Raw genomic sequence first — 70,090 nt, 5'->3', positions numbered from 1 at the left:
TGGCCCTTGTCCAGCAGGGGTGGGCAGGGGAGGGCAGAGGCGGGCCGGGGTGGGTCCTACAGGGAGAAGATGGGCAGCCAGCCCTTGGCAGTTCCCCAGCACAGCCCCAACTGGCAATTGATAAAGAGTGTCTGCCGGCACAGGCCAGTGGGTCCCCCAGTCCCAGACTATCTCCTCTTTTTCTCTGCTATTGACTCCCCTTCCCCCATCACACCTTCTTACTGCCCTCTCTTGGTCAACCCCTGGCAGTCCAGGAAAATCTGGAGTACAAATATGAATGGGAGCATCTCCTCCTGGCCAGGTTCCAGGCAAGGAAGTCGCTGGATCCGAGAATCTGAGCCCATGTAGCCTTGGTGAACATCTCATCCCTCCCTCATTTTTGCAGGAGGAAACTGAGTCCAGAGGGCTTTCCCAGGTCACACAGGAAACGGGGGATAGGGCTGGTACTCAGGATCTTGGGGCTCGGAGATCACCTTGCCCAACTGCTCTGCAGAGTAAACTCTCTGGGGTCGCCTGGTGGCTCAGTCGGTTACGTGCCTGATTCTTGATTTCGGCTCAGGTCATGATCTCATGGTCATGGGACTGAGCCCTGCGTTGGCCTCTGTGCTGAACGTGGGGCCTGCTTGGGATTCTCTCTCTCTCTATCCCTCTCTCTCTCTTCCCCTCCTCTGTCCCTCTCCCCTGCTTGCTCTTTCTCTCTCTCTTAAAAAAAATAAAAGAGTAAACTCTCCAAAACTTCTGGGGCTGTCTACTGTCTGTGGGCATACCTCCAGGGACAGAGAGTTCACTACTTCCTGAGCTAGTAGGGGCAACTTTGTCTCCCTCCGTCTCGGGTTGGGGTGGTAGATAACCCTGGGCTTTGGCATCTCAGGGTTGGGATCTTCTTGCCAGATGGAGAGAGCATGGGTGGGGGTAGGTAATGGCCAACAGCCAGGAGGCTGCCCACCTGGTCCTGGTGCAGCCCCTGACAGGCTGGGTTCCCCTGCACAAATCACTTCTTGAACACAAGCCTCCATTTCCCCACCAGCAAGATGGGAAAAGTATCTGAGGGCCCTGCCAGCTCTCACCTACCAGGATCCAGTGAGCTAAAAAGGACTTTGCGTATATAAATAGGAAACGCTACTGTTGACTGAGAAGTTGCCACATGCCCGGCGTCATTCTAAGTGCTTTACCAAAATCAACTCCTTCAATTCCCACGAACACTCTATAAGACACGGACTTTTAGTATTCCATTTGATAGATGGAGAAACTGGGACCCAGGGAGCACAGTTCCCCCAAGATTACTAATTTGAGTGTAACAGATTCAAACCCAGTGGTTGTCCAGCCCTGGAACAGTGCTATCTCACAGAACTTTTTGTGATGAGGGCAACATTTTGCATCTGTGTGTCCAGTATGGTAGCCGGTAGCCACATGTGGCTATGGAGCACTTGAAATGTGGCTTAGGAGACTGAGAAACTGAATTTTATTTATTTATTATTATTTTTTTTAACGTTTATTTATTTTTGAGACACAGAGAGACAGAGCATGAACGGGGGAGGGTCAGAGAGAGGGAGACACAGAATCCGAAACAGGCTCCAGGCTCTGAGCTGTCAGCGCAGAGCCCGACGCGGGGCTCGAACTCACGGACCGTGAGATCATGACCTGAGCTGAAGTCGGCCGCTTAACCAACGGAGCCACCCAGGCGCCCCGAGAAACTGAATTTTAAATTTTATGTCATGTTAATGAATTTACATGTAAATAGCCAATGTGGGGTTAGTCCTACCATGATGGAAAGTGTAGCTCATACCTGACCTTATCTCCTGCAGGATTCACCGCCTTTCAGAAGGGAAGAGCCTGGAACAGGCGTCCTGCAGAAGACTTAAGACGGCATGCGTGGCAGTATCTGCTCCTCTTGTTTGAGTCTGGGGTTGGGCGGGGAGAGAAGCCATGGGCCTTCTTTAGATTTTCCATAAAGGCTCAGGAGAATTGGCCTGTCATCACTTACCCCTTAGGGAGGATGAGTGCCACCCACTGATGATGTTGGCTTCCCAACCTTGGCTGAGCACTGGTGTTCTGAGGGGTGGGTGTTCAATGAGCAATTTGGGGAGCTCAGGCAGAGCCAATTTAGGAGGGCTTTGTGGGTGGCAGAAAGCCAGGAATGCTTGGCCTCACGTGATTTGGCTCAGGATGGGATCAGGGTGTGTGAATGTCTCATGACAATGCCTGCTGTGTTTGTTGACTTGCCAGCAACCTCACTGCTCAGTCAGGAGCACAGGAGGCAGAGAGCCTGGCCTGCCACTCCTCAAGGCTCTTGGGGCAGCCCCAGGGCAGCTTGAAGCCATGGCAGGGCGTCCATAGTTACTGGGTCAGGCATGGACCTCCTAGAGAGCTGCCTTCCACCCAGAGAAGCAGCTTTTCGTGCTTGGAATCAATATTTTCCACTTTACATATGAAGGAACTGAGGCTGAGAGGCAAAGTAAATCATCCTAGTGCATACAGGAAGGAAGTGGCAAATAAGGGGTTTGAACTGGGTCTGCCTGTTCCACAGCTTGGGCTCAAAATTTCTACCACACTGAGTTGCTGCTTCCTGTGAGCATGTGTGTGTGCCTGTATGAGCATGTGGGTCTGTGGGTATACATGAACGTGTGCATGCAGGTCCAAACACATGCACGGGCCACAAGTCATTACCATTTGTCCTAGCTCACGGATGCCACACCCTGGAACCTGGCTTCATACAGTCCTCAAGCCCCAAAAGGCACTAACTCCCAGAAGGGATGTACTTCTCCCCAAGGTGGCTGCTATGCTCCCTCCTTTTCACTCTGCCCCTTCTTGGACTTTATCCTGGCCCTTTGCAGGGCCATGTGACCTGGACAGTCCCTCTGGCTCTGGGTATGTGGGAGGGAGGGGGACAGGGCTTTGGACAGTGGTGGGCCAGCTCTCTTCTCTTCTCCCTACTGCACTTTCCCTCCCTTGAGGCTGTGACCAGGGGCCCAGGGTAGAGGGAGCTCCCGGCTAACTGCCATGTTCTCTGCTTTCCAATTTAAAATCTAATATGGTCTCGCCACTGCAGAGCTGGGGGCTGGAGAGGTGATTAATGAGGCCTCTGCTACAGCGTCACCTGCTGCGTGCTCCACCTTCCCCTGCAGCCCTGCACTCCCTTCTCCTGTCTGCCTGCTGGTCCTGGGGACCTGGGGGCCCGAGGTCTTCCTGCCCACAGTTCCTGGGGTTGGGCAAGAGGCACAGGAACTGGGGGTGGCCTTGGAACAGGGGCAGTAGAATTGACTCCCACCCCTGGGGCAGACTGGAGGCTTGGGAGGAGCAGCAGGGGTCCCGTTGGCATCAACTCCCTCATCAGACTGGTAACTAATCAATCTGCCATACTCCACCCCGATTATGCCAACTCAAAGGAATGTGTGGCCAGGGCGTGGGGAGGGACTTAGTCCTGAGCTGGGTGCTCAGGTCAGCCCTGCCCCAGCACTAATGCTCCAGTCGCCACCTTGTCAGCGGCAGGGGTGTATTTCTCTGAAAGAAAAACCTTGGGAATGTTAGCTGGGACAAGGAAGGCCGTAAAGGCAGGAAGTACATTCTCCCTGGAGCCTGTACCAGGGCCAGCTTAGCCCAGCCCAGTGGTGAAGTTGGGGAACAGGAGTTGATCTAGGAAGGAGTAGCGATCCCCTCCATCCTCTGCGCCATCCAGCACGTACCATGGACAGTTCCTCCAAGGCTAGAAGCCAAGCAAGGCCGGGTCATAGCCTCCCAGTGCCCCAGAGCAGGTACCTTCCTGAGTCTCAGACCAGCATTTCTGGGCTGCAGCCCCCTTCCAGCCCCCACCCTGAAGTTTAAAAGCCAACACCACTGAGGTTGCTCCCAGTGCCTGCGTCTGTCTGCCTCCGAGCTGAATTAACTTCACGGTAGCCCTAAGGTTCTTGGGTCTTTAAGTCAGATGAAGGGGCTTGTTCTGTGCACCACAGTGAAAGTTCCCTCCCTGACCTTGTGACTTTTGTCCTGTGGCTGCTGTTGTCAGCTGCATCTGAGAGGAGATGGATTGGGAGAGTTGGCTAAGGATGGGGGGGTGGCGCTGAACCCAGACCTCCGGGCTGCCCTGGTCCTTAATGCTGATGTGGGCTCTGGGCACTCTGTGCCCAGGAAGTCACAGGAGTATCTGTTCTTAGCTGTGAAGGCTAAGAGGAGCCTGGTGAGGCCTTGTCAGAACCCTGACTCCAGCATTAACGTAGCTCTCCACTGATGGGCTGTGTGACCTTGAACTTGTCTTTTTGAAAAAAAAATTTTTTAACGTTTATTTATTTTTGAGACAGAGAGAGACAGAGCATGAACGGGGGAGGGGCAGAGAGAGAGGGAGACACAGAATCTGAAACGGGCTCCAGGCTCTGAGCGGTCAGCACAGAGACCGACGCGGGGCTTGAACTCACGGACCGCGAGATCATGACCTGAACCAAAGTCAGATGCTTAACCGACCAAGCCACCCAGGTGCCCCAAACTTGTCTTTTTTGAGTCTTTGGGTGGGTCGGATGGAGAGGCACAGCCCTGCCTTTATAGGTGGTGCCCAAGCTCAGGAGTTGATGGGAGTCTCTTGGACAGTGATAAACGTGGGGGCGGGGGGGGGGCTGGCCGCGGGGGGCACTGTGCTCTTTTGATTCACCACTTTCCTTCTGTGTGGCACTGGACCCCAGTCTCCTCACCTCCATCTGTCGGTCGGTATTTGCTGAGCACGTGGAGGGCTAGGCTGTGTCTGCGTGTGTGCATGTGTGCAAGTATGTACGTGCATGGGGGTGAGTATGAAAATGTGCATGTATGTGCACGTGGGGGTTAGGGGGTGGAGGTGTGAGAAAAGTACCCAGGGAGGGAAGTGGTATATTTGAGCGCCCCTGGTGTGCCAGGCTCTGCTGACCTATTCACCTATACTGTCTAATTCTTCCCATCCCACCATGAAAGAACTAGGATCAGACAGCTGCAGGAAGTGGTCTGGCTGGGCCCTGGAAGTTCACCGGGGGCTACCCTTGTCCTGCTAAGCTCAAGAGACAGACAGAAGGACAGATATAGGCGCGAAGGGCCTCAGAAAGCAAGGGCATCCGGAGCCCAGAGGGCAGGTGCCCACTCTGAGGAAACCAGGGGTGCCTTCCTGCTTGGTCCTCCAGTTCATGCTCTTCGGGCTGCTGTACAGTAGCCCCTTCTAGTGGGTGCTAGTTTCCAGAGCAGCTGGGACAGTGGTGGGGAGCCCCAAGAATCCAGAGGGCAATGAGCTCTGGTGGCCTTTGGTAGAGTTGAGATGCAGCAGGGGCCTGAAACATCTTTGGGAAGTGCCAGTGCGGTACCAGAGGTACCTGGGGGGTCACGTCACCCAGGTGTGCTCCTTACACTGAGCTTCCCTACATTTTGAGCTCCTCTCTGACTCTCCAGCTCCTGTGGGGAAGACCTAGGAGCTCTAGCCTTGCTTCCAAACGGCTTGCGGAAGAGTCACTGGAGGCCTGGGCTCTGCTCTTAGGAACTTGGGGAGGAGGTGGGGAGAGGACAGCCTGGGACCTTCTCCAGGCCCCAGGCAGGTGGGATGGAGCCTAATATGCCCCAGGGCATGGGCCCTGCACCTATGGACCAGCCCAGGCACCCCTCGCCTCCACAGCCTCGTAGGACTGATGGGAGAGGGCCTTGCCCACCCAGCATTCCAGACGGTGGGGTTCCCCAGGCTCCGCCTGTCCTCCCCACTTCCCCTGCAAATCTGAGTGGGGGAGGGGTGGGGTGCAGAGCTGCTAAAAATAGCAGCAGCAGCTCCAGCTACAAGTCTCCTTGAGGGGTCAGTGGAGCCCAAGATTGGGGAGGAAGGGAGTGGCAGGGCCTGCAGGGACGGGGAGACACCAGCCTCAGCTGGGCTCTGCTGTGCCTACACCCAGGGCCACAGTCCCAGGATGCAGGGATAGAAATGCACAGATACGCAGGGACGTTCGGACACCCAGGGAAAGATGGACAAGCCAGGTAGAGATGCACACAGGCAGGGCTTTCTGCACATCTGGGGCTTTTTCTTCCCAAGACCCTCAAAGACCCTCCCAGGACTTCCCAAATACCAGATAGACTCAGCTGGCAGTCCCCAACCCTTCAGGATTCTCCCTTGTCCCAAGCTTGCTTTGACCTCCAAGGACCCTGCCAGGTTGGGTGTACGGAAGCTTTGAGTTGAGAGGGCTAAGTCCTCCTCCCCAGTCCTGTCTAGTCTCATCTGCTTGAGGCCCAGGGAAGGGCCAGTAGCCAGCATCAGGGATACAGGTGCAACAGAGACCAGACTCAGGGCACCACCCAGGTGGTTGGAGCCTTAGGAGCACCCCCTCACCCTGAGCAGTAGGCCTCTTCCTAGCCTGGCTGGCAGGCCAAGAGGGGGCTGGGACGGAGGTGCTGGACCCAGGAGGGCAGGGCTAGGGCTTTAGCAGGAAGTGAATGGGAAATGAGGGAGGGGGGACAAGGCGAGGCTGGATAAATAAATGCACTAATGACCTGTCTCAAACAAGCCTTGTTTTGTCCCCGCTTCACCCCTTTGCCTGGAGATGCCAGAGGCTCTTCTGTCCTCAAAAGAAGGTGACTCTCTTTCCCCCATTTCCTCTAACTAGCCAGAAATTAGGGCCTCATGACAGGAAGGGGCTTGCCAGCTGCTGGACCAGATGTTTCAAATCACTAACACATCCCCTTGCTAGATGTAAATGATGTCTCAGGCAGTGTCCGTCAGAGCAGCAAGCAAGGGTGAGGCTCTTAGGAGCACCCTGACTCCAACCTTCATCCCTCTGCACCTGCTAGTCTCACCTTCCCGGTCAGACCTGGAGCACCAGCTGGTGCTCGCTCCCCATCCCTGCCTCAACAGTCCAGCACTGGGCTCCTCCACTGACAATCTGAAAATCAGCCCCTCCCGGTGCTGGACACCTCTGGCTATTGGAGGAAGGACCACCAGCTCACCCCTAACTCAGGCGGGGCTTTTGGTCTCTTCCATCACCACCCTCTCTCTGATTCCTTTTGATCTCGATGCTGTTCAGTGAGAGGGGTGGGCCAGCCACCATGAATCCCGGAGGAAACTGAGGCAGAAGAAAGAGACACAACTTGTACAAGCCAGCAAGAGCCAGTACCGGATTTAAATCCTGGGGGTCCTGGCTCCCTGACGAGCACTCTTCTGATCATGTTCTTCCTCAGGGGATGCCCCCTCCTCCCTCAGGCACAAGTTGGCTCTCCACACTGCCAGATAGCCCCCCTCCCAGGCTCTGGGACTCCCTAGGCACCTGCTGGCTGATGGGACCCAGGCCAGACACTCAGCAGGTGGCTGCTTGGGGGACAAAGGAGCTGGTGCTCAGCTGCTGTGCTGGGAGTGAAGGAGGGAGAAGCTATGGGGGGTGGGGTGGAGGGATCTGGTCTAGGAGTGGAGAGAGGCAGGGTCTGCTTCTATGCCTTTAATAAGGAGCAAGCATGCAAAGGGGGGTGATGGTGTAAAACAGCATGCAAATGAGCATCTGTGTGGAGGGGGTGCTCAGTGGTTCAGGCACTTTTCACAGGGGCTTTCCAGTTCTGTCCTTCCAGCCCAATGACCAGCTGGAAGGAGGATCCTGAGGGTGGAGAGAGGAGCCTGTGGGGAGGGGAGGAGTGGGGGACCAAGGGAGAGGCTGAGGTTGATGCCAGGGTGTCAGGATTCTGGCTGGGACCCGGGGAATGCACTGGGGGAGGGGAGAGACCCACCGCTTGCATTCTGCAGCACATATACGACTTGTTGCCAGGGGGGAGCCTGCAGCTGCCATGCTTGGGGGCTAGAGGAAACCCAGACCCAGCAAAGATGGGAAGAGTTGTGCTGGAGAGCACCCTGATGGCCTGGCCCGAGGGTCCCAGATGCTTACTGGGCCCTCAAAGACCAAAAGGTGCAAGCCTTCTTGTCTCAGAAGAGAAACTGACCCAGAGCAGTCCCTGGCTAGGAATCTCCTGCGCTTTCAAAGGCAGGTAGTTGGATCACATAGGTGCTGCTTGGCATCTTATTTGTATCTCATTTAATTAAAATCAGACGGTCCAGGTCTAACTGGGGAGGCAGCCATAGCTGGGCTTATTAAGAAGGCAACTCCCCCTCCAAACTGGGTTCCTACCTATCAAAGCACCTGATAGGGGCTGAATAGAGGGTTGTTGAATGGAGAGTGGATGGCTGGATGTCAAGCTAAGTTCCTAATGGGAGGTATTTCGTGTTAGAGGACAGAGAGCACTCTGGGCTGGATGATCGGGAAAAGAGGGGGTGGGAGAACTGAAACAAGCAGAGGGACACAGGATGGCACTCGGGGAATGGAAAAATGGCTGAGCAAAAATGGAGAGGTTGGCCCAAACAAGTTACGCACGGGGTCTAGGATCACCTAGCATTTTCACCCAGTCTCTCCATTGCTCCATTTCCCATGACCACTCAGTTTCTTCTCATCTCCTGGCAGAGTCCCTTGTCCCTGCTGGGCTCAGCCAGGACCTCCCACCCCCTCCCCTTCCCGCCAGTCTGCCTGCCAGCAAGGCTGCAGACTCTGCAGCTGGAAACCCGGATTGTTGTTGGAGAAGCGGCAGGTTTGTTTGCTCCAGAGCCCGCCGAGAAATCTCAACAATCAATGGCCAACAACACTGCTGGCGGCTGCAGCATCGATCTCCCCTCCCAGGGCTGGCAGCTGGGTGGCAGGTGGGCAGGTGGAGGGAAGCTGGCACCCAGCTCCGTCTAGGAGCTGAGCTTCAAGCAAGTTTGGGCTTTTCTGTCCTGGGGCCGGGTGGGTGGGTGGGGGCTGGACCTGGGAGGGGGTTGTGCTGGGCCTTGGCAGGGGCCGATGGGGTAGGGAGGGGCAGCCCAGAGGCCAAGACAGGAACCACACATCTTCTCATCCACGAAGGCCCCCAAAGGGTGGAAGAATGAGTCACTCAATGTCACTGACCTCTGGGCCAAGACTTCAAGACTCACTCGACTCCCAGCCTCAGGCTCTATCCTGGTCTCCAAGTGTCAGAATCTTTTATTCCTTGCCACTAAGAACCGAGCAAGATAAAATGTCCCTAATCTACAGCAGCAAGGACTGAGGGTAGACATCAAGAAGATAAGCTACCGTCATTATCAGAAATGTGCAAGGAGAAAGTTAGGGGCCATTTGTGGGTCTGACAACATGGACTTGAACTTGGCCTATAAAATGCAGATAGTAGCTTCTATCTCGAGATGGTATGAGGACTAAATGAGCTAAGGTATATAAAGCACTTAGTACAGTGCCTGGCCTGTACTAAGAAATGTGCCTAAGAAATGTTTGCTGTTATTGTTGTTGCTATTATTATTGTTGTTGTTGTCATGATGATGGTGGTGACAGCGATAGTCTCCTGGTTCCCATGGGCCTGTACTAAAGCTTGGCCTCAGGCTGGGGGAGTGGACACAATGCTGGCTACATCCAGGTTTTGCAAAATAGGTAGGCACTTTGGAGTAGCCCTGCTATTTATTGGCTGTGAAGTCCAGGGTCACTGACTTAACCTCTCTGAAACTCAGTTTTCCCATCTGTAAAGTGGGAATAACTAGTCTCTCGTATTAAATAGAAAAAGTATGTGAAAGGCTGGGCCTGAAGTTTCGGGGCCAGGCCTCCCACCTCAATACATAATTATGAAATGAACGAATGAATTGTGGGTGGATGTACTCCAGGGATCGTTCTTTCAGGAGATGTGAAAGCTTCGTGGATATGAATTATTGTGGTCTTGGGTGACTCCAAGGCCCCCACTTTTCCATTCAAGGACACGCTGGGCTCGGAGCTGCTCCCAAGGTTTCCTGTTGGCCCCTCTGAGCTTCGTGAGGATGTCTGAAGCTGAGATGGCTGAGACGCTACGGTGAGAAGCCAGATGACATGTGGTGACCCCTCCCTTACTTCAGTCCTTAATTTCATACGGGGCACCCTTGTCAGCCAGCAGAGGAGGTAGGTAGGTGCTGAGGGAGGGAGTCAAGAAGACTGGGCTCTGGGCTTCACTCTCTCCCTGTCTACTGTGCAACTCTCATGAATTTATTCAACATGTATTTCATGTCTGTCATGTGCTAGGCACTGTGCCACCGGGGACACAAGCAGCAGTGGCATGAAGGGGTGGCTGGAGAGAGGCTTTAGCCCACTCAGGATGGCCATCAGCATCCCACCCCCAAGCCACCTCAGGCTGACGACGTGACAGCATAATTTGTGGAAGGAAAAAACTCAGTAAAGGCTATAATTTACAGTTGGGGTAATTGGCCAACTGTTAGGAAAAGGAAAAAATCCTAACATACAATCTATGTAAAAATAGTGTGCTTGCTACGCAAAGCAGTCTCAGCTGCCAAGCACCCACCTCTCCTTTCTGACCCTAAGTTTCTTCCAAATAGGAATTCTGGAATTGCCCCAAGATAGTGGGGCTGAGCAAAACAGACTCGGTTGCTTCCTTTCTGAGTTCGGTCTTGCTCCTGGAGAGAGACATCAAGCAGCCAGGTACTCGTGACCCAACAAGATGGGTACCTTGGTGAGGGAAACCAGGGGATGGTGGGAGGCCAAAAGAGTCCCCAGGCCCAGGCTGGAGTTCAGGTGAGGCTTCCCCTGAGAAACCATATCATCGTAGATGCTCTGTAAATACTAAGTCCCGAAGAATTGTATGAGGTGCTAACTAAGGCAAGACCCAAAGCATGAGATGGAGTGAGTCAGAGTGGCCCAGGACGAGAAAAGAATTTCAGGCAGAAGGAATGGGAAGAGCCCAGCAGCTGTTGAGAACATGGATAGTTTGGGGAATTGATTGGTCTGGCTGGGTGAGTGGACTTCCTGGACCTGGTGCTTCCTGCTGGAATGAGTCTGGAAGGGGCCTTGAAGACCTCCTAGCTCCTTTCCCCTACCTCCCTGAGAGCCGACCATGGCTAGCAGCATTGTCTCTCCCTACTCCCCAGGCTCTTAGTTATAGATCTTGGCTCTTTCTCCCTGAGAGCAGGCCAGTAGGCTGGGGACCCAGAAATCTCCATGACTTGGCAAGCCCTTGGAGGCCCGGATATGCTCCCAGGCTTTGCAACCATCAGTTTGGTGCAACTTTACATTGAATGCTCCAGAGAGTGGAGACTCAGAGGCATGCCTGAGGCCACACAGGGGGCCTGGGCTCTTAACCATCCGGGCTGAGAGGTTCCTTCACTAAAGTAACCCCTACCTACAGGCCCTTTTTCACATCTTCTTTCTTGTTTGGGGGGGCGGGTACCCGGCTCTGACACTTCTGCCCAGGCGGGGGCGCAACATCCCCGAGCTGAGACCAGCCAGTAAACGGGGCCAGAATGGGCTAGGAGGGATGGGGACAAGGAGGGTGGGGGCAGGCTGGAGGGCTTGGACACTGTGTCTGGGTAGAGGGAGGGACTAATGAAGCAGACTTTCTGAATTCCTCCCACCATTCAGGCAGCCAGGGTGGGAGGGGTGCAAAAGCTCTAATTAAGCCCAGTTTCTAATTAAGCCCTGCCCCTGTGTCGCCTCACTCCCCATTATTGTCCCCAAGGCATTTTAAGCTGCCACCCTGCTGAGGAGGCTGGGACCGCCGCCAAGCCTGCCAAGTCTGATGAGCTTAGACCCATGAGGGGCAAGAAGCCAACCCAGACTTCCCCTCCAGTCCATGGCAATCTCCGGGTCCTTTAGTCTCCTCGGAAGCCTAGGGGAGCCTCTTGTCTACCAATTCTACCTCTGGGGCTCTGAGTGAAATCTAGACTGCCTCCCATGGGGCCTTATCCCCAGCAGCCACTTCCTGACCCCGAAGTGCCAGGCTTGGGGGGCAGGGGGCAGGGCCTGGCTTGGGCATCGCTGCAGCCCCCAGACTCTGGAAGGTACAGTTAGAATCCTGCGCCTACCACAGAGTCTGCGGGAAGCAGCAATTACCATTTTAGGTTAAGGCAGCCCTGTTTGTTAACCCTTTCAGGACTGGGGCTCCTGGAGGCCAAGCCCTCCTCCTTCCCTGCTTCCTCCTCCAAACCTTGCCTCCCAGACACCATCCCCTAGTTCTTGGCAGAGAGAGAATCGGTCCCCTTCCCTCCCTCTTCCTACCACACACTCCATCAGAGTTTAGAGATGGGAAGCATTGGGTCCAAGGTCACACAGCCAGGGAGGCAGCCTCTGTCCCTGGAGACCCAACCCTACCCCCAGTCTGTGCCATTTCCACCTTTGCAATCTCCCCAGGCCACATTCACACACGCAGAGTTTAATTAACTTTATTGATATTCAGAAATTAGGAGAATGACTAAAGGTAATTGCTCATTAAAAATCATTAAACTGACACAGCAGGCCCAGGCACAAGCCATCCCTCCCGAACTGCCTTCCTCCCCCACAGTATCGGGATCGCTGGGGCACCCACCTTTGGTCAGGAAGATCACAGTGGCCCACAGCGCCCCTCAAGCCAGAGGCCACTCTCACTGTACCTGCCCCCAACCCCGCAGCTGTGGGGGTTGGGGGGATAGGGGTTGAGCCAGGCCATCAAGATCTCACCCTTCCCTGCACCCCACTTCCTCAGCCTCTGACCTCCAGGGCCTTTGGCTGCTCCTGGGCTGTTCCCAGCTGCATCTCTCAGGGCCTGACTAGAGCTGTGTCCCTCAACCTATGTGTGAACAACGCCCTGGGGGGTCAGTCTCCAGGCCACAAGGTTTGGTGCTGCGGCCACCTGCTGCCACCTGGCTTGCGAAGTCTCACAGCCCGAGGCCTTTACTGCTCCAGGCCTGCCTTCTTATGGCTAGAGCCCCCCCCCCCCCCCCCCGCATCCCCCAAGGAACTCTGAGATGGCCGAATACACTGCTTCTCAATGAGACAACTCAGTGCCCAACAACCAGAACCTCGAAGCCCCATTGAGATAGAGGGACACGACAGGGCTTGCCCTGTTTCGGGTCCTCTTTCCTCAGGCCCGGCCCTGCAGGGCTGTTCCCCCTCCTTCCTGGGAGAGCGAAAATAAAGTCTTCCCCAGCAGGTGACTCTTACCCCGCATACTCCTTGGGCAGATGGCCCCACGGGCATTGGAGAGGTCCAGGTGGGTCAGGAAAGGACCCTGGCCAGGGGCACACAGACTTGCGGCCACAGAGTGGACAGATTCCTCCCAACACTTGCACCCATACCCTCAGTGGGATCCCCTAACTCTCAGCCACACCAGCCATCCTCCTGGAGACCCGCAGTCTCACTCCAGCCCTGCAGGGAGCTCTCTGGCAGAGGCAGCACCAAACACTAGCGGCCTCACACACTCCTCACACCCACTCACTGCTGAACCCTCACCCAACGTCCAGACCTCCTGAGGTGCAGACATTCATGGGTCCGCCATTTCTGACACCCCGGGCCCTGATTCACACGTTCACACTCAGACCCACACACCCACACACCAAGCTTCAGACAAAGGCACTAAGCCCCAGGGGAGATGTCCAGAGCAAGATGTGTCCAGACCCCAACCAAGACAGGTTCCCAACTCCCAGGACATCCTCGGGTGGCCGGGCCAGGATGCAGGCTTCTCCCCTCCTCTCACTGCCCCTGACAGGGTGGGGTTTTCAGGACTCCCTCCTCCTCTCCCCGCCCCCCCCCCCCCAACATGAACACTAGGTTCTTAGTTCCAGGCGCCAAGGGAGGGCCAGGCGTGGGCAGCCAGGGGGCGGGGCAAGGACGCCAGACCCCGTGTGACCCAAGCCAGAGTCTCAGAGAGCAGCTTCCGCGTCGCTGGGGACGCAGAGAGCAGAAAACTGGCGTCCAGGGGCCCAGCCTGGTCCCGGCTCGGCTGCCCTGACCTCCGACGTGGTCTGGAAAGAGGCAACGAGGTTAAAACCTGCCACCTTCTCCCCACTCCATATCAGAGGCTACGAACCATATACTTTGAGGGACGGTGGGTCCCAACTCCAAGCAAGGTCCTGGCGACCCCACCAGCCAACCGGCTGCAGTGGAAGAAAGACCTGGACGTCCGTAGCTTTGATGAATGTTTGTTTAAGCAGGGTGGCAGGTCTTCTCGGGACTTGAAAACCTTCCTTCCCCTAGGCACAGAGCTCTCATCCTCTCCCCAACACTCCCTTGCTGCTCACTCCACGGCCAACCTTCCCACCCGGGACCAATGAAGTTGGGGACCAGACTGCGAGCGGAGGACCGGGGGCAGCAGGGTGGGGTGCCGGTCCTCCCGCGACGAGTCTGCGGCCATGGGGTGGGCGGGGGCTAAGCAGGACCGCAGGCCTGGGAGGAAGACCTCTGGGAGTGTGCAAGGGGGAGAGTGCAAGAAAGGACTTCGAGGAAGGCAGAGTCTCTAGCCCGGGACCCCAGGTCAGAGCGAGTAGCCGAATATGGGGCCCCGGGCCCCCCGAGTTTCTCCCTGGAATTGTACTCTAGATTCCGACTCCAGCGCGGCAGCGCCAAGGTGGAGGGAGGTGAACGACGTCCCAACCCGGGGTCCGGCCGCCATCTGGCTCCGTCCCTCCGCAGTGAGGACGTAAGGTGCCCCGGAACGGGCAGCAAAGTCGAGCGAAGTTTGGCGGGCAGCAGGGGAGGCGGGACCGCGGGCGGCCGGCAGGACCAGCGGGACTCACCGCCCCTTGCCCTCTCCCCCTTCCTGCACGCGCCCCGGCGCTGCTAGACGCCTGGAGAGCGGCGAGGTAGCGCGCGGGTGAGCGCGTGAGTGTGTGCGGGGAGGGGGTGGCGTGATGAATTGCAGCAGAGAAATCCCATTAGATCCGGGGAGATGATTAAAGGCGAGGTCTTGGCCGGGCGCGAATGGCGGGAGCCGCGGCAGCTTCCCGCCGGTGGAGCCCGTGCCCCGCCCGGCTCAGCCGGCGCGGGGGCCAGCGCAGCCGGCGGAGCGCGGTGCTTGCGCTGGGCAGCCAGATGCGCGGAGCTGGGCGGCGGTACGGTCCTCTCTTCCCATCCTCGGGAACCCGCCCCCGCCCCTGTCCTGCCACCGGACGCCGGGGTCCCTTACCGTGAGCCAGGAGCGCCAGCAGCGAGGGAAGGAGCAGCAGGGCTACCGAGGGCATGGTGCTGGTTACGGCCGCGCCCCGGGTCGGAGCTACGGTGGGGAAGCTGGGGGCTCGGCGGGGCGTAGGCGCGGGGGACAGAGCGGGGTCTTGCCGGGTGGAAGGAGCGGGGCCGCCGCCACCGCCGCCGCCAGCGCCTGACAGAATCAGCACCACGGCCAGCGCCTGGCGTCGGCGCCGGGGATCGCCGCGCGGGGCTGGGGGCGGGGGCGCGGGAGGAGCGGTTTACCGTAAAGTCTCAAGCAAAGGCGCAGAGGACCCGGCGGCGGGAGCACAGGCTCCCGCGCCGCCGCCAGCTCTGGGGAAGAACTACCCTGCTAATGTGGGCACACGGCCCCCTCCCTTCCGCGCTGCCCACGCCCAGACAAGCCTGCCACCCTCTCCCCTATTAGCAGCCTGCCAAGGAGGTAGGGTTCCCACCTGAATCTCTATGAGAGAGCAACCCCCTCTCCACCTCACTCCACCCCATCCTGGTACCTGAGGGCGCCAAGGGTGACCTAGGAAGACATCCTCGAGTGAGGCAGCTGGTGAGACCCGTGTGCCCTTGTAGCAGCTCCGTCTTGGGCTGATAATGAAGATGGCTTTTGAGCGTACAAAGGACAATAAATTATTACTTTGCGCTCAATAAATGCCAGGGCTCCAGGCAGCTGCATCAGCAGCAAACTGTGCTCACAGAAAAGCTTAATTATCCTGATATTATAGTTAAAAGCCAGTGGTACTCGCGTCCTGGGAAGACATTTTTCACTTGGCAGGAGGCAACTTGGGCCAACCTGTGGGCAGCTGAAGGTAGTATCCTGGGTCCCCTTGCAGCCCGGGGTCTCCAGGACCCTGCCTTGGCCACTTCCCACCTACCCCACCATCCACAGGACCAGAGAAATCAAAGTGATGGCCAGTGAGCAGACCCTTCATGCCTGTCCCCACCCAGGTTCCTGGAACTGGTGGAGAAAATAGGACAGACATAGGGGGTGGGGGCGTTTCCATAGGGCTATTTTAGACAGAGACTTGAAGGAGGCTCAGGGGAGTAGCCAGGGAGGTTGTACCATTCAAGGACATGGAAAAATAAACTTCCATGGCTCTGCTTGGGCTGAGGAGCTCCAATGAGTCATAGGGCAGCAAAAAGGGCAGTCATAGCTGTGTCATCCCTAAGACTGATGTTTAGGCCTAGGGGTTTCTGGCTCCATGGATAGCTTCACTTGAAGAGCCTCAATGGACACAATGGGACATGACCCAGTGACTGATGATATTCCTTGTAGAGGAAGAGGGGGGCTGAACTCCCTGTGACCCCCAGGGAGAAGGAGAGCTTTTGGATTAGTTCTCTTCACATAAACTTGGATTTTCCCCAAAGCTTTCACCAGTGCCCTTCCTGACTTTGTCCTAGAAGCAGGCAGCAAGCCTTCTACCGTTAGTCTCATTCCTCAGAGAGTCTTTTGATCCTTACTACCTCCATAGTCTTCCAGCTCAGCTCATCAGATTCTCTCCAGATCCTCTTCCTGTGGGCTCCGGGGAGTTGCCTTGAGCCATCGTAAAGAATCCCAGGCAGCAGGCAGACGGTGTGTGGAATTATCTGAGGGAGTCACTGGGAGAGGACTGCTGGATCGTCCTTTCAAAAAGCTGAGAAAAAAGAGGGCAGTAGCAGAAGATTGGCAGAAGGGAGGAGTTGACAAAAGAATCAGAGGTAAGTAGAGGAAGCCAGGAAAGGGGAGAGAAAAGGGGTTGTCAGCAGAGGAGGGAGGTGGAAGGTTCTGTGGCCACAGGAAGTTTGGGGATATACTGGCAAATGGCATGAGAGCCCTCCTTTTCTCTTTAAAGGTATTCCTGACCTCCTCCTTGATTTCTGGGCCTCTCTGGACTTAGCAGCTTGGGAAAAGGAGGGTGAATCCCAGGGATGAACCTTGTATGACAGATGATTCATGGGGTTTTGGAAACTGGTGGTAGGCTTACCTCCTGGCAGCTAGGCTGGGCACTACTCAGAAGAAGGAGGGTAAGTGGAGCCACCCAGGAACTTGCTGTGTCTCCTTCCCTATTTCCTAAACTAAGGTAGGCATTCAGGAGGGGGTCCAATGAACACTACAAGTCCCAGAATGCAGCACTCTGCCCTGAGCTCAGAGGATGGGTATGTACTGCATGATGGGAAGAATAATGCTCCAGGGTTGTCTCTCCCTCCTAAAGATGGTCAACGTGGCCTCTGTGCAATGGGTTTCCAGTTAGGTTGAAGTGGAGGCTGGGCCAGACTGGGAAGCAGTGGAGTTTTTATTGAGCATCCTGTCTATGCCCTCCAAGGGACTCATTTTGCCCAGAGCTCAGCATCACCCACAAATTGAGGACCATAAGATGCCCTAAGGGATATTCTGCAGCTCTATGCTGCAGGCTTATAGTGTACTTAAGTCATACACACGTTTGAAAGTGGCAGCCTGGAGACTTGCAGGGCTCCCTTCACTTGTCTCATTTCTCTCACTCTCTGTGCCCTCCACCTGGCCCTTTGCACTCAGATGACCCTAGTCTATGTAATCGCTTAATTGTCTGTTTTCCCCATTAGTTGTCAGCTCTCTGAAGGCACAGAACATATCTGTCTCCTCCATTCTCAACCAAGCTCAGCTCCTGGAACACAGTAGTTGCTTAATAGATGTTTGTGAATAAATGATGTTGCAGGGGTGGAGGTGGGAGGGGAGGAGTGTCTAAAGCCCAAGGCAGGTCATTGGTGCCAAATGAGCTGTGAGATGGTGAAGAAGGGGACAAGTGCTCCTTTTGGGGGAGGGGAGGTCATGGCAAGCTTCAGGCAGTGTGCAGGTGGACTGAAAACAAGTCTTTTTAAAAAAATTTTTGATGTTTATTTATTATTATTGTTTTTTAATATGAAATTTCGAATTGGTTTTCATACAACACCCAGTGCTCATCCCAAGTGCCCTCCTCAATGCCCATCACCCACTTTCCCCTCCCTCCCACCCCCCATCAACCCTCAGTTTATTCTCAGTTTTTAAGAGTCTCTTATGGTTTGCCTCCCTCTCTCCCCCCCCCCCCATGGTCTTCTGCTCAGGATCCACATAAGAGTGAAAACATATGGTATCTGTCTTTCTCTGCTTGACTTAGTTCACTTAGCATAACACTCTCCAGTTCCATCCACATTGCTACAAAAGGCCATGTTTCATTCTTTCTCATTGCCAAGTAGTATTCCATTGTGTATATAAACCACAATTTCTTGATCCATTCATCGGTTGATGGTGAAAACAAGTCTTAAATAAGTTTTAGGTTTCCGTCAGTGGAGAGGAAGAGGGAGGACAGCCAAAGTTGAGGGAGTGGCTTAGGTAGAGGCAGCGTGGTAGAAAATGCAAGATAGTTTGGGGTCAGTGAGAAGACTGGTTCTGGGGGAGCAGTAAGTCCTTGCAGAGATGTGAGAGGAAGGGTGGGAGCAGGCCTGAGGCCAGGCTTTGTGGTCACCTGAGCTGCAGGACATCCTTGGTGGCTATACTGAAGGGTTTACCCCATCACAAAGGTATCTGCACCCGAACAAGGGAGTCTAGAATTATTAAGGTGGATTTTCTTTTTTTTAAATTTCTTTTTTTACGTTTATTTATTTTTGGGACAGAGAGAGACAGAGCATGAACGGGGGAGGGGCAGAGAGAGAGGGAGACAGAATCGGAAGCAGGCTCCAGGCTCTGAGCCATCAGCCCAGAGCCCAACGCGGGGCTCGAACTCACAGACCGCGAGATCGTGACCTGAGCTGAAGTCGGACGCTTAACCGACTGAGCCACCCAGGTGCCCCATTAAGGTGGGTTTTCAAGCACTATAGCAAGTGGTAGTAACTGAGAGGGGCTCACTGCTGATTCAGAAGGCTGGAGGGTGGGGTCTGAGTTACAATGGCTATGTTAAGACTGAGGACCAGAGAGAGGGAAGAGGGGCTCTCTAATCCCAAGGACCTTTGCAGCCTCTGCCCAGACAGTGCCAGACATCCAGCCCACATCCCCGGAGAAGCCAGCTTCACTTCCCCACTTCCACACAGCCCATCAATTTGCAGGATCACAGGCACACTGGTGACTTATTCTGAAGTCTCTCCCTTCAAATGGATGACACTTGCTTTCTGAGTGAGAGGAGAAGAAAATTAGTCTCCTCCAAGATAGCTTTCAAGGCAGAGGAACGTCTTCTGTGGAGCCAAGGGGGTTTGGGGGCTTCAGAGAAACAGGGGCAAGAGGCTGCAGAGATTCCCAGGGGCACAGATCTGCCTGCTCGCCTCCACCCACTTCTCGGAGGGGGCTCCCAGACCTGGCAGGATCTTGAACATTGTGGGATACCATGCTCTGGCCAGGCTTCAAGGAGTATCCCAAGTCAATTCTTTGAATTTAGGGGTAGAAGGAGAATCCTACCCTGGTAAATGGGGAGTCCTGGTTCCTGGGCATTTCCTCCCACTCCAGGAGCAGGACCACACCAGCTGGTAGCAAGAGCCCAGGGTGGATGGAGACAGCAGCATAAAGTGGTTTGATGCGAGCTGCTTTCCATCTCTAAACCAAGGCCTCCAGCCTGCCCACCCCCAGCCAAGGCCTTTGATCCTCCACAGCTCCATAAATGTTTAATGCCACTGGCTGGGCAGAAATGAGGCAGGTGCTGGGACAGAGAGACTGGGAATAGGACTTAAAATCCACAATGTTGGCTAGGTTATTTTCACGGAGGAGCCCTGCGATGGGTGGGAGGAAGCCCTCCCCCTCTGTGTGACAGGAGAAGTCCCAAGGTTCAAGTTTGTGGCACTAATAAAGGAAACTCTTTGAAAACCCACCAAGGGGCTGAAAATAAAATGAATAATCAATTGCAAAAGCCCAATCCTGAGTTTGATTGAAGGAGAAAGATGGAAAGTTAAATGACAATCAAATGCAAATACAGCTCAACAAACACCACGGCAATTACCAGGCGCAGGAACCACATGGTGCTTGCAGGCAGCAGGGGTTGGCAATTTGGAAGCCTGGGCCTGTGCAGAGGTGATGGGCGTGGGGCCATTTTAATGGACAATTAAATAGATGCAAAAAACCCCTGCATCTATTTTGCATATACTGCTAATGAGTGGGGATCCAGAATCCTGGCATCCAGAGGGAGGTTATGCCAAGTTCCGGAGCTGCCTCTGCACCATTTCAGAACAGAAGAGGCCCGGAGTGCTTGGGAGGTGAGACCAGGGTAGGCACAAGGATCAGAGGACCTTGAGAGGGTCACTCAAGTCTCACTGGAAACTCCACACCAGCTGCTGCTGACCGTATGAGGGTTGAAGTTGAAGGGAACCCGTGGGGTCTTGCAGGAAAGGGCTCAAGGTGTTGGCCCTCCAACAGCCCAAGGCCCGGTGAGAGCAGCCTTCTCCTCTAGATTTGCATAATGTTTTGCATCTCATTTGAATGCTATTAATTTGGTGTCAGGAGAGGTTGGCACGGTGTAGAAAAGAGAACATCTGGCCTTCTCCCTCCCCTCTGTACCCTGAGGCTCACCCTGAGCCTAGCCCTCCCTAACTTGGGGAGAATGAGGCCTCCACTTGGACCACCCACCGCCACGTTCCTTGGCACTTTGGAGAGTCCCTTGGTGAAGCCAGCTCCCAAAGGCCAAGGCTGCCTGAGCAGTGTGGCCACCTGCAGAGTTATACTGAAGGAAGAAGAAAGGGTCCCTCGAGGTCACTCTCACCAGACCCAGAGTTACCAGGGGAGGGTGCTGGCAGTCTTCTCCCCGAGCAATCAAGATGGTTTGGCTTGGAAAGGGTCCAAAGATAATAACTCGGAGAGGGAGGGAACAAAGACAGGTGATAATCCCAGAGAAATATGGAGGGCTCTAGAAATAAAATTCCCTGAACTCAATATTTCTAGTGCTTGAACTTACATAAAATACATCTGTCCAGAGACACTGGGTTAATGGTGGTGTGGCTCTGGGACTGGGGGCCTGGTACCAGGATGACGGCCATGTGATGAGGGAGTGGGTCACCTGTAAGGTGAGCCCCTGAGAAAGGGGGAGAAAGCCTTTTGTGTATCCTGAGGCTGCCCCTGGCAGCTGGGCCTCAGAAAGCTACAGTGAGCTGGAGGATGGGGGTGGGAAGAGCAAAGCTTCCCAGGCGTCCCCAAAGGGGTCTTGGTTCTTTCCTATATGGAACCAGTTAGGATGCCCAAGTGACTTCTTGCCTGGGTGGTCTACCCTGGAACCTTGGTCAGTAGATGTGAGAGTATTTATGCATAGGACAAGCAAGGAGGAGGTGCCACTGACCAGAAGGTGGTCCTCCTTCTGTCAGGGAGAGCCCCTCTCCCCTACAGAACCCTGGCCAACTCCATCCACTTCTGAGAACTAGGGCAGAATGAGGGTGGGGGAAACATGAACAAGTATCCCAGCCAGACTGACCTCACATCCCTGTCCCAAACAGCACTTACTCTGGGTCAAGCCATGGCTGGGGGCAAAAGAATACTCCATATCCTTTTCATGACTGAGACAAGACTGGGGGGTTGCTTTGAATAATGTGAGATGATAATTGAGTTTTCCCCTTTGAGCAAACCCAGGCATGAAGCTTTGGAATTAGATTGCCACGTAGGGGCACCTGGCTGGCTCGGGTGGTAGGGCATGTGACTCTTGATCTCGGAATTATAAGCTCAAGCCCCACATTGAGTGTAGAGATGACTGAAAAATAAAATCTTAAAAATAAATAAAGAAGGACTGTCACATGCATTTAAAGCAGATTCATAAAACATTAGTATATTCTCAGTTGGCCCCTGAATCCGATGGGCTATTCCTGACCTCTAAGAATAAGAATACTAGCACCATTTATTATTTACTATCACTGGGCATGGAGTTGGGGTAGGTCCTATGAGGTAGGTATGTTATTGTCCCCATTGTACAGATGAGGACACTGAGGCCCTAAGAGGCTGAGTGATTTGCAGGTAGTTCATGGTGAAACCAAGATATACTAACAAGGCAGAGCAGAAACGCACAGGTGCTGGTGGGCCTTTGCAGGGGCAGGTGTGGGAGGGACCTCAGGCTCCCTGAATGTGTGGGCTCTGTCCTGGGTTCACCTGCAGGGGGCCTGTACCTAGATTCTCTCCCCTGATGCAGTCCGGAGAGGGTAGGCTGCTTGGAATAGGCGAGGGCAGGGCTGGTCACTTATTAACTTATTCATTAGACAAACATTTATTAAGTATCCACTGTCCTAAGTGCTGGGGACACAAAGGTGAGTGAAAACAGTCACTGGCCCTGCGGGCTCGGAGCTCACAGTCTAGAATGAGAGACCTTACGCAGAACCACCTGACTAAATATAAACTGTGACATATCAGGTGCTCAGGGGAGGTTCACGGGGCTATGGAGGCCTACACTGGGGGTTGACTCGGTCAGGGAAGACCACCTTGAGGAGGTGGTGATTGAGTGGAAAGCCACAGGATGAGTGGGTGTTACTTGAAGAGGCAAAGGAAGTACATTCCATGCAGAGGGAACAGCATGTGCAAAGTCCTGGAGTTGGCAGGACTAAGAGATGATTACTGTGGCTGGATCACAGAGAAGTATGTGGTGGGATGCAGCTAGAGAAGCAGGGATGGGTGTAGGGCTCCAAAGCTCCAAAGCTCAGGGCTCCCAACCTGCCCGTGTGTCCATCCATTCATCTGTCTGTGTATTCCCTCATCCTACCCAGCCACCTACCCAATTTGTTCATCACCTGCTCACTCATTGTTTACTGAATAAGGGAACATTTTTTGTGCCAGGACCTGAGGGGAATATGGACAGGCAGAGCTCTCAAGGAGCTCCCAGACCAGGGAGGGGAGATAGAGTCTCAACTCACTGTCCTGCGGCATGTTTATCTCTATAAGGTGCTTAATCAGGATAATAAAGGCCCTAGAGGCTGTCTCCCATGGTTCAAGCCTCCTAAGGCAAGGCAACATCATCTCCTCCATGGGGATCTTGCAGCCACATGGCTTCTCCTGACATCTAATCTCATTCCTTTCTGCTACAAAAGTAGCCCACTTCTTACCACCCCAAGGTAGGGAGTATTTCGATGTTTGTTTTCATTGACTCTTCTTTTGGGTCTCAGAGGCCTCTTAGGCTCAGGAGAACACAGAGAAATGTGGTCAGGTCTCCCCCAGATATCAGAATCTACCTCCAGACACTTCTTTTTCTGGGCATGAAAATAGGACAGAAACCCCAAATGTCCCTCAATTCTAGCTGTGCATTTCTACCCTCCACTCCTCCTTGAACTACTTGTCCTCTGCTTGTGACATCACAATGGTCTCTATGGCAACTGACTGTGAGGTCACCAATCCTTAAAGCAACAGAATCTGTGGGGCCAGACAATGGCCTGGAGGAGAGAGGGTGAATACAAAATGGGGGTCCAAGAGGGAACCCATCTCCTACTGGGCAAGGGTCACCCAAGACCTATGGGAGGGAGGAGGATTCCTCTTTGAGCCCCTTTGCAGAGAGGGGTAAAAACAGTTTCTTGGTCTTGTCCCTACACGGACACTGAGCCCCTCCAAAATTGCCCATGAAGGGAGAACTTCATATAGTCTGACTCAGACGGGCTACGGAGATTGATGGGGTTGCTGAAGAGCATCTTGGGATCACTGACTTGGCTCTGTGGACCGCTGGGAAGTGCAGGTAGGAGAGGTTCTGGTCTCAGCCCCACTGGTTCGGAGGGTCTGACCAACACCTGGCATGTGTTTGAGCCTTGGCTTCCCCATCAGGGAAGGAGTGGAGGTACTAAGGAGCCTTGTTTCTTGACTTATAGGATAAGCAACAGATCGGCCTGTCTTCCGTGAGCGAGTGGGGGGATGTTGCTGTGAGTGGGGAAGGGTGGAGGTAGGCGCATGCGGGTGTTTTGGGGTAAGCTGGGATGGCTGCTGGTTACTCTGAAGCCATGTTAGTGGTCCGCAAGAGCAAGACCCACTGGAAAGGGAGACACTGCTCATCAGGAGGCTGAGGGGTGTAAATGCTCAGGCTTGGAAGTCAGGTCCGTGTTCAAAGTGATCCCAGACTTACGCTTGTCTTGGGCAAATTTCTGAGCCTCTCTGGGCCTCCGCTTCCTTATTTACTAAAGGAAAACCATGCCACTTGCCTTTCGGAAAATTATTCCGTAAGATATCCTGTAGGAAGCCTTGGCATAGAGCAGGCACTCAATAAATGGTTGTTTTATTCATTTTTCTATCCCCTTAGCCTAGGGTTTTTGCACATTATATGTGCTTCGTTAATGCTTGTGACTGTAAGCACAGAGTGAAGAGTAGAGGACAGTGCTTAGAGCGGGGGAAGTCAGTGGGCCTGGGTTCAAATCTTAGTCCTTACAGCTTGGCACATGTTAAGTGTGCAGTGGATGGTGGCAACGGGGCTCAGTCTTGAGTGGGGCTGTTTCTGCACCTGTCACACGGCTTCTGTCCACTGTCAGCTTTAAGGAAGTGAGAGTTAATCCGTGGCGTGTCCAGAACTGGAGAGTGGGTGAGCCTTAAGACAGGGGCATAAGGATGGCAGTCTCCCTGGGAGAGGTCACTGCTGTCTGGATTCCTTCAATATGAATACTCAGCTCATGCCAGCCATAGGCGCTGGGGCCCCAGCTGGACTGGTGGTCTTTGAAGTCAGGGCCAGGCAGAGTCTCACTCATCTGTGAAGCCCAGGCCAAGGCTTGGCACATGGCAGAGGTCCTGGTAGCAGCAGTTAAGGTCAATGGAGTTAGGTGATGTCTTAATAACCACATACTGGCTAACATGTTTTACGTACTCCCCACGCCAGGCTCTGTGCTAAGCTCTTTGCATGTTGTTGAGCCCCACAGCAACCTATGAGATAGGCGTTATTATCCATATTTGTTTAAAACGAGGAAAGAGGGGTGCTTGGGTGGCTCCGTCGGTTAAGCGTCCGATTCTTGGTTTTGGCCCAGGTCATGATCTCACAGTGCGTGAGTTCGAGCCCCGCATCAAGCTCTGTGCTGACAGCATGGAGCCTGCTTGGGATTCTCTCTCTCCCTTTCTCTCTGCCCCTCCCATTCCCCTCAAAACTAAATACACATGAAAAAAAATGAGGAGAGACAGAGAGGCTAAGTAACACAGCCCAAGCCCACACAGCTAGTAAGCAATGATGGGACTGGGATTTGAACTCAGGCTACCTGACTCTTAACTCCCATGGTAACCCAAGCCTCATGGGTCCTGTCCATCCATTTTGCCACATCTGCCACCACGAATTTCCTCCCCCACTGTCTTCTCCCAGCTGAGCCTCGATCCAGTGCAGCCCAAAGAATGCAAATTCTCCCCCCACCAGCCTCAGCCACCTGCCTCCCCCTCTACTGAAATAAAGCTGTGGCTGCCACGGCCGCCGCCACAGCCGAAGCCACCACCGGATCCCTTGCTTATTTCAAGTCCTCCTAAAGCTTGTTGAGTTCTTAACTTATTAAAGATAAGCACATGGAAATAGGGAGCAAATCTCTTTATTTATGACATAATCTCCAGCCCAGAAAAGCGGCAGGAACAGTGTTGCCTATATTAGGGAACCAATAGGAAAAAAAATCAATTAGATCCGCCAGAGCGCTTCGCTATTAACTTTCTTCTGATGTTTCTCTTAAGGCTGGCCATGGGGGTCCCTGCCAGCCGCAAGCTGGAGGAGAGAGGAGAGCTTTGCAGGAACAGAGGAAGGGATGTCTCCGGGAAGACAGCAGACCGGGCTCCCAGACGGGCCTGGAAGTCTCTCCATCCTGGGTCTCCTTCACTGCTCTCCAAACCTCCACCAGGAAGTCCTTATGTTGATTAAACCCCCATGCTCCTTGCTGCATGTCAGCTAATGGCAGCTTGTTATTCTTTGCTTCGTGCAGACCTGAACCCCAAGTCTGATCACATTTCCTCTAGATCCTTAGAGTGGAGGATCCTCTTGTTTCTGGAAGAATGCTTTTCTGGAGGGGCTCTCGTTGACTGATCTTTAACAGAGTTGTCTTCTGCTGGGTAACACTGCTTGGGACCTGCCGCCACCCCCACGAGGTCTTCATGTTCATCCACCTGCCTCCGGGAGCAACTTCTAAGCTGTCTCCGAGACACAGGGCTCTCCCTTGTTCCTGAGAGCCTATAGCAAGGGGGACGTCCTGATTCCCATAGTAACCCAGGTTTCGTCTCCTTAAAGGCAGGGGATAATGGCTTGTGCACTAGTTTTTCCTCAAGGCCAAGCAGGTAGCAGGCGCTCAATAAATATTCATTGAATCAATAATTATGATAATAGCAACTCCATCGATTGAATGCTTACTCCGTGCCAAGGCTGAGCAAGGCAGGTGTTTTTTTTTTTAACCTAAAGTAGGACCTTTCTGCTTCTCCCTGAACCAGAAGAGGCTTCCGGTGTTTTGTTTTGTCTTATTTTTTCAGCCAGAGGCAGAGGGAACAGAAGCTCTGAGAAGCAAATATCATAATCCCCATTTTATGGAGGAAACAGACGCAGAAAGAAACAACTTGTCCTGGCTCATAAGTGAACGATAGGCTCTCTCCATCCACGTTTAGCCATTGGGAAGTCCTTCTTGACTTGTTTAAAGTCTTGTTTCAGTAACCCCAGTTCCTTCTCGGTCCCATGGAAGCAGAGAACGGCCCCACCTCCCATGCAGATTTGCCTCAGTTTAGGACTGTCCACTAGCTCTTTGCATGGAGGAATGAATATTAAACACCAAACCTCACAGAGGCCAGCCCTGCGGGGCAGGCAATGAACCAACCCTCCTCATGCCTGTTCATTATTATAATTAATATTGAGCCGCGCTTGGTGGTGACCTCGCCCTCACCAGGTATTTGGGCTATTTTAGAAGCTTATTCAGATCAATGACAGACAGCTCCAAATAGATAAACTCACTGCCATCCAGACGAATCAATTGTAACACTGCCGTCACAACAAGCCCAAGAAATCAATCTGATTTCAGGCGACATGGTAACTCAGCACTGGGCAAGCTGGTTTTAATTTCCGTGTGGCTGAGACCCAGCTTCCTCTGCGCACTGGAACACCCCACCCTCCCAGCTGGTGTTCCAGGTACACAGGTGCCCGGGCGGGCCCTCAGAGGACCCAGGCCAGGGAGGCAGTCACAGGGAGGACAGGACGCTTAGGAGGCCGTGTGACCTTGAGGAAGGCTCTTGAACCCCCAGACCCAAGAGGAGCTGACTCAGACCCGCTGCTGGGATCCTTGTTTTGCTGGCTTCAGCTCCGATTTTTCCGCTGCCCTCTGCAAAAACCAAACCTGGAGGCCTTTCTGGGCTGCCTCCCAAATCGGAGAGCTGTAGCGGTGGTCTGCCTACCTCAGGCAGCAGGACAACGGCCCTTCTTGATCCTGGAGATGGAATCTGTTCTAGCAGCGCAGCAAAAAAGCTCCCCAGAACAGATACAGCCATTTACCGGGTGCTCACTTTATGTCCAGGCACTATGCTAAGTATTTTACACGACATCTTAACCCTCCCAACAGCCCCAAGAGATGGGGAGCCATTCTCCACGTTTTGTAGAAGAGGAAACCAAAGCTCAGAGAGTTAAGCAACTTGTCCGGAGTCACACAGCTTATAAGTGATGGAGTCTAGATTTGAACCCAGATCTGTTAGACTCCCTTCCTCACGCCTTAGCCACCAACACGGTCTTAAAGCTGATGCCAGAGATGCCCAAGGGAGACTGTCTCAGGAATTCTCACAATCAGCAACCGTTCCCTGAACTTCCACCCCGATGTTCTAGGTCCCTGAGTTGAGGCTGCTGAAGAGACGGGAGGGTCAGGAGGCCAAGCTGGCCACCTTCCCACACCACACCTCTCCCCTTCCCTCCCTCAGTCCTGTTAATGTATCTAGGTGGTGAGGAGCAGGGCCCGGGACGGGCAGCAGTGTGTTCTAAATGGCCGAGGTCAGGGCTTTCCAAATATATTTTAGCTAAGAACCTCTCTAGTGGGGAGACACCTTACGAGGAAGGCGAGGATACCAGCAGATGAAAATGGAGCTGGTCAGACGGAGAAGGGGGCCTGGGAGCTCTCTGTTTCCGTCCTTCTCCCACCCCCAGCCCCACAGCAGCAGCCCTTTCCCCCCGCCCCGCCCCAGGTGGTTCCATCAAGCCCTGGGCCTGGCTCCCTGCGCATCAGGTTCAGCACCTTCTGTCCTCCCTGAGGGGGGCAGGGACGGCTGGATTCTGCAGCCTAGCAATGGAGGGTGACACACAACACCACACAGCTAGCAAGTGACAAAAGCAGACTCAAATCCAGGCCTATGTGGCTGCAGAGGGCGGTGATCGCCTGCCGTCTCTCTTTGCCAGACAGCGGCTGCCCCCCTGTCACCCCCTGTCCCCTGTCCTGCATAAAACCATCAGCCCTTCCACCCGCCAAATACAGAACCTGGAAAGGCACTCAAACTGTAGCAGGAGAGAAGGGGATTAGACACTGGCAAGGACTTCCTGACTCATTAGCTTGGGTTAGCAGTGCCCCCTCTCCGGAGGGGCTTCAGGCAGGGTCTCAGTTCAGCCGTCCCCCTGTGGCTCCCACTTCCTGAAAGCTACTGAGAGACAAGATGACCTCTGCTGTGTGTGGCTTTGTCTTTTTTTTTTTTTTGCACAGCTAATAGCTGCACATGGTTCAGAAAATAAGGGGACGGAAGCCTAGTCAGTGAAAAGCCTCTCCCCAACCCGCTCCCCCCCCACCCCCCAGTCTCCCAGTTGCCCTCCCCGGAGGCAAGCACACATTATGTGTTTCCTGTCTAGACATATACAAGCAAATAGGGACCCATATTCTCTTTCTTTAGTCCTATTTTTAATACACAAGATGTAGCACACTCTGCTCACTGTTTTGTACCTTGCTTTTGTCACCTGACAATATATCTTGGAGATTACTCCGAATCAGTACATAAAGAGCTGCCTTACTCTTAGGTGTCTTTTTACGGTCACGGGCTTCTGGGGAGCTCAGAAGTAATCACATCTGGTTTGATTAGCTTCACATTTCCATTTACGACATCCCCGCCCAGAGAGGGCAGGAAAGCTCTCCAAGGTCACGCAGCAAGGACTGGGGCCGCACGCCGGCCGGCTTCTCCCCCTCCCCTGTCCCCGGCTCCTGCCCCCAGCCACCTCGAGGCTGAGCGCGGCCCAGGGGCCCAGGCGAGGGAAGGCGAGGGAGCCGGGCGGCTCTAATTGAAATGCTGGCCGCGCGGCGCGGGCTCGTTCGCAACAGGCACCTGGCGGTGCGCGGCGCGGAGCGGCCGGGCCCGGGGCGCGGGGTGCGGAGAGGACGGGCGGCGGCGCGGCGCCACGTGGGGGCGGGCGGGGCCGCCGATTCCCCGGGAAACCCGCGCCGCGTGCTTCCCGGTAATGAGCTCCCGGGGCGGAGGTGAGCTTCCCCCGCTGCTCACACGGCAGCCGCGTGGCACCAAAGGAAACGGGTACTTTTTTTCCCTCCGTGCCTGACAGCTCATTAGAAGAATTAATTTACTCCGGCGTTTGCAGTTTAAAGGACATTATTTACTGGTTAATTGTTGTTATTACAAAATGTTAAATATCATTATTTATTTCCCAGGCCCTGACAGCTTCTCTGACAGGAATTTATTAGGTGAGACGGTATCACCGGTGGGCCCCGCCCGTGAGGGGCAAGGTGCAGTGGCAGGTTCGCATCCCCCCCGCCCTTTACCCCCCCAGCCCGCCGCAGGGCCTAGGTCTGCGCCCAGAAGAGGCGCTTTGAAGGTCAGGAAGTGAGGGGCTGACTCTGGCCCACCCCAGGACAGGTGGCCCTTGGCTCCTCCTCCCCCATCTCTGCCCGCTGTGGTGGCGGTGGGGCACTGGGGGGGGGGGCAGTTGGTGGCCGACAGGGGACACATTTGCATAAGGTAGCAATTTGGGGGTCAGGATGGCAGTTGCCAGAGGCCTGGTGGCCAGAATGAGGCCTGGACTTTGGGTCTTGCCCTTCAAGGTTACTCCAGAAACACAAGTATTCAGGCCACTTTCTTGAAATGCAGAGAATTTAAGAGCTGGAAGTTGGAAAGGAGGTGAGGGCATTTGGATCCCATACTGGTGGCCTCCAGGCTGCAAATAGGGTCTATGGATTTGTGGTTGACCTGTTCAGGAGACCTCATATAAAAATCTTGATTTCTGGGGGCTCCTGGGTGGCTCAGTCGGTTGGGCGTCTGACTTCGGCTCAGGTCACCATCTCACGGTTCCTGGGTTCCAGCCCTGCAATGGGTCCTGTGCTGACAGCTCAGGGCCTGGAGCCTGCTTCGGATTCTGTGTCTCCCTCTCTCTCTGCTCCTCCCCTGCTCACACTCTCTCTCTCTCAAAAATAAATAAAGATGAAAAAAATTAAAAAAAAAAAAACCTTGATTTCTGGCTGTCTTGAAAAATAAAATCTCGCCACACTTGACCCACAGTCTTGTATCAATTGACAATGACCAGCTGGTAAGGGACATGCCTGCTACCCAGCTACGGTCTCTTGCACTCTTTGATTCCCTCTCGACGGGTATTTGAGTTTCCCACTCCTGATCTGATCTAGTGATCATGTATAGATGAAGGAGCTGAGTCCAGGGCGGTTAAGGCTCTGATGGCCAGGACCACAGCCCAGCCCACTCTTCACCACACCATGCACCCCCCACATCTCTCTGCTCCTGCCTCCTCTGGGTCAGGTTTGGAGTGAGTTTGGGCAGGGAGCTCGGGTCTTGGGGCAGCCTCTGTGCCAGGAGTGAGAGACAGCCTGGTGAGCCTTTGCAAGGATCATGGGTCCAAAAATTGCATCTACTTGTTTATTCAGGAAGTAGTTTCTGAGGACCTACTATGTGACATATGGAAATGACTTGGATACAAATCTTGCCCTCAAGGAATTCGGTCTGGTGAGATTGTGTGCGAAACAGGCACCCGATTACAGTACTGGGAGATGTCTGTATGGGAGAAGCATAGGGCAGCTCAGAGGAAGAAGGGGGACCAGTAGGTCTGGAGGGGATCCGGGGAGGAGGCTTTCCAGGGGAGGGAATTAATACCCCATGGAGCATGTTCTAGGCTGGGCGGGCTGCCTGTGTCCTCATACACAGATACTCATCATCTCCCGTACCTCTCATAACATGGTCAATTAAAAATGTCTGTCATCCGTTGATAAATAGTGGTTATGCCAGGCCTCAGAGAGCCCCCATCCTGCCATCTACATCCTCCCGCCCTGTGGCTGTCTGGAAGCTGCTCCAGCTTTGGGGACCCAGTCACTTGCCTACAGTCTATCAACCATCACCCACGGCCCATTGCCAGTCTCTGGGGCAAGGCTGATTACCCTCCTTTTATAAATTAGGAGCCTGAGGCAGGAGATAGGAGACAGGAGCTGGGGGCAGATGGAGCTGATGGGCCCGGGGAAGGAGGGAGAGGGGACTCTTGTCTGAGACCCAACATCCAGTCCTGGCAAATATGGATCTTTCGGGCTGACTTCAAACAATGGCCCGTTAGGTCTTCAGCCCCCTCTTTTCCTGCCCAGGAACCTGATGGCAGCGGGTAGCCTCAAGAAAAATTTGGAGAACTAAAGGGAGATGAAAAATACTTTGAAAAAGTATGAGAACGGGCTCAACCGAGCCATTACTGTTGCTATGCTGTAAATTATTACAAAGTTATTTCTGGCTGGCAGCCTGGTTTATTTTAGACCCTACCTCATTTCTTCCAGGTTATAGGCCCTAATTCCTTGCCTGGTGAGACAGAAAGAGACTAGCACCTATTGGAGTGAAACCTGAGCAGATTCCGAAGCTATAACAACAGCTTGAAGGATTTTACAGATTCCCAGAATATCAGGGCATGCTGCCCTTTAGAGGTCTTCTCCACCAGCCCCCTCATTTTATTTTATTGCCATATTAAATTTTTAAAAATTTTATTCACTTTTTGAATGGGTAATCCGTGCCCAAGGTGCAAAATTCAAAAGATGTAAAAGAGTGCCTGATGAATAGTCTCTCTCACTCCTCAGAGGCGGCCAATGTTTTCAATTCCTTGTGTTTTACTATATATATATTTTTTGAGCAGATTTTTTGAGGGGGAACAGAGGGAGAGAGAGAATCCCAAGCAGGCTCTATGCTGTCAGCACAGAGCCTGGCATGAGGCTCAATCTCACAACTGTGAGATCATGACCTGAGCCGAAATCAGGAGTCAGACACACAACCAACTGAGCCGCCCAGGCTCCCCTTACTGCATTTTAAAATAGCATTGTTTTGGGGCACCTGGGTGGCTCAGGAGGTTAAGCGGCCGACTTTGGCTCAGGTCATGATCTCGCGGTCCGTGAGTTCGAGCCCCGCGTCGGGCTCCGTGCTGACAGCTCAGAGCCTGAAGCCTGTTTCGGATTCTGTGTCTCCCTCTCTCTGACCCTCCCCCATTCATGCTCTGTCTCTCTCTGTCTCAAAAATAAATAAACGTTAAAATAGCACTGTTTCTTTTCGGTTCATGTAGAAAATACCCTAACTCCTGCAGAAGGAAGTAAAAATCACATAGAGTCCCACTGTTTCGGGTTGAATACTGTTGACATTTTGATGTATAATCAGCAAGACTTTTCTCTTTGCATACACACATCTCTAGTTACAAATTTGCATAACCTGAGTTATTTATTTGTTTACATTAAGTACAATTCTTCAAAATAACAGCCTGAGAGGGAGGATACATGCTAAACTGCTAATAATGAGTACTTTGAGGAGAGGAATGGGATTGGGTTAGGATTCGGTGGGGGGCGGGTGCTCTACCTCTATTATCTGAAAATTTTTTTGGAATGAAAATGTATTTGTATATGACTCCGCCCACCCCATATTGCAGAATCTGATTTTCAATGACTGCATCAGAAGGCTACTATGTGACCAGTCCTTTATGACTGTGGTTTTAGGATGGGTTTGCCATTATCAACAAAGCTGGGATGGACATTTTTGTAGTTTTTTTAATTTTTATTTAAAAAAATTATTTTTTTAACGTGTATTTTTGAGGGACAGAGATGAGCACGAGCAGGGGAGGGGCAGAGAGAGAGGGAGACACAGAATCCAAAGCAGGTTCCAGGCTCTGAGCCGGCAGCATAGAGGTCAGCGCAGGGCTCGAACCCACGAACTGTGAGATGGTGACTTGAGCCGAAGTCGGACGCTTAACCAACTGAGCCACACAGGTGCCCCATTTTTATACAGTTTTACACACTTGTCCAGTGTTTCCTTGGAGCAGTGTCTTTTTTTTTTTTAAATTTTTTAAAATGTTTATTTATTTTTGAGAGAGAGAGAGAGACAGAGAGTGAGTGGGGAAGGAGCAGAGAGAGAGGGGGACACAGAATCCAAAGCAGGGTCCAGGCTCTGAGCTGTCAGCACAGAGCCCTACGCGGGGCTCGAACTCACAAACTGTGAGATCATGACCTGAGCTGAAGTCGGACACTTAACCGACTGAGCCACCCAGGCGCCCCATCTTTTTTTTTTTTTTTTTTAACTTTTTTTATAAGCTTTTTTTCAATGTTTATTTTTGAGAGAGAGAGAGAGAGAGAGAGAGAGAGAGAGAGAGAGAGAGAGCACAAGTGGGGTAGGGGCAGAGAGAGAGGGAGACACAGAATCTGAAGCAGGCTCCAGGCTCTGAGCTGTCAGCATGGAGCCCAGTGCGGGGCTGGAACAGTGAGAACATGACCTGAGGCTTAACTGACTGACCACACAGGTGCCCTTCCTTGGAGCATTTTCTTAAATTTTTTTTTTTTAACGTTTATTTATTTTTGAGACAGAGAGAGACAGAGCATGAACGGGGGAGGGTCAGAGAGAGGGAGACACAGAATCTGAAACAGGCTCCAGGCTCCGAGCTGTCAGCACAGAGCCCGACGCGGGGCTCGAACCCACGGACCACGAGATCATGACCTGAGCCGAAGTCGGCCGCTTAACCGACTGAGCCACCCAGGCGCCCCTCCTTGGAGCATTTTCTAAGAGATGGAATTGCTGGGTCAAAGAGAATGTACACTCTAAGGCTTTTTGACACATCATGTCAAAATCCCTTCCTTCTGGATTGTTCTAACATCCCATTCCACCAGCAGTGCCCACTCTCTATCCCCACTTCCCACTGATATGCTCAGCACAGCACAAATGAAAGGCTTGTGAGATAGTGGGGCAAGATCATGGGACGCCGGGGTGGTTTCTTCTCTGGGTGAGGCTTAGGAAGGGGCAGTGTGTGATTTGCGAAGCTTGCCCTGGTGCCTCAGAACCGTGGGAGGTGGGCAGGAGCCCGCAGGGGCCCTCAGTGGCCAAAGGGGAAAGGAGGAGGGGCAAGGAAAGAAGGTAGAACCCTCAGGGGCGTCCACCTGTCCAAATCACAAGCCTAAGAGATGTGTCTGAATCCAGATCCTTCCTCCAGGCATCCAACTATAGGGGGAGTGCAGTGTGTCTTAGAGCTCATGGCATGGCTGCGATGCCTTCTCTTAGAGCTCTTCCAGCCCATGACAGTTACATCCCTCAAGTTCAAGTGGCACATGGAGGACCTTCCAGGGTCACACATCTCCAGCTCCTGCCTCTGAGTGTCACAGTCACTCTTTGATTCCACGTGTTTGCTGTGCCCAATTCTGTGGGTCTTACCTGCAGATTTTGTATCCTTAGACTCTGGTCAAGTTGACCCATACCATTCGGAAAGCTTCAAGAAGAACAAGAAGGACTGGAGACCTACTGACTGATTTAATGCTGAAAAGATGGCATTCTGAAGGTGCCCCCTCCTCTCTGGAGCCCAGCATCTCCCCAGTGGCCGAGGTTTCCTCTTGATGGGGCGACAAGAGAAAGCCCAAGACTGCATCTCATTGGTGAGATGAATAATACATTTGAAGCAACTCACAAACTGTGTTTGATCCGCCTAAAGCTTCAACGGTTAACGTATTTCTCTTTATCCCCAGCAAGGGAGGGCTGGGAACTGTCAACATTTTTCTTTCTGCCTAATTTGTGCCTTCTCCATCAAGAGAAAAGCAGGGGCCAGGGGAGGGAAGGAGGCAGGGAAGGAGGGCGACACATTCCCTGAACAATTCACTGAGTCACAGTACTGGGGGAGCTCCCGAGGCCTGGGAACCCCTGGGATCAGCGGATCAGAGCAGGGGAGGGAGGCTCTGGGGTGAGGGGCTGTGCTGTGGGTGCTAAAGCTCTTTGAGGCCTGTCTGCAAGACTGTGTGCCCCTAAGAAGTTGATCCGGGGGAGGACCCATCTCCAGCGTTTCCCCCTCCAGTGGGAGACCAGAGAGGGAAAGCTGAGGCTTGCCAGCTGCCAAGCACTGGGTAGTAGGGAGTAACGACATTAAGCACTGACACTGACTGAGCTCAGAGGCCAGGCACTGTGTCCATGTGTAACTGACATGCTTTCAGTTTTCTTCACGTTGCTCTGAGGGGTGACCTTAAGTTCTAAGGATCTCATCCAAGGTCCCACTGCTAGTCCGTTTGGGACTGTCTGGCTCAAAAGTTCACGTTCTCAACCAGTGCTGTTCTCCCTCTTGCATAGTGTCCGATACTTTGCCAAACTTGTCTCCTGTTCTGGAGGGGAAGTGGAAAGAAGTGGTTAACCTCGAACCATGCCTCAGTTTCCCCATGTATAAAATGGAGATGTTAACAATAGTACCAACTTCACAGGACTGTGATGAGGAGCATAGGAAACGCCATGTGCATTTGCTTTTATTCCCAGCTTATTTCACTCCACAGTCAAGTTGCAATCCGCACCCCCCCCCCCCCCCCCCCCTCCACTGACCTTGAGCCAATTCCATCCTCCCTCTTGGGACTGCCTATCACTACTCTGTCCCGCCGGCTTGGGGCCCCACTGCCAGACTCCCCACACCCCCTTCTGAGAGGTCCTCTCCTTCCCAGGACTTGCGACTTGCCTTGCCGATTTTCACAGCTCTCTTTTCTGCAGTGGCCGCTGGAGGAAACGCCCATCCCCTAGGTAGCCGACAGCACACTTTTGCTGGAGGCAGAGCACAGAGAGAGAAGTCTTCCCTGGGAGGAAGCAGAGCACATCGTCCCCACTGGGGAAGGAACAAGGGATGGAAGAGCGAGAGAGATTTTCCTAATAACTGACAATGTGTCTCCACCCTGAGCCATTCATTCCTGTACTTTCTCAGGCTCCTCCTCCCCCTGGGGAAGCTATTCATCGTGTCCACTCTCCAGCCCTCCAACTGCAGCGTGGACTGGGATTTCTGCAGAGGAGCAAAGAAACACAGGAGAATTCCCGAGTGTGGGACGGGGGAAGGAGTCGGCCAAAGCAAGGACCAGAGCCCGATTTTGGAGAGGACCTCCTCAAAGCCTGGATGTGTGAGAGGGGGCGTCCTGGGGAAGTGAGACCTCTCCCCACAGGGCAAGGCAGGCCCAGTGGTCCCTAGCAGCCTGGCCGTTGCGCCTGCCCCGTGCCCCAGAGCCCTTCTGTTCAGGCCTGGCATCCCACGGTGGTGGCATTCTGCTCAGCGGCTCGGAGCACAGACGGGAAGGCGGGCATTGCAGAGAATCGATTTGCGGGAGCAGCGGGGGCTTTCTCTTCCTCCTTACTTCTCTGCTCTTTGATCTCCTGTCCTTCCTCCGCAGTCCTGTTTTTCTCCTCCTTCTTCCCTTGATCTCTCCCTCTTTCTCTCCCTTCAGCCGAATCACAGCAGCTCCCAGAAGGGGGGTGGGGAGCTGCAGTCCTTTGTCCTCTCGCTCCTTCTGACTCGCTGCCCAAGGTGCCAGCCTCCTGCCCAAGTCCTGAGAGGTGAAAGGAAACCCACGCACATGCACATGCACGCGCACCCACAAAGCAAAAGCTGAAGCAGACGGGGAGCAACCACAGAAGAGAGGGAGACGCGAAGAGAGAAAGACAGGGACAAGATTCGGGGCGTCGGAAAGCCAGTGAGAGAGATGGGGAGAGTCAGAGACGACGAAAAAAGAGAATTCAGCAAATTAAAATTTTTACAACCATCCGGCAAGTCTGCAAAAATGATCTTCCCTGCGGTCTTTCATTTATCTCATTATCTGACTCCTAATGTGCTTTTTCCCCCCTTTCTTTTCTCGCCACACTTGGTGCAAAATCTTATTAGCTTTTTTTTTTTTTTTTTTTTTTTTTTTCTGGCAGGGGCTTCATATAGTCTTTTTCATTACATTTCCTAATAAAAGCAATCACTAGGAAGGCACGGCTGGGGGATTAAAAAGCCACCTCAGCAGCCGCCTGGCCAGCAGAACCATGACTTGTTTGTGCTGCCAGGGGATCCGGCCAGGCCCTGTGGGCTGGGTCAGGGAGACCCAGGTTGTGCTGTGGAACATTCCAGGGCTGGGAGAATGGTTCTGCCCCGGGGCAGGTTCACAACTGTATAGGAGGTGTGAGGACAGAAGCCCCGGAGGAAGTGTGGTTCGAGGAAGTGTGGTTCCTCCCTGGAACCGTTTCACAGCAGGAGTGACAGCTACCTGCCTGACCCCCAGTGCTGTTTTGATCCAGAGAAAAGAATATTTTGGGCCTTTCTCTCTGGTCGTTGGCCCAGCACATTCTTTTGAATAGCATCAGTGATGGCAAATCCTCACCTTTTGAGACTAGATTTGATTTTGTTATCCATGCTTTTTTTTTTTTGGTGGTAAAATTCACATAACCTAAAATTTACCATTTTAACCATTTTTAAAAAACTTATTTATTTTGGGGCGCCTGGGTGGCTCCGTCGGTTAAGCATCCGACTTTGGCTCAGGTCATGATCTCACGGTTTGTGAGTTCGAGCCCCGCGTCGGGCTCTGTGCTGACAGCTGGGAGCCTGGAGCCTGCTTCCGATTCTGTGTCTGCCTCTCTCTCTGCCCCGCCCCTGTTCGCGCTCTGTCTCTCAATAATAAATAAACATTAAAAAATTTTTTAAAAACTTCTTTATTTTGAGAGAGAGAGAGCACAAGCAGGGGAGGAACAGAGAGAGAGGGAGAGAGTGAGAATCCCAAGCAGGCTCCGCACTGTCAGTGCACAGCCCGGTGTGGGGCTCAAACCCACGAACCGTGAGATCATGATCCGAGCTGAAATCTAGAGTCAGATGCTTAACCGACCGAGCCACCCAGGTGCCCCCCATTTTAACCACTTTTTAAGGGTACAGTTCAGTGGCGTTAAGCGCGTTCACATTGGTGTGTAACCATCAGAACTGGCCGTCTCCACAACTTTTTCATTTCCAAACTGAAATTCTGTACCCATTAAGCACTGATTCCCACTCTCCGTTCTCTTAGCCCCTGGCAACTGTCAACCTATTTTCTGTCTCTATGAACTTGACTACTCTAGGTACCTTGTATAAGTGGAATCATATAGTATTTATCCTTTTTGTGACTGGCGCTTTTTTTAAGTGTATTTTTAAAAATGTTTATTTGTTTTTGAGAGACAGAGCACAAGCAGAGGAGGGGCAGAGAGAGAGGGAGACACAGAATCTGAAGCAGGCTCCAGGCTCCGAGCTGTCAGCGCAGAACCCGACGTGGGGCTCGAACCCACGAGCTCTGAGATCATGACCTGAGCTGAAGTTTGATGCTCAACCGACTGAGCCACCCAGGCGCCCCTAAGTGTATTTATTTTGAGAGTGACAGAGAGAGTGTGCAGGGTAGGAGCAGAGGGAGAGGGGACAGAGGATCCGAAGTGGGCTCCACACTGACAGCAGAGAGCCTGATGTGGGGCTCAAACTGCTGAGCTTCGAGATCATGACCTGAGCCAAAATTGGATGCTCAACCAACCGAGCCACTCAGGCGCCCCAAGCGACTGGCTTATTTCACTCAGCACAATGTTTTCGAGGTTCACCCGTGTTATAGCATGTGTGAGAATTTCCTTCTTTTTTAAGGCTGAATGATATTCCATTGTATAAATATATCCCATTTTGTTTACGTCACGCTTTTTAAAACACAGAAACATTTCTATCCGTATAAGGAAACTGAAAAGAAACAAAACCCCACCCAGATACCCATCACATTGATGTCACTATTCTCCCTCTTGTGTGTTTCTCTCTTATGCTAACAGTTATATCTCCACCCCCTCAGTGAATTGTCGTGTCCTCCAAGGGCGGGTTCACACCGCTCTGAGCTAGCAGCATGATGGAGGATATAGTGCTTGGAAGGAGCCAAACGTTACCAGGAAACAGGTGTGATAAACACGTTAAGGCAGAGGAAGGAATCTCTATCAAGCAATATGACATTTTATTGCCTGGGTTATAAACTGGCCATGAAGTATTTATCAAATTGCCCTCCAGGATGATTTACACCACATAGCGAGTGTCAGTGGGTTAACTACAAGACTTCTCAAGTGGGTGACTTTGAAGAGAACGATAGTCATTTGGGAAGATTTGACTTAGTATGTGTTAACATGAAGATACAAAACAATCTGATTAAAAGTGACTTTTAAAGGTCTTGCTGCTTTGGGGATCACTGAGGCCATCCCTTGGTTAACTGCTGAGTCCCTTAGGTGCTCTGCCAGGACTGGTGGAATTGGTCCCGACCAGCATTTCTCAGAGACCAGAAAGCATCACGGATTTAGGAGACCCGCAAGAGAAGGCGTTATTGCAAAAGCATGCACACCAGTATCTACGGAACCACAGCCCGCTCCCAGCAGGGATGCTTCAATCTCAGCCCCTGGTTCGGTTAATAACAACAAAACCTTGGATCTCTGTGGTCCTTTGGGAATCTTGCACCTTTTATTTTGTTCCCACTCTCTTCCAGGACTCTTTTGCTCTCAGTCTCTGCCACTCTCTGTCCCTGGCCCAGACCCTAGAAGATAGCAAATTCTGCTCAGGGAAGAGTAGAAACCCAGAGGTTACAAAGACCACCTTTCTTCCATCTTGTGTCAGAACCCCTGAAACAAACTACGATTTCACTAGTTTTCCTCTCTCTACATGAGCAGAAAGTATTTATTTTCCATGTGGCCTTAAAAACTGGATCTTTTCCTTATTCTCTCTCTCTCCCTTCCTCATACACACACACGCACACACACACGTGCACACACCCTCTCTGTTCCACTAATATCAGCCTTTTCTAGATCACTTCCCTTTCTCTTCCTGAGAAGCTGCCCCCTCCCTTCCATCAATGCTCCAGGGGGCTTTTATTTTTCTTTTATTCTCAGCTCTCTATCAATCAAGGGGAGGGGGGAACACTTTATCTGAACCCTTAGTGAGCAACAGCAGCAACCAGCAGCTGCCAGGGCAGTGGGAACTTCATTTCCGGCGCTGACGTTTATAAATGTGGCACAGAATACCAGTAGGGACTGAAATAAATCAAACAGCTTCTCCAGAGGTCCCTGGGGGCCGCTTTAGAATTTCTTCCCATTGGGGGTCATGTTCCTTCTCTTTCTTTGCAGGGGAGGGGTAGGGAATGCTGTGATTTGCAACATGGAATGAGCCACCTCCCTGCCCTTCTTCAGAGAAGCACTGAGCCCAGGACGCAGGATGCTCTGGAATGAGAGCATTGGACGTGTCTCTGGATGGGGAGAGAGGCTTGGGGCCTGAAGTCCTGGGTGGGGGTTGGGATGCTGCCTCTGTCACTTACTAGCTACCAGTTTCCTTGTCTGCAAAATGGGGGTAAAAATGCCTTCCCTGCCTACCTCGCGGGGCTGTTGTGAAGGTTGAATATCTATAAAGTGGGCGCCATGAAACTTTTGATAAGCTTATGCAATGTGGCGAGGGGTTATTATTAAGGGGCAATGACAAGGACCAGGGTTGTCCAGGAAGCCTTTTGGATGGGTTCCAGGCAGACCTTCCCCAGCCCATTCCACAAACCTTGGCTTTTTTCTTTCATTCCGGAATTCTGGGCAAGGAGCTCTGATAGTCTGTTCCAAACACAGCTGGACTCCTCCCAAAATGTTTTCTAAGCCTTCTTTCTTCTGCTCCTCTAAGTACTAAGAAAATAAAGGTGGACAAGTATGAGAGCGGTAGAGAGAGAGAGGGAGAAAGGCAGAGAGAGGGAGAGAGGGGTGGGGGTTGGAGAGACACGGAGAGAGGGAGAGAGAGACAGAGAGAGGGCTGCCAAGGACGAGGCAGGAAGAAGGAACAGTTGGCTGATGCCAAGCTACTATGAGCTCGGCATGGATCCTTCCAAAGTTCTGTATGAGAACCCTGCTCAGAGATGGGACCCAGCGTGGGCTCTACAATCTCACCCCTTTTATGCTCCCTAAATTCCAGATGCTGCCTACCACCTTTCACCTGTTCCCTGGCCTTTCTGCGGATTTTGATCCTACCCCAGCCAAACGCTGATTGCGGTTGGGAGCTTCGATGCAAGCAGGATGCTGACAATGCCCTGAGCCCCCTCAGGACAGCAATTACCTGTACAGCATTTTCTTCTAAGCCTTTTTCTGTAACAAGATTCCACCCAGCTTCACTCCCCAGAGGCAACTTGTGTTGCCAGTTTCTCGCTGTACTTAGAGAGAGAAACTGATTTTCTTTAAATATTTGTTCAACATTTGATTTAAAGAGGTTAGGTACTACAAAGAAGAAGGATGAACAGAGGACCACGTTTCTCTATTGTTCTGAGCAATGCAGCCCTGATAGGCAATTGCATGCTTCATTCTTTAAAACAAATCTTGTTCGTAAGCAGGACCCACTTTCAGCTGAAGGCCTTTAACTTTGGAGGTCATAGCCTACGCCCGTATCTTATGAAGATATTCCTCCTTTCAAACAAGTATGGGGATTCCCTTGAAGCCACCTGGGCCCCAAAATTCTATCTTATTCCGATTCATGATGATGCTTTAGGGTCACATGTATACCGGCCCTTCAGCCAAAGTCTGGCTGGTTCACCCCTAAATCTGGTTCTCTGGTAGCTGTTATGAAATTCTCACTCTTGCTGCCCTCTGGGGGAGGTAGTCACTCTTTGTATCCGAGGAGGAGGGAACAGGGGAGTGTAAATGGAGGAGGTACTAGAGAGCCGATATATGTTGGGTACCAGTAATCTGATTGTAACTGAGGTTGGAAACCTGGTAATGTGAGGCTGAATTATTTGGACCGACTATCCCAGTGAAACCAACTAAAAGGGCTAGATATCAAAAATATCTTAAAAGCTCCAATGGGTTGATAAAATACCAAGGAATTAAGAGGCCAACATGGAAGAGAAAATCAAAGCACTTTCCCCTGAAAGAGCATCTGTCAATCCTAGTAAATCTGAACTTTCATTTTGATCACCTGGGAGAGTGAGTGGGTTAGAAACCCATGCTCAGTGTCTCCACGTGGTGGGGAATCTCGTAGAACATCTTCCCCTTAATCCACTGAGACCCCAAAGGACTCCTGCATGATCCAGAGGACCTCAGACCAGGGACTCCATTTAGATAGCTTGAGACTGGTGGTGCCCCTTGTATCTGATGGAAGTAAGCACAATCTTCTCCAGAGGAAAGCCCCTTTGTATTCTGAGTATTCCTATCTATTTGGAAGAACATGTAATAAATTAATGTGTAATAAGCAATAATTTGTTCAAATGCAGTTACCAGAACATGGTTAAAGATAGACAAGCTTAGAAGAAAATAAGGTTTCATGTTTCTCGTAGAGACAAGAGATAAATGAAAAATACCTGAGAAGACTTCACACGTTAGACCGATCAGACATGGACTATAGAACAACCATGCTTATTGTGGTCAGAGAAATAAAGGACAAGCTTGAAAATATTTACATGGAATAAAAAATTACACAGGGAACAAAATAGACTTTAAAAAACCCAAATATGAATTCTAAGCGAAAATTTAAAAAAATAGTAACTGCAATTAAAATCCAACTCATTTATTTAAAAGCGGCCACGATGCAGTAGAACAGAGAATTAGCAAAGTAGAGGATAATAGTGAGGAGTTACCCAGCATGCAGTGTGGAGAGACAAAAAGGGGAGTGGGATGGAGAAGACAGTAGATACAGTGGCCAGAGGCCTAGTATATGTTTAATTAGCATCCCAGAAGAACAGAAAAGAACAAATAGGGGAGAGGCAAATATTTGAGAAGAGATAATGGCTGAGTGCTTTCCAGAACTGATGGAAGCCATTTGTCCACAGATTCAAGAGGCCAGTGAATCTCAAGCATGAATCTCCTGTCTAAATCAGCAGCCATAGGAGAGAGGAGGGAGGTATACAGCTCTGTGATATCTTTCCGGACCCAGTGGGCTAACACGTTCCATAAAATACTCGATTAGGAAAAAGAGGACTAAGGCTCCCACTAGGAAGCAGAGCTTTGTGGCTTTGGTACCTGAGATTCCCTGCTCCCTTAGGCTCCCCTCCCCTTCTACTGCCTCGAGGCCTCTCCCCCAGCTAGGTCCTGGCAGCCTACTATTTCTCTGCAAAGGCCCTCCCTCATACCCCTCTGTCTTGATTTCACGGACAGGAAGGAGGCCCAAGGCAGAAACAGAAAAAAAAGAGTAGAATAAGAGCCTGAGAGAAAAGCTGAGTAAGGGAGATGAGTCTTACAGACATTAAGACTCAGGATTTGGGCCAGACTGGCTTTGGAGGCCAGCCTGGAGGCAACTAGTGGGAGATGGGGAGCGAAGATGTTATAGGAGTTGCTATCTAGAATTTCCCTCCCCTTCCCTTTCCTCCTTTCCCTCAGGCTTCCCTCTGATTCTCTGCCTCCATTGACCTTACGTTTGGCAGTATAGTGTTGGGGGGACCCGAGCGCCACATTCCCTAATGCACAGCAACATCAGGCTGCCCAGGTAGGAGAGGGAAAGACCATAGCTCCTTGAAAACGGGGGAATATTAGAGCACTGAATCCCTGGAGCTGGTCTTCCTGCGTGCTAGTGAATTTGGGTTGCTATTTGTCACGTTAAACCAGCCCAATCCATGTGAAGGCCACCTGACTCTTCCTGCCCCATTTCTCACTGCAAATTCCAATCCCAGGGTGTCCCGAGAGCCAGGCTATGAAGCATGGTAAAGCCATGGAAGAGTCCCTCCAGGAAAGGGAGGAGAGGCTCCTGACAGATGTCTCACATGTTGTTTCCATCCTAAACACACCCTCACCGCCAAGGGGCAGAACGGGGACGCCAATTCTCAGCACACTTTGATTTGCTATTTTCCCCTAACGTCTACTAAGTTTTAGTGGGACCTCTCCAAAAGCACAGTGGTGGACATACACCCACGCAGACATGCACAGGTATCAAGATGCCTCCTTAAGGAACACCTCAGTATGTCTCAGAGCACCAGCGTCAGATGGGTGTGCAGATGTGCACACATATTTGTGTATAGCTGGGATAGCAAGACTTCGAAACAAGATTGAGAAGATTCCAGTATTTGGGGCGCCTGGGTGGCTCAGTTGGTTAAGCGTCCCACTCTTCATCTCGGCTCAGGTCAGGATCTCACAGTTTGTGAGTCTGAGCCCCACATCGGGCTCTGCACTGAGGGTGCAGAGCTTGCTTGGGATTGCCTCTCTCCTTCCCTGTCTCTCTGCCCCTCCTCAGCTCTCTCTCTCTCAAAATAAATAAAATTAAAAAAAAAAAAAGAGAGAAGATCCCAGGATTTGTTTTTTGTCTGACATCTTAGCGAGGCTGCAGGGGTGACGGTACTCTCTAAGCTTCTCAGTGCTGCCCAAGGACGACAAGAAAAAGATGCTGGAAAGTTGTCCAAAAAAGACAAAGACCCAGTGAGCGAATCTGGGGGCAAGGCCAGAAAGGAGAAGTGGTCCAAAGGCATAGTTCAGGACAAGCTCAATAACCTGATCTCATTTGACAAATGACATATACAAACTCTAAGGAAGTTCCCACCTATAAGCTTGTAGCTCCAGCTGTTGTCTCTGAGAGACTGAAGACTCAGGGGGGCGGGGGTGCTGGTCCCTGGCCAGGGTTGCCCTTCAGGAGCTCCTTGGTAAAGGACTCATTTTTTTATTAATGTTTATTTTTGAGAGAGAGAGTGCGCATGTATGTGCAAGAGTGGGGTGGGGGGCAGAGAGAGAGGGAGACAGAGGATCTGAAGCAGGCTCTGAGCTGTCAGCACAGAGCCCAACGCGGGGCTCGAGTTCACGAGCCATAAGATCATGACCTGAGCCGAAGTTGGATGCTTAACCGACTGAGCCACCCAGGCGTCCCTGGTTTCAAAGCCCAGAGCTCAAGTCATTTACACCAGAAACAGCAAGGGTGGAGATGTGCCAGCTGCTGGTGAAGATTCATGAACAGATCCTGCCAACTGTCCACTTTGGAAAATAAAACTTTATTAAGTAAAAGAAAAAAGAAGATTCCAGTGTTCAGAGAAGTTTTCCCTTAGGACAATGACAATGCTTCTTTCCCCTCATTAAAAAAAAAAATTTTTTTTTCTAACATTTATTTATTTTTGAGACAGAGACAGAGCATGAACAGGGGAGGGGCAGAGAGAGAGGGAGACACAGAATCTGAAACAGGCTCCAGGCTCTGAGCGGTCAGCACAGAGCCCAACGCGGGGCTCGAACTCACGGACCATGAGATCATGATCTGAGCCGAAGTCGGACGCCTAACCGACAGAGCCACCCAGGCGCCCCTCTTTCCCTTCATTTTTACTGCATTTCCCTTTGTCCTAGTGGGGTCCGAGGTGGATGCTTCCTTCCCAAGCTAAGTAGTGATTTAGTTTTTTACTCAGAGGACTTTCCTCCTTACCCGGAGACTGCGTAGCAATGGGATGCTTGTATCTTGGGGATGCAGAGTTGACTGTAATATCTGCCACTTGACAAATGCAAACGCAAAAGGATGGCAGGAAGGAGAAGCCAGGGTCTCTGGTGTTGTATCCCCTCTACCTACAGGCCTGAAGATGGGCTCTGTGAGCCTTTGATAAACCTCTCCAGGCCAGCCTTGATGAGACCTCCCCACCCCGAACACCCAATACCAGATGGCTGGAGAGCCGCGTAAGTCTGGGTGCCTATGGCAGCCAGAAAAACCTACCATACTTTCAGCAAACGTGTATGGGTGCCGGGGCGCCGGGGTGGCTCAGTCGATTAAGCCTCCCACTTCGGCTCAGGTCATGATCTTGTGGTTCATGAATTCGAGCCCCACGTTGGGCTCTGTGCTGACAGCTCGGAGCCCGGAGCCCGCTTCAGATTCTGTCTCCGTCTCTCTCTGCCTCTCCCCTACGTGCTCATGCTCGCGCTCTCTTTCTCTCTCTCTCTCTCAAAAATAAACATTAAAAAAAATATGCATGGGTGTCTTCTCTGTCCTAAATGCTTTCTCCGTGCACGGAATACTCTGCGGCCATCAGGAAGAATGTTCCAGCTCCATCTGACTCATGTGGGAGCCACGATACAGGAAATGGAAACAGCAAGGTGCTGTGTAGTGTGCTACTTCTGAAGTTAAAAAAAAAAAAAAAAAAAAAAAAAAAAGAACGTGCAGTTTCTTTCTTTTTTTTTTTAATTTTTTTTAACGTTTATTTATTTTTGAGACAGAGAGAGACAGAGCATGAACAGGGGAGGGGCAGAGAGAGAGGGAGACACAGAATCTGAAACAGGCTCCAGGCTCTGAGCTGTCAGCACAGAGCCCGACGCGGGGCTCGGACTCACGGACTGCGAGATCATGACCTGAGCTGAAGTCGGACGCTTAACCGACCAAGCCACCCAGGCACCTCAAGAACGTGCAGTTTCAATGTGTTTGCACACCCATCGAAAGTCTCAGTACTGCATGGGATGAGGAGAACCGAGTGGCTGAGGGTAGGGTGGTGAGGAGACGCCCTCTTCGCAGTGTTCTCTGCTGAACAATGTAACCGTTGCTCCGTATGTGTGTATTACCTGTGGAAAATGACAATCAAAAGCAGACCCCTTCCCCTTCGGGAGCTTGGGGGGAAAGGCAGACACGCAAACAATTACAACATACTTGGCTCATTGTTATCACTGAGACTAGACAGAGAAGGGAGTATAGGAGAGAGGACGTCCAAGTTGGCTTGGGGGTGTCGGAGAATTTGGAACGATCACGGCGAATGCTGGAAGCTCTGTCAGCTCAGCCTTGCCAGGCCCCGAAGAGCACAGTGAGAAGGGACCCGTGCTAGAGCTGCGGGAGCCAGCAGAGGCCAGAACGCAAAGTGCTTTGTGTGCCAAGAGATTTTATCGTAATAGGAAATGGGTGGCTGTTACAGAATTTTCAGTAGGGGACTGGCCTGTTCAAGTTGCTGTTTAGAGAGAGGACTCTGGCGGGAGCGTGGAGGGCTAGATTAAGAGGGGCAAGGTGGGGTGCCAGGAGCCTGGGGATGAGGTTAATGCAAGAATCTAGGTGAGTGAAGGCAGATGGTTGACCTGGGGCAAAGGGAGCGGGGAAGGGGGGTAGCGATGGGGAGTCAAACCGGAGACATGCAACGGGGCCACAGTGTGTATGGAGACCAGGTACAGATCCAGTTCTGCGGCTCCTGGTTTTCTCACACTGGCATCTTCGGCACATTCAGGGCCCCGGACTCTCCTGGCAGCTGGCAGGATGGGTCTGGAGGGGCCACTTCCCGGTCTGCCTGCCTCCTTGCCCCAGGCTCTGGCTCCTTGGCAAAGAGGGGCAGAGGAAAGAGAACAGAAGATTCTCCCTCGCCATCCAACTCCTAGGTCTCTCTTATTTATTCCACGCTCTCTCCCGATTCGGGTCCTCTCATTATTTTGAGCTGTAGAGCCTGCTGCTTCCCTGGCTGGGCTCTCCCTCCCCCGTCTGCGAAGTGTCAATCAAGCCATCAGATGAGCAGTTCAGCCTCACATCCTCGGTGGCTCTGCCCCAGGACACGAGCCGCAATTGCTGACACACAGCCGTGCGTGCGTGGGGTAGGGCTGCCGGCTCTTTCTTTAATAGTCTTCCGATCCAAAATGGGTGTTAAAATGGAATTTGAGGGGATCTCTTCTCTCCGCCTGCCCCTGTCAGGACGGCCGCAAGGACGGGGCAACCCTGAGAGAGAAGGGGAAGACTTCAGAAGCCGATTTCCTTTTCATTTCAAGGTTGGGCCACGGCCAGTGTCTGCTTTCGGAGGAGCTGTTTGAAATTCTTAACAAGAAGCGGATGCTTGTGTCCAGGAATCCAGGGCAGCCTTGTGAAGTGACGGTGGGGGAATGGAATTGTCATTTTATTTCTGAAGGGATAGTACGTTCAACAAAGGAGAGGTGGGAGACAGAGCCGCTTTGTAGCTTCCCTGGAGAACGAACAATAAGAGCCGGTTGGGGAAGGGGGGAGGGGGTGGGCAGCAGGAAGAACTGAGATTCGAACAAAGAAAGAACTTCCCCCAGCCCTGGAACCAGTGACCGAGGAGATCTGAGGAATCTGCTTCCCCGGGAGATTCCTCCCTCTCCTTTTACAAATTGTGAATGGAAGCTCAATTTTGATAGGACGTGGAAACTAATGAGCATTAATCTCAATTACTGTGCCGAATTCTCTTTAGATCTTTGATAACACGCACACACATAACTCCTGGTTGCGATCCGAGTGTGTGTATTTGTGCTCTGTTCTTTTTCTTAGGATGGTTTCATACATCCGCACGTTTCGATGTAGCCCACAGTCCTCAGCTTGTCATTTTGAATCGCTCCATAGTATTCCGTTGTGTCAACCCGCCAGATTTGCTCAGATATTCCCTGTGGCTGGGTTGTCTCCAGTTTTCTATATTGTAAGAGCATGGCTATGAATGTCTTCATACAGATGTCTTTTTCTTCCCTTGGATATTTCCTTGGGGTATAGTTCCCCAAGTCAGATTTCTAGGTCGGAGGGTTTGAACCATTCTACTGTCCCTGCACGCTGCCCCGCACTCTCCCGAAGGCCCAGACAATCTGAGTCGCCACCCTATTCTCTCCCCTTCCCCACGGCACTGACAACATCAGATTTTGTCATTGTTACTTATTGTTGCTCATTTAATAGGCACACAATCGTACCTTGAAGTTAATAAATTCCTATCTCTTTCATTGCTAGTGAGGCTGGGCACACTTCCATGGGAGGATTTATTGTCTGCTTCTCCTTGTGTGTAGACGGTTCATCTCCTCTGACACCTTATCAAGAGAAATCTGGGGACTGACCTTATATATTTGTATCAAGTCTTTACATACTTAAATAGTACACTTTTCCCCGTTGTGTCTACCATTCCTTAAGGGAGCCGTCCAACTGTGAGGAGGGTTGGGTTTGGGGGTGAGGGTAGAATTGAGATGACTTCTGGATTCTAGAGTGGTTTTTTTTTTCCAGAAGAAAAAAAAGCTGGTCATATGGTACCCCTCTTCCGGACCCCCATTTTCCTGCTAAAGGAGGGGCTGGGCTGAGAGGACAGCCGGTTGCCAAGGCCACTCGGGGGCATCCTTTGCTGGGGGCGGGAGCAACCTGGGATCACATGATCTCCCGGTCCAGTGTTTTTTCCCACTCACAGTATGGCCGTGAAAGAAACAGCAAACTGTTATTTATGTATGTACGTATGTTTATTTATTTTGAGAGAGAGCGAGAGCTCTTGTGCACAGGGGAGGGGCAGAGGGAGAGGGAGAGAGAGAATCCCAAGCAGGCTCTGTGCTGCCAGCATGGAGCTCAATGCGGGGCTCCGTTTCAGGAACCGTGAGACCACGACCTGAGCTAAAATCCAGAGTCTGACACTTAACCGACTGAGCCTCCCAGGTGCCCTGAAACAGCAAACGATTTAAATCAGAATCATCATTATGAGTTCTGACCAGTCCCCAGTACAGCACAGTGGTTAAAGGAAAAGGATCCGGAGCAGATGACCCTAGGTTCACATCTCGGTGCTTATGTTTACCAGGTGTGTGGCTTCGGGTGAGTCGTAACCTCCATAAGCCGTAATGTCTTTGGCTGTGAAGGGGGTGTTTCAATCATGGCTGCATAAAAAGCTACCCCAAAACTTAGTGGCTAAAACAACAACTGTTTTATTCTATCTCATGATTTTGTAGGTCAGGAATTCAGATGGGGCTTGGCCGGGTGATTCTCTTTCATGTGGCGTTAGTTGGGTCACTCAGCGGTATTGAGCTGGCGGCTGGGCTGGGCTGGGGGAGGGGGACATTCAAGATGGCTTCACTCTTTTTTTTTTTTTTTTTAACATTTATTTATTTTTGAGAGAGAGAGCGACAGAGCATGAGTCGGGGGTGGGGGCAGAAGAGGGAGGGAGACACAGAATCTGAAGCAGGCTCCAGGCTCTGAGCTGTCAGCACACAGCCCGACGCGGGGCTCAAACCCACGAACTGTGAGATCCTGAGCTGAAGTCGGACGCTTAACCAGCTGAGCCACCCAGGTGCCCCAAGATGGCCTCACTCTTATGTCTGGCTCCCTTGCAGTCTCGGGGCCTCCCCTCAGGGTCTTTCCCGCAGGGCAGTTGGACCTCTAACATGGTGGCTCAGAGCTCCAAGAGGGAGTCTCCAGGACAAGAAGAAGCGCTCGGTGTCTTATTAAGTCCTGGGCTAGAAAGTGTCCCGGTGTCATTTCTGCCTTACTCTATTGGTCACACAGTCACAGAGCTTGTGTTGGGAGGAGTGACCATGAATTTGGGACTGTCTTTAATGTGCCCAAAGTGGGGATAAACACGTGTCCACGTGTCCTTCTAAGGCTGCAAGGGTTAAACAAGGAGATGCGTGCAGAGTCCGATTTACCGTGAAGCTAATGACACTTCAACCACGGGGCTCCTTAATTGGATGGTCTCTTCCTAGTCTTGGCATCTAATTTTGCATTCATGATTTTTCTTTTCTCTTCCTTTTCTTTCTTCCTTCCTTCCCTCCCTCCCTTCCCTTGCCTTCCTTCCTTCTTTTATTTTTGAGAGAGTGAGAGAGACAGAGAGAGAGAGCAGGGGAGGGGCAGAAAGAGAGGGGGACAGAGGATCAGAAGTGGGCTCTGTGCTGACAGCAGAGAGCCTGATGCGGGGACGGAACTCACAAACTTTGAGATCATGACCTGAGTCAAAGTCAGACACTTAATCAACTGAGCCACCCAGGCGCCCCTCTTTTCTTTTTCTTAAAGAAGACCCCCAAATTGTATAAGAACCAGGCCCTACAAATCCTAGCTCTGTCCTGAATACATGTAAAAGTACTTACTTAGCACACTGCCTGGCACAGAGGGCGTGTTCCCTACAGGGCCCCTCCATGCCCCGGGCTGGTGCCTGGTCCCCTCTCTGTGCCTCAGGACAAAGCTCCACCTCTCTGTCCTTTCCATCTGTTCCGGATAATTTCTTCTCCTTTGTAAAAAGTGAAAGTAAGACATGCTGAGAATAATTTCATAATCACAAAACTGCCCTCCCGTTTTGTTTCCTGCGTCTACCCCCCGACCTTGCACCCCACCGGGGAGGTGGGTCTTACCCTGGGCAGAGTGCCAAGTTCTTAGCTTGGCCCTCTAGAATCTCCAAAGGAAATCAGGCGGGAGGGAGGGAAGCCAGCAGGGGGAGGCAGCATTCCTGGTGCCCAGCTCGGTCTAGGAGGCATTGAAATTCCAGGGCCGAAGTCCCGAGACAAAGATCATAATGAGACAGGAAGGTGGCATGGGAAGGAGCCATTTGCATGACAATAATTGAGCCAAGAATAGAAAGCTAGAGGGATACAAGGGTGAGGCTGGCAGCTGAGCTGGGCTAAACCTCAGATCAGACTACCCAGCTCCACTCTGCAGGAGAGGTGGGGACTGAGCCCCATGCCAGGTTTTGTGGGGAGGGAGGGGTTGGGAGAAGGATGCAGCCCAGGGGATTGTGGGAATGCTGGCCAGGCTGGACTTTGCCCTACTCCTCCTCCTTCAGCCCAGAGGCTTCTTTGTGTGTGGGCTTTGTGGCTGTAGGACTAAGTGGGCATTATGGCTGCTCAGAAAGATCTCTATGATGCCATTGTGATCGGGGCAGGCATCCAGGGCTGCTTCACAGCATACCATCTGGCCAAACACAGGAAGAGGGTCATCCTGCTGGAGCAGGTACTATGTTCCCTTTGCACTCCTGACCTTAGGGACGGTCCCTCTCTCCTCCCCTAAAGAGAAGTTTCCAGAGCCAGCAGACTTTGGAGTGAGGTCTGATTGTCAAATTGTGTGCAGTTTGCGGCTTTGCTGCCTAGTGTATTTCGTGACAACGCAAAGAAACTTCCACCGTCCCTAAGACCCACACTGGGTTTCCAGGCTCATTGCCTCCTCTTACTGCCTCCTGGTTCCTGCCCTTGACGGAGAAGTGTCCGAGGCCCTGTTCTCTTCCTTCTTGCCAGTCAGTTTCTTCTGTGCCTTTTAAAATGGTTGATCTGGCCTGGAAAAGTAATCAGTTCTGCTTTGGGTAATCTCAAGTAAAAATAATTTTGCCCAGAGGCAAAAGCTGATTTGTCAGCCTAAGAGGTAGGATTCTTCCCTGGGTATTCCTGGACTCTCACGCTGGAACCCAGCAGAAGCTTCTGTTGCTTTCTCTCACCTCTGGTTGATGGCAGCCTTATTGTTAGATACACAGGCAGGACGACTTAGGTCTTATTTTTCCCTGTGGAAAAGGTGACCCCCCGCGGGGCAGTGTACCCTGACCACGGCACATGTGGGTGGGCCCTGTGAGTCTCCAGGGTCCTTCCCCGGGCAGGTCCACCCAGCCCACCTTCCAGAGTCCTCTATCCTCCCGTCCTCTCTACAGCTATCCAGATGAGTTTTGATTTACCCTTCTTGGTAAATGAGCTAGATTGGTTAGAAACCTTTTTCAACTTCTCTATCAGTTTTATCAAAGCCTGAGGGATTCCTGGTTTAACCTTGCAGGAAACTCTCCATCCTCTGCTAAATCCCAAGGTGGCTCCCTTGTCCCGAGTGATCTGAAGCCACAGAGAAATAGCATCTGCCTCCTTGTCCATAAGACGAAGGGGGCTAGACTGGAATGATCTCAAAGGTTCTTTGTGATTCTGTTTCTCTAGGAGACTAGGTGGGGTGGGGTTACAGCAAGATGACCAAAGGCTAACTAACGAAGGGACTTTGGGATGTGAATAATGTTAGCAAAAGGGAAGCTGAGTTAGTGCTACTGAAAACTTTTGTGCCGATGGCTAAATCAGTAACTTGGCCGTGAAGGGAGACTGAATGGAAAGATCTGAAGGTGATGAGCTGGCTCCAGGGGGTGGAGATGAGGGGCGGGCAGCGTAAGGGGTAACAGCTTCGGCTGTCTCTCTTGTTTTCCGTCTCCAGTTCTTTCTACCGCACTCCCGAGGAAGCTCCCATGGGCAGAGCCGGATAATCAGAAGGGCATATCCTGAAGACTTCTACACCCAGATGATGGATGAGTGCTACCAGATATGGGCTCAGCTGGAGCATGAGGCTGGGACCCAATTACACAGGTTTGGGTGTGGGTGGGAGAATTCCTTGAATTGTGGGGCCCAGTGCCTGGGGGTGCTTGGAGTCTGTGAGGGGGCACCGCCATCAACACTTGAAATGTGGTGGAGGGACACAGGGCCCAGGGGAGTGCCAGACACGTGGAAGTATTGTGCCCACTGTCATGACGATTGCCCCACAGGGCCATCTGGCTCCTGCCTCACTCTGAGCTCCAGCACTGGGGTCAGACACATGTTCGAGGCTGGCAGAGGTTGTACTGGGAAGACTGCTGAAAAGGCACTGGGAGCAGATCTCCAGAGCTGGCTCCATGGAGCCATCTGAGACTCTTTTAGGGCAGAGATTGAAATCAAGGAGGAGGCTGCTGTCTTGATTTTTTTTTTAATGTTTATTTTTTTCTGAGAGAGAGAAAGCACTAGTGGGGGAAGGGCAAAAAAAGGGGGAACAGAGGATCTGAAGCGGGCTCAGTGCTAACAGCAGCGAGCCCTATGTGGGGCTGGAACTCACGAACCGTGAACTGCGAGATCATGACCTGAGCCAAAGTTGAATGCTCAACCAACTGAACCACCCAGGGACCCCTGTCTGGATTCTTTATATTCCTGCTAATATCATAGCCCTTCATGCTGGGTCCTCATCCCCAGAGTGACCTCTGTAATCCATGCATTCTCTCTGAATGCCTCTTCCTATAGGCCTCCTCTTCAGGCCCTGTTGCTTGCTGGAGATCTCGATTGTTCCCGTGGCTCTCTAACCCTTAAGACACTGTTGCCCGCCCCCCCCAACCTCCACTGACCTTTCAAACACTCATGGGGAGGAAGGCAGACAACCCATCATGCGCAGAGAACTTGAACCACCCACCCCACGTCCCCTCCCACCTTCTCTGTGGCTCTTAACTGAACTTTCTACAAAATCACGGCTCTATCCTACAGGGTGGCAGTTATTTTAATGGCCAGGAACCAAGAGGTTACTGTTCTGTTGCAAAAACACCATTAACTTAAGCACAAAGTGAAATCCATTATGCAAATACAGCTAGGACAGCTAATTACAGATTTATTCCAGAGGCAGCTAATGCACCCAGCACCCAAATAAAGGAGCATGTCTTGCTGAGGGGTGGCCTGGCAAAGGGACCCCTCTCTGTCAGCCATCTGTGAATACTGCTGAATGTCTGGTAGTAAAAGAAGTGCCAAGGCCACGGAGGGATCACTTCTTCCCAGCAGACACGGAGGCAACTACGATGTTGGGAGAGTGATGTTACGAGAGTGTCTGGAACCTTTCAGAGGGAACATGGTTCTGGAGACAGGCTTGGACTTGACTTGGTGCTCTACCTCTTACGGACTGCGTGACACTGGAAAAATTTCTCTACCTCTCTGTGCCTCATTTTTTCCTCACAGGGCTTTGTGGGGATGAAACGAGACTCTTAGGAAGTACTTGGCATAGTCCCTAGCACCTTCTGATAAGTGGTAGCTCCTACGACCTCTTCCGGGTCAGCGGTATCCTATCTGCATTGCACAAGGCAGGAAGAAGGGCAGGAGGAGACACGTGGGGCGTAGCAACCATGGATAAACCGCTGCTGGAGAGAGGGAAAGGAACCGCTGGGTAGGAGAGTCTCATAATCTCACAATCCTTTCCTTGGCAGGAATTTGGAAGGGCTTTGGGACCAGGCCGACCTGCTCTACACGTCAGCTCCGACACATTTAGCTATATGGTTTAACTCTACGAGACTCAGTTTTCTCATCTGTAAAGTAGGGGTATCTATTTCATGGGGCTGCTGTGAGGATAAGTATGTGAAGGGCTTAGAGTAGTACCTGACAAGTCCCTCGTCATCACTGACACCATCATCACCTATTTAATGCTTGTGATAAGAGACTAAGGCTGTTTTAAAAGGACTCAACACCGGTTAACTCATTTATTTCTCCCCGCAGCCCTTTGAGAGATTTGTTACTGAGTAGTCAGGGTCCTATTCCTGCAAATCACAGGATTACTATACTCCTAGTTAGTCTAGAATAGGGCTTGGCGAACTTTTCCCGGAAATGGCCACATAGTATTTTAGGCTCTGCAGACCATATGGTCTCTGTTGTAACTATTCAGCTCTGCCAATTACCCAACTCCTGCCATTGTAGTGTGAAAGCAGCCACAGATGATATGTAAATAACTGAGTGTGGCTGGGTGCCAATAAAACTTTATTCACGGACGCTGACATTTCATATTCTTCTCATGTCATGAAATGTTCTTTTGTTTTTTGTTTTTTTTTAATCAACCACCAAAAAAAATACAAAAATCATCTTGGCTTGTGTGACAAACAAAAACAGGTGGTAGACCTGATCTGGTTCCCGGGTCATGGTCTGCTGGCCCCTGGCTTAGCAGATACCACAGACTGGTTACTTTGTCCATCCCCTCTGTCCCAATAAATTCGTGTCTAAATCATCCCTGGTGGAAAGACTACTAATGTTTATTTAAAGATAGGGACAGGGGCGCCTGGGCAGCTCAGTCGGTTGAGTGTCCCACTTCGGCTCAGGTCATGATTTCGCGGTCCGTGAGTTCGAGCCCCGCGTCGGGCTCTGTGCTGACAGCTCAGAGCCTGGAGCCTACTTTGGATTCTGTGTCTCCCTCTCTCTCTGTCCCTACCCTCCCCCTTTTTTTCTCTCTCTCTCAAAAATAAATAAACATTAAAAAAATTAAAGACAGGTACATATTGGGGCACCTGGGTGGCTCGGTTGAGCTTCCGACTTCGGCTCAGGTCATGATCTCATGGTTCACGAGTTCGAGCCCCACATCGGGCTCACTGCTGTCAGGGCAGAGCCTGCTTCAGATCCTCTGTCTCCCTTGCTGTCTGCCCCTCCCCCACTTGCACACATGTGCGTGTGCACGCGCTCTCTCTCAAAAATAAATAAAAACGTTAAAAAAAAAAAAAGACAGGGACGTATGATAGCCCCTCTTAAAAGACCACTCTGATGCCTAGAATCCCCAGTTATGAAAAAGAAAGAGTACAATGAATGTGCTTTGGAAAACCTTCCGAGTTCTACAGAGTGCTAGGTGTGTTGCTATTATTATTTGAATCATTATCACGTCCTTTCTTGTGGCTAATCTGATTGACTCGGGCAGGCTAATTTCTTTGGTTCTTTTCTTTAGGAACACAGCACAGGTACTTCCCGTTCCAATTCTTTTTGCTTTTATTCTTAATTCTGATTTTCTACAATGATGCATCATCTCTGGGGTTCTTATTCTCCGAGGTTCTTCCCGGAGAACCAGCACAACATCATGATCTAACCGGTAGATACAGATGTATTTACTTAAGGCCACTGCACAATGATTAAAAAAGCAAACAAACAGACCACCAAACATCTTCAGGAGTTGCCGGTGAAGGTGGTTGTCCGATTCTTTTCATTCTGTTCTGCCTCTTCCTGTGACAGTGGCATACTAAACATGGGTGGGCTCAGGATATTTGCATATATTCTGGGTACAGACAATGACACAGGTGCCGGATCACAAGGTCCGAGTCTTTTGTGACGGGTACAGCCAGGACGCTGATACCACCAGCAAATCCCAGCTCTGGGGCCCAGCTCTTGCTTGCCCCGCCTTCTCCCTTTGAGTCCTAATATCTAGCTCCTGACCCAGGCTGCCCCTGCTTAGCTGACAATATCAGACAAGATCACAGCCGTAGGCAGTACAGCTGCTGGCAGAACCTGGTGGCCCCCTCCGCAGCTGCTGCTTCCTGTGTCTGTGAAGTGCCTGGCTTGTCAGCCACATCCCCTCCCTGGAGCAGAGTCTTTGTTAACCAATTCCACCTCGGCCCACTGAGCGGAAGATGAAACGCCAAGAGCTCCTCCAAAACCAACAAAGACAGCAGCCATTACCGAGTCCCCTCCCCAAGGTGACTCTGGGAGCTGGCTTGCCGTGCACTTTAAACCCCCGAGAGGAGAAAACGGGAGCCTGGGATGGGAGGTGGCTGACGCGGGGTGCGCTGCCTGCCCCTCCCGATTCCTGCTGGCTCCATCCGGTGCCCTGGCCTCCTATAGGAATGGATGGAAATCCCCTATCACCAGCTCCTTACATCATGTCCGAGGCTTTAGTCGGCCAGAGGAGTCAACAAGGCCCTTGGGAGGATTCTTCGATTACCTCTTCCTAGTGCTGGATCCGGCTGGGGTTGGAGGAAGACGCCCGTTCACACCACACGCTCTGCGCTCAGCTGACTGCGTACTGGGAGCTGGTAGCTGCACTCCTTCCAGGGTTCCCTGACAACCCAGCTTCGCTTCAAGGTGCTCTCTTTCTAGGCCAGCCCTGACCAGGCATTTCCCGGACAATTTTTTTTTTTTTTTCCTTGCGACGGCCTTGTCTCCTCTCATTCCTCCCCTCCCCTAACTTTGTAGCCTAGGTCCGAGCAGAAAGAGAGCACAGGGAGACCCAGAGCACAGGGGTGAGAAATTGATGCAGAACTAGCCGGTCTGTTTATTGGGATCTAGGAAAAGCCATTAAGAAAATAAGCATTTAAATGATTTCAATCCGCCCATGGAAGTCATCTATCTTCATACTGGGGGGAAAAGGCCCATTCTCTGATCCCGGTTTTGACTGACTGATTTCCAATTCTCTAAGCATTTCCCACAGGAGCCTCTCACCTATCTCCCATAATGACAGGCCTTTGCATTTCCAGGCAGTGTTTTACATTTATTTCCGATTTGCTCATAATGGTCAAAAATCTCTCTCCAATCGGAGGCATTTCTCCAGCCGTGCGCGGTTTCCCTCAGGCCAAATAGCTCAGCTGTGATCCACGGAAAATGAGAATTTCCCAAACGCATCTTCGGACCAGGGGAGGGTCCAGCATCACAAATTCAGATGGAAAATTTCCCACTGTTAGATCAATATCTGGGCTAAGAAATAAATGCCACAGGGGCAGAGAGCTGGAGCAAAATGATTACAATTGGCACAATTACACTCACCGGCGGAATCAGCTCACTGATTACTCCTAGGGACGGGAGCGCCCGCTTCATCCACCGCAGGATGGCTTGGGAATTAGAACATCACTCAGCGTTTCATAATTCGACTGATTTGCCCGTTGTCTTGGCATGAGTTTGTTTTCCCCATACAGTACATTCCTGTAAGAGGGGTTCTTACTTCAAGGGAAGAAAGAAGGAAGAAAGGGAGGGAGGGTGGGAGAGAGGAAGGGAGGAAAGAAAGTGACCGAGTCTCCGAGTCTACGTGGAGAGACCGAGAGATGGGGAGAGACCGAGAGACGGAGGTTGCTCTGTTGCAGGCAGGGGTTGGAATACGTTGCTCTGAAATTTCTGAGCCAGGGATCTGACATTGTAACCGCGGAGGTGAGGGTTCAGCCAGGTCTTTCCCAGAATTCTCCCCAGCTACAGCCCCAGAGGGTAGAAAGGGCTCAAGAACATATCCTTGCATGACTTCTGAATTATCCTCTCCACTGAGAAGTCTACCAGGCAAGTTTTCATTCCCTGAGAACCCATCTGAAGTCCTTTTGGGGGCCACGGGGAAAGGACCCGGCTGGCGAGTGGGGATTCGACAGCATCTTTCCTCTGCTAAGCTTTGAAGAGGCAGAGGCTCTCACTGCTTTCTCACCAGTGGTGGATGCCGGGTAGGCGGGGGCCGCGGCCAATGGATTGGCCACGCTGCGCGGCTCTGTGTACTGACACCGGCCCTGGGGCCTGCTGTGTCCCTACCCCCTCCCAATCTTCTCTTTAATCCCCCAACCAGATAATGTGGGATTTGGAAGCATGTAATATCCATGAGACTCCATTATAGGCTATTACGAGCTTTATACACAGTACCTGGGGGATGTACCAGGCTGATGCTGGTCACTGCGGCTGCCGAAAGCGAGAAGGGACTACAGCAACAGTCCCGAGGTCCAAAGTGACCCTTCTATGGTTTAGATCAGTTTCCCCCAAAAGGGAGCTCTGGTCTCTTGTGACAGAGAGACAGGAAAGTATTCAAGAGAAACAGATTTCACTCCCCCAGAGAGTAAGAAGCATAAAAGGACGCATAGGGAGAGACAAAACCATAAAGTCACTGAATTAATTGCTGGAACCCTAAGAGACCATCTACTGGTGTTTCTGCAGGAGGGTGCTATTGGCATTGGGGTAGGATCTTCCTGAGCATTGCAGGTTTAGCGTCCCCAGCCCCTGCCCACTAAATGTGAGTGGCAACGCCTAGGCACTGTGATGACTAAATAAATGGCCCGCGCCATTCACATGCCCTAGGGTCGGGCGGTACCACCCTGGGGTGGCACCACCGATGGTCCAACAGGCACGTGTTCCAGGGGAACGTGGGGCCTGGAAGAGTGTGCAACAAGAGCAAGGTCCCGGGGATGTCCCAGGATGGGACCCAGAGCCAGGTGTCCCGATTTAGGATCCTTTCCATAAGACAGGCAGCCCCCAAGGAGGAACCAAGCACAGGCCAGCGCAGCAGGGGACAATAAGTCATATGACAAGAAAAGGGACAAAGGAAAAGAAACAGCAGGGGGTGGCGTGGGGGCAAAGAGACTAGAGATCAGGGGCACGTGGGTGGCTCAGTGGGGTTAAGCATCTGACTCTTGATTTCAGCTCAGGTCATGACCTCACGGTGTGTGAGTTTGACCCCCGAGTTGGGCTCTGCGCTGACAGCACTAAGTCTGCTTGGGATTCTCTCTCCCTGGCTCTCTGCCCTCCCCCGACCCACACTCTCAATCTCTCTCTCAAAACAAATAAATAAACTTAAAAAGAATACAGATCAGAATAGTGAATGGATCAAGGGAGGGAGGAAGAGGAAGAAACACCTTTCCAGGTGAGGATTTCAGATGTCTGCCCTATGGAAGGACAAGCAAACCAACAGTGAGAGCCCAGGGTGGACTTAGGAATGGGCTGGCAGTCCGCTCAAGAATACTGACAGCGACCCTAACAACAGCATTGAGATGACTTTACCCATTCTTTTTATTGTTAATTTTTAAAATCTTTTTAAGTAAGCTCCACGCCCAGTGTGGGGCTTGAACCTACGTTCCGGACATCAAGAGTTGTGTGCTCTGCTGACTGAGCCAGCCAGGCGCCCCTGACTTTACCAGTTCTTTGAACAGGAGGCTGAGACCTCCTTGATGGGACCCTTGCTGAAGAATGAGACAGAAGGGCCCAGGACCCTGACTCATACCCTCACTCACGTGCCTTTTTTTTTCTTTTTTTTTTCCTTTTCTTTCTTTCTTTCTTTCTTTCTTTCTTTCTTTCTTTCTTTCTTTCTTTCTTTCTTTCTTTCTTTCTTTTTACAGGCAGACGGGGCTACTTCTGCTGGGAATGAAGGAGAATTCAGAATTAAAAATGATCCAGGCTACTTTGTCTAGACAGGGCGTGGAGCACCAGTGCCTTTCAGCTGAGGAGCTGAAACAACGTTTCCCCAATGTTCTGTTGGCTAGGGGAGAAGTGGGGGTCTTGGACAAGTCCGGAGGAGTTCTCTATGCAGACAAGGCCCTCAGAGCCCTGCAGGTAGTGTGTGCGGCTTTTGGGGCAACGCAGCCCCTGCGGTGGTTCCAATCTGCCGTCTCCCAATCACCTTGGCTGGATGAGGGCCTTTGCCCTGCTGGCTTCATTCTCGACCTTTTGGGCAGGGCGGTCTTATAGGCCCTGCTAAGCCTGGTCTTTATGGGACAGGGGGTCTGGAGTCGGAGCCCTCTCTTCTGCCCTAAGTGAAGGACTTTGTTCACCAGGGTGAACCACATAACTATGTAACTAACTTGCCCTTCCCTGCTGCTGCCTTTTTTAGGATGCAATTCGACATCTGGGAGGCCTAGTGTGTGATGGAGAGAAGGTGATGGAGATAAAACCGGGGTTCCCAGTCACGGTGAAAAGTACGGCCGGGAGCTACCAAGCCAAGAGCTTGGTCATCACAGCGGGCCCTTGGACCAACCAGCTCCTCCGTCCCCTGGGAATAGAGCTGCCTCTGCAGGTAAGGGGAGCTGGAAGCCTGAGCGTTGGTGCTTAAGAGAAGAAGCCTTGGCGTCAGACGGACTCAGGTCTGAGTTCTGGATCTGCCACTTGCTACCAGATGACCTTGGGCAAATTAGGATACCTCATGAGCCTCAGTTTTATAACCTGTCGAATGGGGATATGACATGAGAATTCAATGGAGAATTATGGAGAATTAAATTATGTAATAAATATGAAGCCCTTAGGAAATGGCTTGACCTGTAGTAAGCGTTCCATAAATCTGAGGTATTATTAACTCCGGGAGGGGGAGAGAGAGAGAGAGAGAGAGAGAGAGAGAGAGAAGTACGGCCGGCTGTAAATAAATATTAAAAAAACAAGACTGGAAGAAGAGACAGATGCAGAGATCTTTGTACCTCATATCAAAATGTAACATGTCGGGAGCCTGGGTGGCTCAGTTGGTTGAGCGTCCGACTTTGACTCAGGTTGTGATCTCACGGTTCGTGACTTTGAGCCCCATATTGGGCTCGCTGCTGTCAGCACAGATCCTGCTTCAAATCTCCGTCCCCCTCTCTCTCTCTGCCCCACCCCCACTGGTTCTCTCTCTCTCTCTCTCTTTCAAAATCAATAAATAAACTTAAAAAAAACAATGGAACATGTCAATGACGTGAGAATTGGGTGAAACAACGATGGACGAGTTAAGAGGGGGCACCCAGCTTGTATTCAAGAGCTACAGGACCCCAGAAGAAACTGTTCTTTTATAGTTTCAGGGCTTCCCCCCCCCCCCTTTTTTAATGCTTATTTATTTTTGAGAGACAAAGAGAGCGTGCGTGGGGGAGGGGCAGAGAAATCAGGAGACACTGAATTCGAAGCAGGTGCCAAGCTGTCAGCAAAAGCCCGAGGTGGGGCTCGAACCCATGAATCGTGAGATCATGACCTGAGGTGAAAGTCGGACCTTAACCGACTGAGCCACCCAGGCGCCCCCATGGCTTTCCCCCTTTATCTCCCACTTCCTCTCTCTGCTTCAAGACCCTGCGAATCAATGTGTGTTATTGGCGAGAGAAGGTTCCCGGAAGCTACGGTGTGTCCCAGGCCTTTCCTTGCTTCCTAGGCCTGGGCCTCAGCCCGGCTCCCCACCACATCTACGGGCTGCCCTCTGGAGAATACCCAGGGCTGATGAAGGTGAGCGGAAAGGCCCAGAGAAGGCTGGCAGGGGCCCATGCAGATTTGGGCCAGCTGCTCTAATGTCCTTTTCAACAGATCCCTCAGAACCCCCCTCCCTTTTGGGGAGCAGAAGGAGCAGGAGAAGAATACTTCACCATTCCCTATTTGCACACAAGACCCCCAGCTGTCCTGAGGCGGCAAAGGGAGCCCTTCCTTTGAAAACACAGGGTCGGAGGGGGAAGGAACAGCTAAGGCAACCTCGAGTGGCATCACACACAGCATCGGTCAGGACTGGGGAAGGCTGGGATGATGGATGGGGGCCCTCCTCTGTGAGAGCCTGCCCCCTGGGCTGGGGGGTGTGCAGGAAGGCCGGCCCTCGCAGCTCACACCGCTCTGATTGGGAGCTAGGTCTGCTATCACCACGGCAACAATGTAGATCCTGAGGAGCGGGACTGCCCGGAAGCATTCTCAGACATCCAAGACGTCCAGATCCTGGGGCGCTTTGTCAGAGATCACTTACCTGACCTAGAGCCCAAGCCTGCCCTTTTGGAGCCCTGCTTGTACACGGTAAGGGTGTGGGCGGCGGGGCAGGCCCCTCTCACAGCCCCGGAGAACAGGGGAAGGAGACAGAACTCAGCACTGCTCAGGCTCACATCTAATTGACCCCTGACATGATATGTGACTTGAAACAAATGAGCTTATTTCCGTGGGTCGGTTCACCTCTACCGGAGAAGCCCCGCTAGAGGTTATTCATATTCCTTTTCATTAGCACACGAGGCTGATGCCTGGCTGCCCCTCGCTATGTTTCCCAGAAGAGCTCTAAAAGATTTTTTGGCAAGATGTTCTAGTTGAACAGGCCTTAGGGACGAAGAGAAGAGACAGATGTCACCAGCGCCTGAGGCATCTTGGCTAAAGTTAGTTTACACGCATTAGCTGAGCACCTACTGTGTTCATAGCTCTGTCTGAGAAGAGAGGCAGATGGACAAATGAGAAAGACTGTCGCACCCGGAGGGGGCACTGGCATGCAGAACGCATCCTTGTGCCCCGTTCCCATTTTTTCTGGAAAGCAACCCAGCCTGGTCCCCTCCCTCCCTTGCCTGCGGCTCTTCCTCTTCTTTCTATCCTCAGAGGACACAGGTGTGATCGTTTCTTTCTAGAACACCCCTGATGAGCACTTCATTCTTGATCGACACCCAAAGTATGACAACGTTGTCATCGGTGCTGGATTCTCTGGTGAGCCTGAGCAGGGGAAGACGTGCCTTAAAGCTGACCTATTTCAGTACCAGGCAGAATGTTGTTTTTTCTTTCTTTCTTTCTTTCTTTCTTTCTTTCTTTCTTTCTTTCTTTCTTTCTTTCTAATGTTTATTTATTTATTTTGAGAGAGAGAGAGAGAGAGAGAGCTCAAGCGGGGCAGGGGCAGAGAAAATGGTGTTTTCTGTGCTCTTGGCCGGCCAAAGTCTAGACTCGACTGTAAAAAGGTGCTGGGTGGTGCAATCAGAGAAGAAAGGATAGCTCTGGTGGGAGGCAGCTTCCAGTTTTGGGATGCGGACCAAGAAGAGAGGTGGCCTTATTTGGGGACAGGGTAGCAGACATGCAGGGACCCCAGCCGCTGTCTCTGAGGAGGCTTGACAACCTGCTCTCCTTTCCCTAGGACATGGATTCAAGCTCTCCCCTGTTGTGGGGAAGATCCTGTATGAATTAAGCATGAAATTAACGCCATCCTATGACTTGACACCTTTTAGAATGAGCCGCTTCCCCGGCCTGGGCAAAGCCCACCTCTGACCCCTGGCCAGCGCCTCCTTTTTGTACACTGGAGCCGGGAATAAAGCCCTCTGGCTGTAACATGCCCTCGTGTTCTCCTGCCTCTCTTGAGTCCCCTGTCAACGCCGCATGATTGAATCGACCTTCTCTCCCTGGCCAGCTCGCCAGTCCTCACTACTTTTTTTGCTTCCGGAAGGTCAACCAGATATTCCACAATCACAGAGTAGCGAGGACCTTTGAGATGGCTGTCTCAATAAGGAGGACGCGTAAGGAGTGGCTCACGGGACCAAAGCAGTTGTTAAAATTCTCTTCGCTGAGGCATTTGATAAACCTGGGGTGGATGCGACTAACGCTGCCCAGGGGAGGGCAAACAGAACGATGTGTAGACCGCTGCTGCCCTTGGAGTTCCTTTTGCGAAAGCTGGAGCCACCCTCCATCACAAACTCCCATAAAATCTGGCTCACCTTGGGTGCACAATAAATGTTTGTTGGGAAAAATGTGTTGAGCAAACAAATAAATAAAAAGCTGCATTGCACTAAAGTCTGCGGTGGGCTGTATTTTCCATGCGACCTTATTTCTCAGAGACTTTAATTGTCTAACTCAGCACCCCAGAGTCCATTATCCCAGGAATCCTTGGGGTCTTCATCCTCTCAGGGCACCGCGCCCTCTCTCCCTGGATTCTTTGTCTGGTTCTCGTCCTCTCTCTGGTTCTGCGAAGACGCTTAGCTCCCCAGTCTCTCATTAGGGTGTATTGTCAGGTCCTTATGAAGATGGAGTTGTTATACCAGAAAGGAAGAGAGAGGCACACTCGCTTAGAAACCCTGTTCAATGTTTGAATGTTAAATGTGCCATTTTATTATCATTAGGATTGCTCCCACTTAATGAAACGGCATTAGCACCGAGTCGGCTGGCCTCCTCGCACTAATTGCTTTGGAAGGGAACAGGCTCATAACTACCCCAGGGTGGGTGGAGGGGTGAGGGGGGTAACAGGGACTCGAGCGGGGCCCATCGAGCTCCGTCGAAACCCCAGCAGGAGCAGCTCCAGACCGGGCCAGTGTGACTTGAGAAAAGGCCTGCTCTGGGGAGAGAAAAACTGGGACCAGCTGGGGTGGAAATGTCAGGAGGAGGCAGTGAGTGGGAAGAGAGGGAAATGGGAATAGGAGTAAAAAATATCCCCAAAGGAAAGACAACACAGAGGAGATTGCCTCGTAGGCCTAGGCACACGGATCGGCGCTGATTTCTCCGGGGAGTTGTAAAAGCCAGCCAGTCTCCCGCGCCCCAGCCAGGCCTGCTTCTTAGGTGCTCTCCGAGGCTCCCCTGCACCTCAGCCTCCATAAAGTGGGAATAATCACGTCCGCAGAGTAGGAATAACGCTGAGGTGATGCCAAGCGCCAGGAGCCAGACAGACGCAAAAGGACAAACACTGGAGGATTTCACCCACAGGTGACGCTTAGGGCAGATTCACGGGGACGGGAAGTGGATGGTCGCTTCCGGGGAGCTGAGGAGAGGGGGGAATGGGGAGTTCGTGTGTAAGGGATGCAGGGTTTCGGTTCGGGAAGATAACAAAGTTGTGCAGATGGTGGTGATGGCTTCACAACACCGTGGTTTAACACATTACAAACACAAACGTGGTTTAAGAGAGTGTACTCAATGCCACGGAACGGTGACACTTAAAGATGATTAAAATGGGCAGCGCCTGGGTGGCTCAGTCGGTTGAGTGACCGACTCTTGATTTCGGCTCAGGTCATGATCTCTCAGGTTTGTGAGATCGAGTGCCGAGTTGGGCTCGTGCTGCCAGCTGGGAGCTGGCTTGGGATTCTCTCTCCCTCTCTCTCTCTGCCCCTCCCCTGCTTGAGCACTCGCACGCACACCCTCTCTCCCTCTCAAAAATAGAATAACAGGATACTTATTCTATTGCGTATTAAGTATAAGTATTCTGTTATTTATTTATTTTTATAAAGATTTCCATTTTTATAATGTTTATTTATTTTCGAGAGAGAGAGAGAGAGAGAGAGAGTGAGCAGGGGAGGGGCGGAGAGAGAGAGGCAGAGGATCCGAAGCAGGCTCTGCACTGACAGCAGAGAGCCTGATACGGGGCTCAAACTCACAAACTGTGAGATCATGACCCGAGCCGAAGTTGGACCTTAACGCGACTGAGCCACCCAGGCACCCCCGTAAATAAACGTTAAAAAATGATGACAAAGGTACGTTTTATGTCACGTATATTTTATCACAATAAAAAAATGGGAATAATAACACTGACCAACTTTACAAGGGTGTGTGAGGATCGAAAGAGATCACTCGTTCAATGTACAATTTTTTTTTTTTTTTTGAGAAAGAGAGAGAGAGGGCACACGTGAGCAAGGGGCAGAGAGAGAGAGAGAGAGAGAGAGACAGAGACAGAGAGAGAATCCCAGGAGGGGCAGAGGGAGAGAGAAATAAAGAGGGAGAGACAAGTGGAGCTCACCGGAAGCGGGGGTTGAGCTCACCCCACGTGGGACTCGAACTCACGAACCATGAGATCATGACCTGAGCCCAAGCCAGATGCTTGGTGACTGAGCCACCCGGGCGCCCCAATACACGTTTATTGAAATTCTGCTATGTGCCGGGGACTGTGCTAGGCATCCTGGATGTGTCTGTGAACAAAACATGAAATCTCTGCTCTTGTGGCGTTCACCCAGTCCAATGTGAAGACCTATAAACAGTACGCATGAATAAATTTTATCATAATTTAGAAGGTGACAGGTGCGTTGGGAAAAAGACGGAGCAGGGCGGGGAAGATAGAGAACTCTGGCGGAGGCGGGTTGGGGGACGCTGCCCTTTGCGATGATGGTGATGGTGATGATGGCGGTCAACCTGGGACTCAGTGAGGAGAGGCATTTGAGCAGCCCAGGAAGAGGGGGGAGGGCACCATGCACATAGTGGGATATGTAGAAGAGAATGCAGTAAACTGTAAAGCGAGGTATTGTGTTGTTGCTGAGAGAGAGAGAGAGAAACGGGGTACAGAGAGAGATCCGTGTAAGATCCTGCTGTCTCCCAAGCTGGCAAAGTTGGGGAGAAAGGGTGTTGGGAACCTCTCCCTCTCATTCAATGGCTGCCCGCAGCTCCCTCTGCCTCTGCTTCGCTCAGTGCCGCCCTCCTCCCCCAGCCAGCTGCAGATCCCCTTCCAAAATATCCAGTCTTATTCAGCTTGCTGGTGACAGTAAAGGAGGGGACCAATGTCTAGAAGAGGCTGAGAAAGGACAAGTGGGGGATGCTGACAAGCCCTGCCTGAGCTGGTGTGTCCTAAAAACGGAGTGTGAGGAGGGGCGGGGGCGTGTGGGGGTAGGAAGGGGTGTGTGTGGGAGGGATGAGGTCAGGAAGGAGTGGAGAGAAAAAAGAGCCGCAGAAGAAGAGACTGGTCATGTGCAGACCAAGAAGGCAGGCGGGGACCTCCAGGGGTGCTGCCCACCCCCAAAGCCGAAGGAAGCTGGTCCAGAATGCCCAAGAGGGAGGATCCGAGCACTTCGTATTGGGGCTCGGATGGGGTCCTGGAGGGGATGGAGGCAATGAAGAGTCCGTGGGCACAGAGGAGAGGAAACACCTTTGTTGAAGGTGGGGGTGGGGATGGACAACTTGAGGGTTTTAGAAACACTGAAGGATTTACCAAAACCGACCCACCTACATTATCTCCCTGCTTCCCTCCGGCCTGAGCGTGGCCAGGCATGCCCGTTCAGGCAGACCCTACGTATCTTCAAGATGGAAGGAAATCGCAATAAATCGGGCAGGCAATAAGAGACCTCTGGAAAGGCCGCTAGGGTCTGCACAGGCTGCAGGGGAGAGATAAGGGCAGCGGCGAGAAAGAGGCCAGCATGGTTGCCAACCAGACGAAGGAAAACAGAGGCAGGCTAAAAATAGGTTGGGGGTGGGGAGGGAGGAAAGCCAGTCCAGAAAAGAAGGGAAAGCGGAGGCAATCGATGCCATTGTGACTCTGACCCAATTCTTCCTCTCTCAGCCTCACCAAACTGAAAAACTAGGGGGTGACGGGGGAAGAGGGAAAGGTCTGGCACAGAGAGAGGAGAGTCAGAAAGTAATGTGAGTCCTAAGACCTGGGCAGCCGTGGAGCACAAGTCAGTAATCGTGACGTGGAAAAGAGGGGGTAAAGTGTAGGTAGTGAAAGGTAAACCCTTCCCAGAGTTTGGTGCCCCAGGACAAGCTTAAGAGCTTAAGGAGCATGAGTGCAACTTGGAAGGAGGAGGTTCAACTGTCTACAAAGGTGAAAGGAGGCAATGAGGATGAGTTAGTCTGGAGACAGTAAGCAGGAGTCACTTGACAACTTGAGTTTTACTTCTCAGAAAGGTGATTAAAGAGAATTTGGCCACTGGATATTTTATTTCTTTTATTTTAAAAATTTATTTATTTTGAGAGAGAGAGAGAAAGAGAGAGAGCATGAGCAGGGGAAGGGCAGAGACAGAGAGGGAGAGAGAGAATTCCCAGCAGGCTCCACACACTGTCAGCGCAGAGCCCGATGCGGGGCTCGAACGCACGACCCGTGAGATCGTGACCTGAGCCAAAATCGAGAGTTGGACTCTTAACCAACTGAGCCACCTGGACAGGCATGGATATTTTACTTCGACGGCGGGCTTCCAGTACAGCAGGAGGGATATAGGTTAGACCTCAGGAAATCCATCCCGCTAAGTAGATTTGTGAGACATTAAAACATGTACAGAAACACTCTTGTGGTATCCTTTCCTTGGACATCTTTGACAATGAGAGGCCCGTCTATCTGGGCCTGTATAGGTTTTCCTGAAGGCTAGGGCCTCCCCAGAAACCTCTGGGAGACTTCCGGCTAGAGAGGAGATCTAAGGTTTTTATTCCCCTTGAGGTAGGGTCTAAAATGGGTTTCTGGATCCGGGCCGATGGCAGGGCAAATGTAAGCACCTGGGCCAGCAAGGGGAGGCACAAGGTGGGCTGAGTCTGTAGGGCAGGGAGAAGCAGCAGAGACAAGGGGCGGGCTTCTAACGGGCGGGGCCCAGTGGCATTTACATAACTTTGAATAATGAATGAGCCCAGCTCTGGGGCTCCTAGTCAGCATGCTCATCTGCATCTTTATTAAGCTTTATAAATGATTCAGCTCCCTACCCCTTCCCCCCCAGCCCCTGCCCAGCCTGCCCCAAGCATCAGGGTAGCTGATTGCTCATTATTTTAGACTAGATTTGTTTCACCAACATTCAGTGAGGCATGGAGTGGGGGACGCAGGAGGGAGGAACGTGGCCAAAAGGCAGGTGGAGTTGAGGGGAAGGGGACAGAAGCAGCAGCCACGGGAAGGCAGGCAGATGGCTGGGAGCTAGGGACCTGGGCGTAATTCTCTAAATGGCTCCTGGAGCCAACATCTTCAGGGACGAGAAGTTTCTTAAGATTCCCCAAAAGGTGCTGGGTTCAAGTCCCATTCAATCCCCGGTTTCCCTCGCACCTGCTGCCAAGCCCCCCGCAGGCCCCTCGCTCAGCTCCATTGCAATGTTGAGTCACTTGAGCAGCCAAATGAGGAGTACAGCCCCCAGGGAAGTTCTCACTTTTTCCTGAGGCAGGAATTTTGATATTTTCACACACACACACACACACACACACACACACACACACACACACACACACACAAAATCTGCTACACTTGCAAGGTAAGAACAGGCATCAGGCATTATTAGGGGAGAACGAGACAGACACAGACACACATAGTATGTGGATTTGTAGGGACAAGGAAGCCTCCCGCCCACAGAGTTCGAGCCCACCTGGAGGGGAAGGCTGGAGAAGACGCGCAGCCTTCAGTGTGTCCCGGGAGGGCATGTTTGTGCCAAGTGCTCTGGGACCTGCCGGGTCTACCGGCTGGAGGCAGGGAGAGGTATTAAAAGCCTAGACAAGGAGGAGTTGGCAGGAAACTGGTAGGGGGAAAGGTAAAGCATTTCTCAACCCTGGCTGCACATTAAAACTACCCAGGGAGCTTTAAAAAATATGATGCTTGGGATCCACCCAAGACCAATTAAATTGGAATCCCTGAATGAGAAAGCCCTTAAGCACAGTATTTTTTCAAAGGCTCCTCAGTGTTGTTTCGATCCTGATTGGAACACATTTTTAAATTTTATATATATACAGTTTATTAAATGATTAATATATAAAATAAAATCAGAGAAATCTAAACATTGGATATTTGGTATTAAGGACTTATTGATAATGTATTTAGGTGTGATAGGAGTATTGTGATTACATTTTTAAAGTATCTTTGTCTTTTCTTTGAGGGATATATACTAAGGTATTTCTTGAGAAAGTGATATGTCTGGGGTCTACTTCAAAATAATCCAGTAGAGGGAATGGGAAAGTGGGTGGGGGTGTA

At 51.8% G+C, this 70,090-nt stretch overlaps 1 protein-coding gene and 1 pseudogene across 7 annotated transcripts; both read left to right on the top strand.

The window, feature by feature from the left end:
- Positions 1-23,232: 23,232 nt before the first annotated feature.
- PIPOX (pipecolic acid and sarcosine oxidase) lies at positions 23,233-64,249 on the top strand. Of its 7 annotated transcripts, XM_042967100.1 has the most exons (9): positions 51,117-51,544; positions 52,766-52,914; positions 60,150-60,363; positions 60,641-60,823; positions 61,831-61,983; positions 62,374-62,532; positions 63,123-63,198; positions 63,617-63,656; positions 63,923-64,249. In XM_042967100.1, exons 1-9 carry the CDS (start codon positions 51,431-51,433, stop codon positions 63,951-63,953), a joined length of 1,119 nt encoding a protein of 372 aa, XP_042823034.1. In that variant the 5' UTR covers positions 51,117-51,430; the 3' UTR covers positions 63,954-64,249. The 7 variants fall into 7 exon arrangements, 6 of the variants coding, with proteins under 6 accessions (XP_042823037.1, XP_042823034.1, XP_042823035.1 ...); XM_042967103.1 differs by lacking the exon at positions 51,117-51,544 and adding an exon at positions 23,233-23,533 and having other exon boundaries at positions 63,617-64,249; XM_042967101.1 differs by having other exon boundaries at positions 51,118-51,544; positions 60,222-60,363; positions 63,617-64,249.
- Positions 29,026-44,877, top strand: LOC102952597 (annotated as a pseudogene).
- Positions 64,250-70,090: the final 5,841 nt, after the last annotated feature.

This window comes from Panthera tigris, chromosome E1 (assembly GCF_018350195.1).
Source record: "Panthera tigris isolate Pti1 chromosome E1, P.tigris_Pti1_mat1.1, whole genome shotgun sequence".
In the NCBI taxonomy this organism is placed as follows: domain Eukaryota; kingdom Metazoa; phylum Chordata; class Mammalia; order Carnivora; family Felidae; genus Panthera; species Panthera tigris.
This window is presented reverse-complemented; position numbering and strand designations above follow the sequence as displayed.

Coding starts and splice junctions, on each gene's coding strand:
- PIPOX (XM_007076065.3), top strand. CDS start 51,431: ATGGCTGCTCAGAAAGATCTCTATGATGCCATTGTGATCGGGGCAGGC. Junction 52,915..60,149: donor GCTGGGACCCAATTACACAG/GTTTGGGTGTGG, acceptor TTCTTTTTACAG/GCAGACGGGGCTACTTCTGC. Junction 61,984..62,373: donor AATACCCAGGGCTGATGAAG/GTGAGCGGAAAG, acceptor ATTGGGAGCTAG/GTCTGCTATCACCACGGCAA.